Genomic DNA, 72,089 nt, shown 5'->3' on the forward strand with positions numbered 1-72,089 from the left:
AAATATTATGATGAAAAACAAGTTGGCATCTCAAGGATGTTGTTAGCCGTTGAACATAAATTATATTCAATGTAAATTCAGGTATGTACAAGACATTATGTAGAGTTATGTTCTTTGACAAAGTCACGGTTCAAGCATACATGGCAGTAATAGTGTGATTATTGGGTAACTTAACTCTCACATGTTTTATTTTGTAAAAGCTTATAAAGAAAGAATTGGAGCATGACACATGATCTGTGGCTCCTGTATCAAGAATTCAGTTACTTATACCTTCCTTACCTGAGTTTTTGCTTATTTTTGGACATTCTCCTATGGTGTTGTTAATCACTTTCTCTTTATTCTTGGAACTTTGAATCATATCCACAAGTTGTTGCAGTTGTTTTGTTCCTAAGCCTTTGATAATCTGTTCATTAAGAGCTTCTTCATGGGTAGATTTCCCTTTTTCAGCTTCATTTTCTTCATCCTTCTCAAAAGCATTTGCAACACTTCTTTGTTTTATCCGGGGAGGAAAGCCATGTTTTGAGTAACACTCATCTGCTGTGTTGTTCATCTTATTGCAGAAAGAACATTGCTTTCCATAGTTTTTCCCTCTTCCTCTTCCATAGTTGCGCCACCTATGATTACCATTGTTGGTTTTGTTGTTTGTTCTTTGTTGATTAGCGCTATTAATCAAGACCTTCGTGTTTATTCCCATGCTCTCATTCAAATGTCTTTCTTGTTGTAGAACTAAAGAGAAGACACGATTAATATGTAGTAAAGGTTCCGTAAGCAAGATTTGCGTTTTAACAGTGTTGTATGTTTCTCCCAATCTTTGCAAGAAGCACATCACCCGATCATAATCCTTGTAATTTGCTATAGTTTACATCATCCCTCAACCACACTTCGTCTTACTTACACAGGCTGGAAAAAGGCATAAAGAGTCCAACTGCTCCCACAGAGTTTTGGAATCAATGTAATAGTCTATGATACTCCTTTCACCTTGCTTGATGGAGTTAATCTCTTGTAAGAGATCCGAAACACGAAAGTGATTACTTTTTGCAAATCTTTCTCTAAGATCTTCCCACAGTTCTTTTGCACTATCAATATACATAGTGCTTTGAGCTATCTGCGCTGTAAGACTTCGCGTGATCCACGAGATCATCATAACGTTGCACCTCTCCCACGCTTCGTATTGACTGTCACTATGTGAAGGTTCTGGTATCTCCCCATTGACAAATTTGAACTTGTTCTTTGAAAGAAGGGCACACTTCATTGATCTACTCCAAGAATGGTAATTGGATCCATCAAGATGCAACGTGACTAGAACCATCGCTGAACTTTCTCCTGGATGAAGGTAGTATGCATTGCTTGGATTTTGTTGATCATTCTTGGAGGAACATTTTTGTGTCGCAGCCATGAGGAAGAAGAAACCAAGAAAACGAGGAAAGGTTTGAAGGAGGGGAAAGAAAAACAAGAGGCAGCGGAGCAGAGCGGGTTATACCCGCTCTGATACCATCTTGAGGTTCTGCATCTTTCTTAATAAAAGGGGCAAGATGAAAACAAGGAAGAAGCGGTGCACAAAAAACAATCAGAATTAGAAGAGTGAAAAAGTGGAATTATTATTTCACTTCTACTGTATTTGCAGATGCCACTGTTTTATATTACAAAAAGGGAAAGAAACTCTAATGGGCTTTTGGTAAACAAAAGCGAACAAGGCCCAAACTAAAAAAAACAAAAGGGCAAAAACACTAAATTTTTTATTTATATTTTTGTTTATTTTAATATTTAGCATAATTTATTACCATCAAATGTCATTAAAAAAAATTATTTTTATGGGGGTTGTATTTGACGCTTTCGGCGGTTTTAACCCCTATTAAGTGTATTATCCGTGGTTTGTTTTTCTCCTGGAAGATCTATCTAATTGATTACCACCGATTTCTATGAATTCCTGAAAAATAATCACTTTCCGATGGTTTTGAAACCCCCATTATTTCCGGCGATTTTGAACCTTCGTTATTCCCAACGATTTGAAAACTCCTGTTATTTTCGACAGTTTGAAAATCCCCATTATTTTTGGCAGTTTGAAAACTCCGTTATTCCCAACAATTTTATAAACCCCCATTATTTTCCGACAATTTTTAAACCCCATTGCTTTCAGCAATTTCTAAATTTCTTTTAATAGTTTCATTTGTTATTTTTTTTATAATTTCATTTGTTATTTTTTTTAATTGGTTGTATTTTTTATTTACATAAGTACTTACTTCTAGTCATCTTGTTAATTTTATTTGTAATTTGTAATAATATTTAATATCCCCTGTTATTTAATTTATCAATTGACAATTGATTTAATAATATAATACACATATTTTTTTATCAATATATATATATATATATATATATATATTAAGTAGAGTATTTAATTCATATAAAAAAAATCTTTATTAAATTACTAAATTACTGTATAATTTATAAAATTTGTAAATGAGTATTGAATTGTCTTACTTCTCTATCCACCCATGACATTTTAGCAAGAAAAGATAATATAGAATTGTTCTTCTGTCAACGGTATCACCACTTTTATCATACAAACTTGGATGAAAAATAACATAAGGAAACATTTATGGGAAATATAACAAAGAGTAAGCAGATTCCAGAATACTCTTAAATTTATTATTATCCATAATTGAAAGTAAAACACAGGGGAAATGTGGAAGGTCTATGAATGAAAAATGACTATAAAATTCTAAAGCAGTGAACAATCACATTCGAAAAAAATTCAAAATAGTAATTCTCTTTGCCATCATAATTAATATATAAGTATTTAGACAAACTTCTCATAAGTACTTCTAAGAAAAAGAAATAAGAAAAAAATTAAAATAAATTATCCATAAGTTAAAATTAATTTATATATAAAATACTTTATAGAAAACATTTCTTATAATTTATTTGATACATTTTTTTAACTTATGTGTAATTTTATTTTAATTAATATAAAAAATATTTATTTTTCCTAAAAATACTTATAATGAAATTTGTTTAAATATATCCTTATTAATATTGTAACTTTAGATATAGAGGAGTTCAAAACAATTGATTCATGTACTTTTGAAGAACATGATTCACTAACATTCTGTAAACGCCTTCTGTTGGATCATAATTGTTCCCAAAACACATATTCTATAGTCTTATAACAAGTAGCATCCAAAGGATTGGATAACACTGCAACCCCTAGTTTCTCTCTGTGCCACAGCAACCTCGGTCCATAACTTTAAAGTCTGCAATTCAACAACTCAAAACTTTAGATTTTTCTTTTCTTTTCAAAAATCATTACAAAAAACACATGTTGTTAGATATTTAACAAATTGATAGAAGCACATTAAAAATTATGAAAGATGTGAATTCTCATGAAAGAATGTGTTCCTGCTAGGGAAGATGAACCTAGAGAACTATTGAAGACTTCATCTTCCTCCTTCCTTCATGCAGGTTGCTAAGGTTTCACTGTGATCCTTATGGTCTTCACGCTACTCCTTCGACTCTCGGTCTCGGATGAATGCCAAATGGGGGAGATACATGCAGAAGACACTCCGACGCTCAAGTCAGTAAAGAGGGTATTCGACACTCGGGTGTGTACATTGATAATGACGTACTTTTCTTCTTGGAATGTGTGTTATTTATATTATTTTAATGGACTTACCTTATTGGGCCCGATTAGTGGAATTGATCACACTTATTGTAGGGATATCGTATGCGGAAGCGTGATAATTTCAACCAAAGATTATGAGAAATTAAAGTAACAAAGTAAAGTGAGAATGATACCATAAATTTTTAGGTGGAAAACCCCTTTAAATAGAGGTAAAAAAACCACCGGCGAGAGAGCCAAAACTTCCACTATAATGGTACTGGGAGTACAATGAATTCCTCTAAGACTAATAAATAAATAGCCCTAAAACAAATCCTCTCTATATGGGTTAAATACTTACACCCAAGAACAGAAATAGAGAGTATATGAAAAGAGAGAGGAAATAAGTGTGTTGCTTGTTTGTTGTGTGTTACATTGCTTGAAGGAAGCCACTATATATAGTGGTTCTAGGAGACAACAATAATAAATACAATTAATGGTAATTAACCTCCCTTTGATGACAATTGATTGTGACAATTAATCTCTCATTGATTGCAATTGATTGTGCCAAGTAACCTCCCAATTATGACAAGAAAACGGAAAGGTGAGTCATAAACCCACAAATCTCCACCTTGACTTGCCTTTGACTGGAACACTCTCTCGCCATGAAGCCTTGATTAAGTATGGATAATACCAGCTAAGTTCAGGCAATGATCAAACTTAGCCGATGGAAGTGGCTTGGTCAACATGTCTGCAGGATTTTCGGTCGTACGAATTTTTTCAACAATTATATTTCCTGTATCAATAATGTCTCGGATAAAATGGTGTTTAATTTCAATGTGCTTGGTCCTTGAGTGATACTTATTGTTCCTGGTTAAGTGAACAACACTCTGACTATCACAAAATATAACAAGAACATCTTGTTGAAGACCAAGTTCACTTACCAAGCCTCGAAGCCATATAGCCTCTTTCATACCTTTTGTAGCAGCAATATATTCTGCTTCAGTGGTGGACAAAACCGCAATGGCTTGAACTGAAGAATACCAGCTGATAGCAGACCCACATAGGGTAAAGATGTAAGCTGAAAGTAACCTTCTCCGATCTAAATCACCATCATAGTCAGCATCAACATAGCCAACTGCTCCTCCGGGATCGGCTCTATGTTGATCAAATACCAAACCAAGATCTGGAGAACCTTTCAGATAACGAAGTATCCGTTTAACGGCTTCCCAGTGTGCGTTGCCTGGATTATGCATGAACCTGCTAACAATGCTAACAACATAAGCTAAATCAGGTCTAGTACATACCATAGCACACATGAGACTTCCAATTGCATTTGAATACGGGACATGTGACATGCGCCTTTTGTCCTCGTCTGATTTTGGACACTGATCTGATGACAACTTGAAGTGGGCAGCAATTGGAGTATTAACAGCTTTGCAATCTTGCATTCCAAATTTGTCAAGCATCTTAAGAACATACTTCTTTTGTGATAGAAAAAGTTTTCCAACTTGATGATCTCTGTTGATCTCCATTCCCAAAATTTTCTTGGCAGGACCTAAGTCCTTCATATCAAATTCACTGCTAAGCTGGGCCTTTAACTTGTTAACTAAAGATTTATCTCTTGCGGCAATCAACATGTCATCAACATATAACAACAAGTATATAAATGACCCATCAGATGTCTTTTGAAAATAAACACAATTATCATAGCTACTTCTGGAGTATCCATGTCCAACCATGAAAGAATCAAACCTCTTATACCATTGTCTTGGTGATTGCTTCAAGCCGTAGAGAGATTTCTTCAAACGACATACATGGTCTTCCTTTCCAGGAACAACAAACCCCTCAGGCTGCTGGATGTAAATCTCTTCCTCAAGATTACCATGAAGAAAAGCAGTTTTCACATCTAACTGTTCCAGCTCTAAATCATACAAGGCAACTAAAGCAAGTAATATACATATTGAAGTATGACGAACAACAGGAGACAATACTTCATTAAAGTCAATACCTTTCTCTTGATGAAAACCTATTACAACAAATCTTGCTTTATTCCTTGTACTCTCAACACCAGGGATCCCTTCTTTTCTCTTAAAGATCCACTTGCAACTAATGTCTCGTTTTCCTTCTGGTAACTTCATCAATTCCCATGTTTCATTTTTTAGAAGACTTTCAACTTCTTCTTGCATAGCAGCAATCCACTTTGTTGAGTCATCACTAGAGATAGCTTCAGAGGAATTCTTGGGTTCACCTTCTTCACCCATCTCTTGTGCAATAGTTAAAGCATAAGCAATGTTGGCAGATTCTGCAATTAATTTTTGAGTTGGTTTTCTCGGTCTCTGTTGTGGAAGTTCTTGAGCCATAGACCACGGTTGTGGTAACCCTCGTCGTTTAGGTGGACATTGCTCATGTGGACTCAAATGTTCATTTGTACCATCAATAACAGTGACTTGATCATCTTGAGTACTGGAGGAATTGGGAACATTTTCCTCATGAGCGGGTGTTTTAATCTCAAACTCCACCTTCTCTCGAGCATCTTCCTGGTCACCTGTATCAATTGAGGAAATGACAGTATCTTTTACAGAAGAGAGCATAGCATTTTCATTAAAGGTCACATTCCGACTGTGAATTATTTTGTGAGATTCTGGGTCATACAAACGATAGCCTTTAACCCCTGGCCATAACCCAAGAAAATGCACTTCTTAGCACGAGGTTCTAATTTCCCCTCGTTTACATGAGAATAAGCATGACAACCAAATATTTTAAGATTAGAATAATCAACAGGGTTACCTGACCAAACTTCTTCTGGAATGTTGCAATCAATTGATCTGTTAGGAGAGCGGTTTATCAGATAACATGCCGTTGAAGCCGCTTCAGCCCAAAAAGATTTGCTCAAACCAGAATGGGAGAACATGCAATGAACTCTCTCCAGGATAGTTCTATTCATTCTTTCTGCAACCCCGTTCTGTTGTGGAGTACTTGGGATGGTGAAGTGTCTGGAAATGCCTTCCTTCTTGCAGAAATCATTGAATTCATTCAAACAGAACTCAAGGCCATTGTCTGTCCTTAGCCTCTTTATCTTCTTGCCAGTTTGATTCTCAATCAATAATTTCCACTCTTTAAAAGTGGAAAATGCTTCATTCTTATGTTTGAGAAAATACACCCACAGTTTTCATGAGAAATCATCAATAATTGTCATCATATAACGAGATTTACCTCTGGAGGGAACTTTTGACGGACCCCAAAGATCCGAATGAATATAATCCAAAGTACCTTTGGTTCTGTGTATGGCTTTAGAAAAACTAACCTTTTTCTGCTTACCAAAAATGCAATGTTCACAGAAATCAACCTTTCCAGTACAGTGGTTACCAAGGTGACCCTTCTTCTTGAGGATTAGAATTCCCTTCTCACTCATGTGGCCTAATCTCATATGCCACAACTTGGTGTTATATTTGTTGGGTGAGGCAACAGCTGCAGAACCTGTAACTGTTGAACCCTGCAGCACATACAAACTATCACATTGAATTGCCTTTAGTAACACAAGAGCTCCTTTAGACACTTTTAAAACTCCACCTTCAGCTGAGTATCTACACCCATGAGATTCAAGGGTGCCTAAGGAAATGAGATTCCGTTTCAACTCAGGGACATATCTGACACCTGTTAAAGTTCTAACAATTCCATCACGTGTCTTGATTTTGATTGTTCCTTCACCAACAACTTTGCATTGAGCATCGTTTCCCATCAAAACAAGACCATTATAAACTGGTTCATATGTGGTAAACCAATCTCTATTGTAAGACATGTGAAAAGTACAACCAGAATCAAGAATCCATTCATTTTTAGACCTTTGTTCAGTGTTGGAAGTTACAAAACAATCCCCAACAGATTCAGTTTCAACAATACTAGCTTCGGCAAATTTTTTTGGTTGTTTACCATTTCCTTTATCTTCTCTATCTTGCTTATTTTTCAATTTATAACATTCAGATATCTCGTGTCCCTTTTTCTTGCAATAACGACAATATTTGGAGTTCTTGCCTCTAGATTTTGACCTAGATTTATGTTTACTGTTCCTACCTTTCTCTTGGTTTCTCCCTCTAACTACCAATCCTTCACCAAAACTTTCAGAATGAATTTGACTATCAAATTTTTCTTTGGCTAGTAAATTAGTCTTGACATCATCAAAGCTTAAGGTAAGATAATTACCGTATAACATAATTTCTTTGAATTGTCGATGCGAGGGTGGTAGAGAAACAATAAGTAGAACGACTTTATCCTCATCATCAATTTTAGCCTCCAAATTTTCCAAATCAATTATGATGGAATTAAATTCATCAAGGTGAGATTGGATGGGAGTACCTTCGGACATTCGGAGTGTAAAGAGTCGCTCCTTTAACCGGAGTTTGTTTGCAAGACTTTTGGTCATGTATAGAGACTCCAATTTACTCCATATGCCTGCTGTACTTTTCTCATTGATGACCTCACGCAACACCTCATGGGACAAGCATAACTGGATTGCAGACAATGCCTTTTCATTCATCTCATCCCATTGCTCCTCCGTCATAGTGGTTGGTCTCATCATTTTACCAGTCAAAAGTTTCTTTAAACCATTCTGGGTGAGAACAGCTAGCATCTGGACTCGCCAGATAGCAAAGCTGATTTTACCATCAAATTTCTCAATATCCAATTTTGACATTATTGAGCAATAGATTCTGGTTGAATTATCGAAAAGCTCTGATGCCAATGTGTAGGGATATCGTATGCGGAAGCGTGATAATTTCAACCAAAGATTATGAGAAATTAAAGTAACAAAGTAAAGTGAGAATGATACCAGAAATTTTTAGGTGGAAAACCCCTTTAAATAGAGGTAAAAAACCACCGGCGAGAGAGCCAAAACTTCCACTATAATGGTACTGGGAGTACAATGAATTCCTCTCAGACTAATAGATAAATAGCCCTAAAACAAATCCTCTCTATATGGGTTAAACACTTACACCCAAGAACAGAAATAGAGAGTATATGAAAAGAGAGAGGAAGCAAGTGTGTTGCTTGTTTGTTGTGTGTTACATTGCTTGAAGGAAGCCACTATATATAGTGGTTCTAGGAGACAACAATAATAAATACAATTAATGGTAATTAACCTCCCTTTGATGACAATTGATTGTGGCAATTAACCTCTCATTGATTGCAATTGATTGTGGCAATTAACCTCCCATTGATTGCAATTGATTGTGCCAAGTAACCTCCCAATTATGACAAGAAAACGGAAAGGTGAGTCATAAACCTACACTTATGGTTGCATTACCTAATTCATAATGGTAGTTTAGCTTCAGTGATCTTGGTTTGAGCGTTAATGGTTAAGTGTGTCGGTCGGTCAGGCCGTCCGTGGAAGGTCTCGATCATCTGTGTCAGAGAGACCGAGTCTCGATCAACTCGGTCTCGTCCCATACTAGTACAGAATGAATGAAACTAAGTTTACTTGGGGATTACCATAATTTTGAATGATATCAAGTAGAGGGTTGTAAACATCAATGTAAACAATCCTGCTTTTGGAGGAGTTGTGAAGGGAACCAAGTTCCTTTGAGAGCTTGGAATTGAACAACATGGCTGATTATACTTTTCTGAGCACCCTTTTACCAATCATCTAGCCAGAGAGTTCTCTGTGATGGCACATCCAATAGGTGGTGCACTCAACACTCCAATTCTACGGGCTCCGAGATTATACAATTCCTTATCAATAAAAAAACTCATGATGAATAAGGCATAGTTGACTTCACGTGCACCAAAGAAGATTGTATTGTATATTAGAATGATTATGACTTATATTTGATCCTTCTTTTATCTTCCATTCTTTGCATTACTATGGTCCTATAAGGCATGTTGTTGGTATCTTCTTAAGGTAGACCTCACTATATCACTTCTTTTATTTATATAGTTATCTTCACAACTATTGAAAACTAACTACTTTGATTATCTTTCCACTCTTTTAATTCATTCAAAATTATACAAGAAATTTCAAGGATAAATGAAAATGAAGTGAGACAGAGTTTTTTTTCATAAACAACAAGTCTAAAAGAATTCAGAATCATTGAGTGAAGTGTGGGTATGGAACAAACAAGTCATTGTAATCTGCAACATTTATTGTATTATTAGTTACTAGGCTTTCCATCATAACAAAATGTTAAAAGAAAAATAAAAAATGAAGAGGACTAAAAGGTTGAATCAATCATATGACACGTCTACATAGACAAAACATAGCGAGTTAAAAACGATGTCACCACTCTAATATTTGGAATTCCCTTTCATTAATACACACAACATGTTTGGAAATCCATTGAGAATGACAAAATTACATTTAGAATGTGGATATTTTAATATTGCGTGGGTTTCTTTTACAATTACAATAAGAAAGCCTATGTGTAGCATAAGTTTCTTTTACTGTTTGTTTATACGAATGGAAAGCATGCACATCAAACAAGAAAAGAAAAACTAAACAGCATCAGCGAAAGGCACCAAAAAAAGATAAGCAAGAGACGAACCGAAAAGATTCGAGGCACCAAATCCACAAAATGCATTGTAGTTCTTGGAACAAAAACACATTGCAATTTTGGAATGAAAATGCTTAAGAAAAATTTGTTTAAAAAAAAAAAAACACACTGAGAATTAGTCACAAAAGTTATTTAGGATGTGAGAAATGGGGAAAGTAAAAATCAATTTTAAAAAATCATAGAAAAAAATGAAAATGAATACTAAATACAACACAAATAGCTCAAAGAATATAGGTTGAGATATGAAATCAAAAGAGTGGGTAAACATACTGATATTGTAATATTTCATGGATTTAAATTCATAGCAACTCTAAGCATTACTATATGCAACATCATGTGAACACTATACTATTTTTTAACACAAATTTATTCTAGTTTGAAATTTTATAGAATTTGGTGAATTTATTTCTTATTGAATTGACTTAACAACAACTTTATCTTTAACTTTTTAATACTTTTGACCAATTTTACCCTTAAAAGATTATTTCATTTTACTCTACTTTTAAGTAACATGTGAACCTTACATTTTTTTCCTTTGGTAACTAACCCACTAATAACTGGTGTAATATTTTGATATACTTGTATTTTTTTACCCGTAATTTGCAATTTTATAACGATTTTTTATCTCCAAATATTTTTTTTTTACTCTTTTAACGAATTTTATGACACATTATTGTATAAATAATATATATGAAAACTTGATCCCTAACTAAGTTTATTTAATAATTTTATGCTTCATAATCTTTAGATTATATTGCCGTTTTGATAGGAAGAAGAAGAGTAGGAAGAGAAAGAAGAAGTAGTTTGACTTATATGTTTTTTTTTTTTAATTTAGTCTTTTTACATTCTAAAAAATTTATAGTTTTAATTTTATAATTTTTCTTAATCCAATTAAATTGTACACTTAAGATATTATTAAAAATATCATATGTTCTGATGCATCCATATTTCCACGTCGCTTAGTAGTTCAATTTCAATATAACTTATTATCTAATACTAAAGATATTTTTTAAGAAAAAATTTCAAAATTCAAAACAAATATTACCTATTTAACTAATAAAATATAGTTGAAAAGATGTTTCAAATTTGAATATATTTAAAGTTAAAATATCATAAAAATATTTATTTAATAAAATATAGATATAATTATCTGGGTTCATATGTTCATAATTGTGACACATAATTTAATAGAAAGAACTAAACTACATAATTTTAAATAACTGGACACTAAATTGAATACAATTATAAAATATTGGAAAAAAAAAGATAATTATGAGTAAAAATAAAAAAAAACATATGTATATATATATATTAAAAATTAGACCAAAACTACGAAATTTGTAAAATATAGAGAAGATAAAAATCATTAAAAAATAAAATATTTAAAGAAACCAAAATTGGAATTTATAAAGTAAGAAATAGTTTTTTCACTTTAGTATAAAAAGTATAAGCCTCTTCATTTGAAACAACGAACCGCACAATAACTGGAACGAAACAGATGAACAATGAAACTATGTGCGCAGGGAAGAAGAGTAAGGTACAGTTCTGTTGCATTTCCCACGAATTCTTTCGAATTGCGTACGAAAACCCTAACAAAATCGCAGTGATTCACGCTACCGGCGGGGCGCACCTTTGCCGGGAGTTTCGCCGCGAAAATGCTACCACCATTGACTTCAACGGCGACATCGCCACCCTCTTAGAGAAGCGCGTCGAGTCCATATCTCCGCCATTCTACCCTGGGGACCGGTGCTTCACTTACTCTCACGTCTTGAACGCGGTTCGTTCCCTCAGCTCACGCCTCTGCTCTATCCTGCTTGGTGGGGATGACCCACACTTGATCACTGCACAATGTCCAGGTTAGTTATTCACTCAACGATGGAACGTTTTGTAGGTTAGATTGTTAGCTAGGGTGTATAAATTTTTGAATGAACACTTATAAAGAGAAAAACGATGAAATGAGTTAAAATTAGTCTGTGTAAGTTTTTTTGGTGAAGTTCGCTCATATTAGCTTATCATAAGCTAATTTGAGTTTCTGGAAAAAGGTTATTTCATTTTTCTTCTTCTAGAGTTGTTTATAGAGGAATTTATTCGAGTATAGTGTTTCACTTAAATGCATTGTGTTAGTTAGTTCACACCACAACATTCAAAGTGTTGTCTACTTTTCTTTAGTGGGTTCAGTGAGTTAAGGGAGAAGGGTGATTAAAAACCGCCCTTGGCAACAAATACCTAACACCTAATCAACGTGAGACTTTTGGTAGGGATGCAATGCAACCGTTAGATAGGTAGTCAGTCAGTTAGTTTTCAGGTGTAAACTACTTGCTTGTTAATGACAACATTGAGTGAAATTGTCATGTGAGTTTTTCATGTGATGTTTGATCCATCAGTTTGGGGAAGCTATTTTTATGGTGTGTTTGGTTGGACGAAATTGGAGGGAAAGTGAGAGAGTAGGTTATTTTTCATTTTAAAATTGCGAAAATTATGAAAATGTTTATAAAAGTGAACAAGGCACCAACATTATGTTGCTTGGAGAACTGGACTTGAATTTCTTAATCAAGGTATAGTGTTTTAGTTTTATAAATGGAAAAATGTGGTTGGAAGAGAAAACTCTGCTTAAGGTGGCCAATCAGGTCTCGTAATAAAAATTATTTATCGGAAAAATCAGTGATATTTCTCACCTATTACATGGTAACAAAAAAAAAGTGAATAAGACATGAATGGATGGATGGTTAGTCCATGTTAAGAAAATGTGATTCCACTTTCTCAAATATCCACGTTTAAAAGTTTTTACATATGCCTGAAAAACCGTTATTCTACTGTTTATGGTTAATCTTTTGTGTTTGAATGCGGAAAAGTTTGTGCTTACATCCTGTATTCTGCTGCAGGTAGCAATGGTGTCATCCATGAAGAGGGAACTGTACAGAAACCCGAGTCCTTGGAAACTGTCATGCCTAGTGAAGAGGCGATGGCTGAATCAAGTGAAGAGTATAGGCCAAAGATAGTGGGGATTTATATGTCTCCTTCTGTTGAATATATTGTAGCTGTTCTTTCGGTTATGAGGTGTGGAGTAGCCTTCCTGCCTCTGGACCCGTTTTGGCCAAATGAAAGGATATTGCTTGTTACCTCTTCTTCGAATGTTGACCTCATTATAGGATCCCAATCTTCTTTTGGTAAAAGAAAGTTGGACAAGCTTGACGAATCACATTGGCTGGTAAAGTCAAGTAGTTGTCCTGTTTTGAATTACTCCATCGACCAAAAACTACAAGTTTGTAGTGGTCCAACAGATTTAGCATGGCCGTGTGCCAATGAAAAACAAAGATCATTCTGCTATGTGATGTACACATCTGGATCAACTGGAAAGCCTAAAGGAGTGTGTGGCACTGAACAAGGTAACTTATTGTAGTGATTTGTTGTAGTAGTTATTGCTTATAAAAGCAATATTTATTTACTATAATGTTCATTACATCGTATCCTTGTTACATGACAAGAACCATGTAATATTATTTGTTAACATCTTCTGATTCTGTTCCAAGTTTCTTTAATTTTATGGTTGTTGACTCTTAACATAATATATTATTGTTGAAGATATCATATCAACTAGAGATATGACTAAATTATAGTATATAAGTTGGTTTAAAATTCACCTTACAAACCTGTTTTGTATTATAGTTAGACTTAAGGTCTACTTTGTAAGATAATTAATATCTGAATCTATCTTAATAATCTTTCTTAGGCATATTGTATCACTCTCTATCCAACCGCTATTCGACCACCTACAAATATCAACTCTTGGCAAGAGGGGTGTTAGAGATCCTTTATTGATTGAGATATGACCAAATTAGGTAGTACAAATCTCACCCTACAAGCTAATTTTGCAAGGTTGAGTTAGACTTATATAAGAATTATGATTCCTATTTATTTTGACATCCTTATTGGATGATAGGAATTATATAATTGTGTGTCGTAAATTTGTTCAATACTTATAGTTGTACCATTTTGAATTAAACATCTTGTTTAGACGTATTCTCTTATTTAAAGATCCATTTAGTTTCATGCTAGGTAGCCCAATACCCAACCATTAGACCTGTCAAATGAGTCAGCATGAGGGTGACTTTTAAAAATTGTACTAGGCCGGATCGTTTCCTAAACGGGTTGCATTTGGTTGACCCAGTATGACCATGTGTCAATCCAATGGACCATTTTGGCCCGCTTTAAAAAATAAAAAAAAATCAAATAAAGTATGTATTTTTGAAATTGAAGTCATATTAATAAAATTAATTTTATTTTATATGTACATAAATATAAATTATAATACGCATACGTGTTCTAAAAAAATAATATTACTTTTAAGTTTAAAAAAATATAATTAGTATTTTATAAAACAAGTCAACCCATAAGTCTATGAGTGGCCCGATCAAGCCCATTTAGGCCAAGGACTAAATAGGTCTGACCACAAATGGCCTGGTTCTATTTAGGCCACAATTTTGTTGCTTGTATGACCCATTTTGTGGGTATTTTTTGGACTGACCCATTGGGTTAAGCCTATTTTGAAACTTTACCTACCATATACGACTATTGTGGGGTTTTGTAGGGAATCAAATGCAATGCCTATAGTTGAAAGAAATAGATAAAATATATTGCTGAGATTATTTACAAATATGATTACCGTCTCAATTTATAGACGGTTTACAACCTAATTTAGGAAAAAAATAATAGGTAATGAAAGCAAGAAAAAATGGGTGATTAAAGCTATACAAATCAAATCAAATCACTAACAAATCTGTCCTAATAAATAGAGAATGAAATCTGCACTTAATTACAAAATAATTCTCCTGATTATGCAACACTCCCCCTCAAGTTGGTGAATGTATATCTATCATTCCCAACTTGCAAGTAAGATCTTTAAATTGTTTTGTGAAGTCCCTTAGTAAACATATCTGTCAATTGGAGTCTTGAAGGGATCTACTCGGTGGCTATAAGACCATTATCTAGCTTCTCCTTAATGAAATGTCGGTCTATCTCTACGTGCTTTGTTCGGTCATGTTGAACTAGATTATGTGCAATACTGATGGCGGACTTATTGTCACACACCAAACCCATAGGTGCTTCATAATTTATTTTGAGATCATCGAGGATGATCTTCATCCATAATAGTTCACAAACACCTTGAGCCATGACTCTAAATTGTGTTTCTGCACTTGATTTTGCAACTACATTTTGTTTCTTGGTCCTCCATGTCACCAGATTTCCACCCAGGAACATGCAATAGCCTGTGGTGGATCTCCTATCAACAATTGATCCGGCATAGTTAGCATCAGTAAATATTTTCATGGATAAGTTTTTGCCTTTTTTGAATAGCAATCCATTCCTTGGAGAGGGTTTTAAGTATTGAATAATTCTATTTACTGCTTGCAAGTGTCTTTCTCTTGGATCATGCATGAATTGGCTAACCACACTAACTGCATAAGCTATGTTTGGCCTAGTGTGTGATAGATAAATGAGTTTTCCCACAAATCTTTGATATTGTGTCTTCTCCACCTTTGGATTTTCCTCATCATTCCCAATCTTATGATTTTGCTCTATTAGCACTTCAGTGGTCTTGCAACCCAACTTGCCAGTCTCTTTGAGGAGATCAAGGATGTATTTTCTTTGAGAAATAAAGATGTCTTGTCTTGAGTAAGCAACCTCTATCCCAAGGAAGTACTTAAGCTTCCCAAGATCCTTCATCTCAAATTGAGCAGCCAGTCTCTCCTTCAAAGTTTGTTTTTCAATCTCATCATCACCTGTAATAATCATATCATCTACATAGACCAAAAGTAGAGTGAGTTTACCATTATGAGAATGTTTTATAAACAGAGTATGGTCACCTTGGCTTTGTGGGTACCCCAAATATACCATAGCTTCCAAACCAAGCACAAGGTGATTGTTTAAGACCATATAGGGCCTTCTTAAGTCTGCACACCTTATTCCCTTCATTAACAACACCATAACCAGGTGGAATCTCCTTGTACACTTCTTCCTCCAAGCTTCCACGCAAGAAGACATTTTTAACATCAAACTGATGCATCGTCCAACTAAAGTGGGCTGCCAGGGAGATAATAATCCTGACTGTATTCATTTTTGCCACTCAAACAAAAGTCTCCTCATAATCGTTACCATAGGTTTGAGTATACCCTTTTGCAACCAACCTTGCTTTATACTGATCCAATGTGTCATCAGACTTATACTTAACTGTCCATCTACAACCCACTGCTTACTTATCTTTTGGTATCTCTACAATCTCCCAAGTCTTGTTCCTTTCTAATGCACTCATTTGTTCATTCATGGCTCAAATCCAGTTGTCATCTTTTAAGGCTTCCTGTACTGATGTAGGGATTCTAATAGAATCAATAGCTGAAAGAAAACTCCGGTGCTGCATATAAAGTTTTTCTGTAGACACAAATTGGGATATAGGATATTTGACACAAGATCTTTTTTCTTTTCTCAAGGCAATTAGTAAATCATTTAGGTTAGGTTCAAAAGCAGTGTTTAAGGTGTCCTCAAGAGTCTCACAGGTATGAGTTCTTACCACCGGTTCGGACAATTGAAGTTGTTGTTCGACCAGGACGAGTTCTTGTTGCCTTTGCTGATATTGTTTTCCAAAATATTTGTCCTTATTATTCTTCTTTGGTAATGATTTTGGTGCTGGGTCTTTGTCATCCTCTCTAACAATGAAATCCTGCAACAAAGGAAAAGGTGGCAACTCAAGATTCTTCGCTTCTTGAATACTCTCCCCCTGAAGCTGAAAACTAGGAAAGAAAGACTCTGTTTCATGAAAGGTGACATCCTTGGAAACATAGACTTTACGAATTTGAGGGTGATAACATTTGTGCCCCTTTTTTTTGGGGCATAACCGATAAAGACACATTTGATGGCGCGGGGATCTAATTACCCTGATAATGACTATGAACATGGACAAAAGCAGGACAACCAAAGACACGATTCTGAAGACTAGTCAACATGGGAATAGAAGGATAGAATGTGGTCATAAGATGAATAGGAGTAACACCCTCTAAAACTCGAGAGAGTAATCTATTAATCAAATAAGTGACAGTCAGGACTGCTTTCCTTAGTAATATCTAGGAATAGACGTTTGGAAAAGTAAAACTCTAGTAACCTCAAGGAGATGACGATTTTGACTTTTAGCAACCCCATTTTGTTGAGGAGTGTCCACACAAGTTAATTCATGAACAACTCCATTTTTATGAAGGAACTTGGAAAAGTTTTGGTTCACATATTCTCTTCCATAATCAGAACGCAATCTCTTAATTGGACTTTCAAATTGTGTTTGAATTATTATGCAAAACTTTACATACAGGTAAAAAACTTTAGACTTATCTTTCATGAGGAATATCCAGGTAACCCGAGTACAATCATCAATAAATGAAACTGTCAAACAATTTTGCACCCGAGATATTAGGAATAGGTGAAGGTCCCCATACATCTGAATGAATAAGATCAAAAGGTTTAGAACTTTTATTACCATTTGGAAGAAAATTTGTCCGATGGTGTTTAGCAAACTGACAAACATCACAATGAAAAGACTCAAGAAACACTTTTGTAAATAAAACAGGAAATAAGGACTTTAGGTACTAAATGGAGGATGACCAAGACGTCTGTGTTGAAGCCACATCTGAGAGGATGATCAAGATTCACGGCCTTGCTGAAGATTAGAAGTGTGTGCCTGTAGTCTAGAACACTTTTTATTTTCTTCATGCTGTAAATAATATAACCTGCCCTGCTCTTTAGCAATTCCAATAGTCTTCCCCGTGGCAAGATCCTGAAAAACACAACCACTACACAATTTAAATCTTGGGTAACCTTTTGAATAGACAAGATGTTATTGGATAGTTTAGGAACATGAAACACATTTTTTAAAGGAAAAGAAGGTTGAAGGTGAATGTTACCACGACCAGTAACGGGGGTATTCATTAGCAACAATAATATATTGGTTACCATATAAAGCAGTGTAGGATGAAAAATAAGAGGAATGAGGTGTCATATGATCAGTAGCACTAGAGTCTATAATCCACAAATATTTTCAGTACTAGAAGCATTAAAGGATAAGAAACTAGAACTCTTAGCACTCATAGTTAAGGAACAATAGCTAGATGTCTTACTAAGGGAGTCCATGAGAGCTCAAAACCAACTAAGCTTTGCAGATTGGTAAAATTTGGTCCTGTTCACAAAAAAAGTTCACCGGAATTTTTCGACGGTGGTCGACGGTGGTGGTTGGCGGCGGTCAATGGCGGGTGCAGTAACGGTCAATGGTGCAAGGTGGTGGTCAATGGAGAAAAGAGAAGGAAAATAAAGTTGCAGCAATGAAGGCTTCTAAGAAAAATAATTGCTGCAATGAAGGCTGCTAAGAAAAATAATTGCTGCAATGAAAGCTGCCCAGAAAAATAATTGCAGCAATGAAGGTTGCCCAGAAAAATAATTGCTGCAATGAAGGCTGCTAAAAAAAAAGATTGCAGAAGAGTCTCCCAGATCAGGAGCTCTGATACCAAGTTGAAAGAAATAGATAAAATATATTTTTGAGATCATTTACAAATATCATTACAGTCTCAATTTATAGACGGTTTACAACCTAATTAAGGAAAGAAATAATAGGTAATGAAAACAAGAATTAATGGGTGATTAAAGCTGTACAAATCAAGTCAAATCACCAATAAATTTGTTCTAATAAATAGAGAATTAAATATGCACTTAATTACAGAATAATTCTTCTAATTATGCAACACCTATATTGCAGGTCAGACTTCCTCCACAAACAATAAAAAAGACGCGATAATTCTCTGGTAGTATTTCATATGTAAGGCTCTCAACAAAAGGACATGTCTCAACAAAAAAAAAAAACAAATCTGTGAGAGATCCTAACAACCTGAGAAAATATTACTCTACCCTTAGCCCTAATTGGGATTCTCAACCTTTACTTCATTTTGCCTTTAACTGTGCAATCATAGTCATCAAAAGATTTAGTCTTGGTGCTATGTCGTTTGGGCTTGCGCCTCGCTATTGGGCTGCTCATTTGTGCTTTCTTTATGATCATAATCTTCTACTACCTCCTCTTGGGCCATGTCATCCCTTTCCTCTTCAACAAATACCTTGTCCTCAAGGTGTAGTGTTGGATAGTCATTAAGTAATGTATCAAGGTTCTCCCAAGTGACATCTTCGGGGTACAAACCTTGCCACTGAACTACTGCCTCTGCTGTATCAGAATCTGTAGAAGTTTGCAAATCAAGCACTACAAGGGATTGCAACTTAGGTTGCTTATTGAAAGTTGTCGGTGGCAGTTCCAATTTAGGTGTCTCATTTTGATTATGGAATGGTTTTAGCTTTGAAACATGAAAAACTAGATGTATTTGAGCTCCTGGAGGTAATTTTAATTCAAAGGCCACTTCCCCCATCTATTTGATAATGCGAAGATACCAATTTGAGAAAAATACAAAAGAATAGAGAATGAATTTCTCTCTATTGGGATCTCATATTTATAATCACTTTGAAGATATCAAATATAATGTATTAAGAAGTGGGTTTTAAGTCTAACTCAATTTTATAAAATCGACTTATAAGGTGTGTGGGATCTCCAACACACCTTCTCACGCTGAGGCTGTCAACTTGTGGGTGAGATTATATTTATTGGTGGTCTGATATCGGTCCGATAGTGGGTGGCCTGATAAGCCCAACAAACTTTTGGTAGGATAGACTATAAATGACTTTGATACCATATTAGAAAGTGGACTTTAAGCCTAACTCAATCTTATAAAACCGGCTTATAAGGTAAAGTTTGCATTCACTTATATACTATGAAATGTCCTTCTCTCTAGTCGATGTGGGATCTCCAACACTCCCCTCATGCCGAGGCCCTCCAACTCGTGCATGAGACTATATTCAGGCAATATTTTTATATTATGTACATTATATATATATATATTGTAATTGTAGTATATTACAATTTGTTTTACTTTTGCATTCTTGCCAGGTCTTTCTAATCGCTTTTCATGGATGCAAGGAATGTATCCACTGAATGGACATGAACTGTTGTTGTTTAAGACATCCGTTAGCTTCATTGATCACTTGCAAGAATTTCTCAGTTCAATTTTGACTGCTTGTGTGTTAGTTATTCCTCCCTTCAACGAGCTAAAAGAAAATTTGTATTCTATAATAGATTTCCTGCAGGTATGGTAGTTCTTATGTGCTTTTCTGATTTATGTATTGCCAATATAATCCAACAATATTACAAATTTATTGTTTAAATATCACAGGTTCGGAAAGCATTCTGTATTCTATTTGTTTCTATCACAGTATCAGTTGGTACTTAGTAATAGAATATATTTCTTTCAATTTCTTACTTTGCCTGTTATATTAAATGCTTCTGTAGGCATATTTTGTTAATAGGCTCACAACTGTTCCATCACTAATGAAGACTATTCTTCCTGGATTGAAAACCAATGCTAACATGCGGGTTGAAAATTCCCTGAAATTGCTTGTGCTTAGCGGTGAAACTTTTCCTTTGACCTTGTGGGAGATGCTTTCAACTCTATTACCGAAGACATCAGTCTTGAATTTATATGGAAGCACTGAGGTTAGAGCAGAATGTTATCTTTGTACAGTGTAATCTGTTTCAACAGTGTTCATAATTTAAATTTGCTGTCTGGTTCCTGTTATGACATTCTTTCCCCCACAATTTAATACAGCATTGTTTTGTTTGATGCATCAAGGTAATTTCAAATTTTTCTTGGCTGCTGTCTTGTTTTAGGGTTGTTTTGTTACTGCTATTCAATGCTTATCTAGTCATGCATGTTGGATATTATAGACTAAGGTAATTAACTAGAAAGGAGTTGCCATGGTGCTTGTCATATTACACTTTTCTAGTGTTTTGTATAATTATCATTGGCTAATGCGTTTATGTTTCTTTTCCATTTTTTTAACTAAGGTCTCCGGTGACTGTACATATTTTGATTGCAAGAGAATGCCATTTATTTTTAAGGAAGAAAGGCTAACCAGTGTTCCAATAGGTTTACCCATTCCTAACTGTGATGTGATTCTTCTTAGTGAAAATGGTGCATCAAACGAGGGAGAGCTATACGTTGGTGGTCCTTGCATCTTTAGGGGTTACTACAACGAATCTAAGGAAATGTCTGATGCATTTGCAAAGTTGCTTCCACGTTATAGCTGTGATGATTTTGTCAATGGTTGCCATGATAAATTATACTTTAGAACAGGTGATTTAGTCAAACAGTTACCTAGTGGTGACTTGGTATTTTTGGGAAGAAAAGATCGCATTATAAAAATCAATGGACAGCGTATTGCCCTAGAAGAGGTTGAAGATTTGTTAAGGGCGCATCCACATATAAATGATGCTGCTGTAGTTTGTCGAAATAATAAAGCAGAACTTGTGTTTCTTGAAGCCTTTATCATACTGAAGAAAAAAGAAAGCTTGGGTGAATCATTAATACCGGCAATCAGAAATTGGATGATTAACAAACTTCCTTCTGTTGTACTTCCCAACCATTTCTTCTTTATAGAATCATTCCCCGTGTCTCCTAGTGGTAAGGTTAATTATGAATTGTTGGTTGGCTCAACATTATTGACAAAGAATGTCAAGGATAAACTTGGTAACATCGATTGCAGCAATCTTTTGCAACTTATAAAAAAGGTATGGTTTCATTATTTTATAATGACATTATTATTTGTCTCAACAGAAATCACAATTTCTTCATGGACCATGTTGTACTGAACTATATTGTAAATTCAATAGTCGTAGTTGGTCTTGAACCATGGTGTAAGCTGTAAAGTATTTGACATTTACACTGTTTTCATTGATTTATGAAGGAATATTTTATAAGTCAGCTTGTTCAGTTTTTTTCATGCATGTTCATTTTGTTAAATACACATCTATGATTGGTCTCAAATATTAAGGTAGAATAGAATGATTTTATTGGTAGAGTACATCAGATATATACATATAAGATTGGAAAACTAATTTAGGAAATATAATAACAACACTTAATATAATCAGATCCCTATGATTCAGGGATGTAATTAGATCCTTATGATTCAGGGATATTCTCGTTATACACTTTAATTATAATCTGCTAAATATGGAATAATAAAATATGATAGCTGACAATTGCTTATTTCCTTTAGGCTTGCTTGTTTGGAGAATTCTTCACCCCTTTTCTCTCTAATAAAATTTCCTGAGAAAATTGCCTTTTCATTTCTTTTCATTTTGTGATCTATATGATGATGGCAAATGATGAATGAGTTTATGAACCTCTAACATACATGAAAATTCTTGACCCCTAAACTGTTTATGCAATAAATTTGAGTCCACTAAAGTCATGTTTCCTTCTGGAAATTCAGTCAATTATTATTGCTCAATATAAGTGTTTTCTTAAGATTAAGGATTCTAATTTGGTAATTGCTTTAACAGGCATTTCATGATGCTTTAATGATTGAAAAGGTTTGTGATGATGATGATTTCTTTACGATGGGTGGTAACTCTCTTTCTGCTGCACATGTTGCTTACAATTTGGGGATTGACTTGAGATTTCTCTACTACTATCCAAGTGCTCTTAAGCTTTGTAGGGCTCTTCTCCAGAAAAAAGGATCATGCTCTTTGCATGACAGTCTGGATAGTTGTTTGCAAATAAACACAGACAGACAAGATAACCATATTTCTAATAATTGTACTGAAAATTATAGTCCTCTTGAGTCAAGGATGACTTCCAAAGATAATGATGACAGTTCTTCTCTTTCTAAACGTTTAAAGAGGGGTTCAACAGATGTTACATCATGGGGTGATGAATCATTCCCATGGTATTCCCCACTATTATCATTCTCATTTAACCGATGCAACAAGGTGTTGCATAAAGGGAAGCAGGAAGTAGTTGATATGCACCAAAAAACTTGGTCAGCAGACATTCCAAGAGGCAACAGAGGTCACATGAAAGACTTTTGGAAAGTTTACATGGATTCTTGTGTTGATGCTTCACCAATGCTTGTATTTAAAGGCACAAACGTTTATTTGTTCGTTGGATCTCACTCTCATAAATTTCTCTGCATAAATGCTCGAAGGTAATTCTGTTGCTTCATGTTTCTCTTATTATTGAACTAAAATTGATCAAAGTTTTGTATTTGTTTTTTCATTTTATAGTCTAATCTCCAGGTTCTAATGAAAGTTTGCATACCAGCAATAACTCATTTTTTCATCTAATATTTTGACAAATTTTGCAATTGGCATCATGATAATTTCTTATACACTCAACTCAAATACTTTTTGTATATTGACGAATGATGTGGACCTGATTGGATTTGAGGTTATTGTGGGCTAGGAAACAATTGTTGAAAGATTTGAGGCAATTATTATTAGGAGGGTATGTGATAAATAGTAATTTATTCTGTATCAGAAATGTTGTATTAATTCTGTTTTAGAATCTTCATGAAGGTAGCTATTCACTGAAATAACTAATGACAGTTATGCATTAGGATTATGTCTCAAAGTAGGGTAGGTGGTTAGGCAAGGCAAGTATATTTTTTTTTTATGTTTGTTGACTAAGAACACTCTTTTTAGGAGACTTTTGTTTGGGACAGCAAGTGTATAGCTGACTTTGTGTGATATTTATTCAGTGTTATATTTTATTCGTTTATCGATTGGGGTTGTATCAGGTCACAAATAAAACAAATACAATATTGATGATATATATAGCTTTTGTTTCCAACATATCCTAGAACATTAGAAAATTTGACTACTACTCTCTAAGATTTAATTTGCACAATTTGGCAGTGTTAATTGGAAAGAGTACAGGAAATACCAGCACCTCTATACTATAGTGTGTCGCCATGTTTGGCATGTTTCAAATACAATACTGGTTGGACAAGCCTTTGATACATGTCCGATTCTCCTCAACCGTGCCATAATTAAAAATAATTTTTTCAGCTTAGACACATCTTGGGCACCCCTTTGACATAACTTGAACACAAGAGAGTGAATTGACACTTATACTTGGCTAAGCACTTTATGTGCACTTCTATCATAATCATATAGAAATAAGAAGAAATTAAATGAAAAAAAATTATATTACGAACTTTGTGAGGCTCACAACTTTTTTTGTGTGATGTTTGTTTTCATATGAATTAATTGGTTATTGTAACTATTAAGAGATATGTTTCTTAAAATTTTATTGTGAAGGTCATTATTATAGAAACCTATTGAACTTTGCAAATTTGTTTTTATAGTAAGTTATATAAATGTTAATTATCATATGAAATTTTTGTCATGTTAATTATATATTAGAGATCCCACATCGACTAGTGATTAAGGTAGTTAGAATCACATTCCGAAGAGTAAGACTGTACTCATCTAGAGTTTCCTCCTCCCTCTCCAATCTTGGGTTGCCTCAAGGTAGCGATGTTGGTGAGTGGTGTTGAATCGCTGTTATAGATTGCAACTAGGGTGGGAGTATCAATTCTTGTGACTGTGAGAGCAGCTGTCCTCAAGGCCTCAATGTTCTTCACAATGGCACTTCTAGCAGCATTTCTTGGTTGTGACCTTGGGGCAACACCTCTTGCGGCCTTGCGACGGTGTTTATTGCTTGTGGTCTCATAGTGCTCTTCGTGATGTATCTCGCAGAAGCTCTCTCGGTGCATCTCTAGCAGCGCACCTTGTGGCACACTTCATGACCTCTCGTGTGGCGTCTCAGGGGCACCTACCTTTGTTTCTAGATTATTCGTTTGGGTTGGGTTGCATAAACCTAATTTTATAACCCAAAACTTCAAGTCTAATTTTTTTCCTTCAAATCCCAGCTACTTAATTGACTCCCATGGACATCTTGTAATTAACCCACACAACCCATTGCCTATTGTCTAAAACCACACTAGTTCTTGAATTATCCATACATTTTAGATTATCATGTTCTTCAATTGCTGTAACGCCGATTTTCTCGGTAGTATATAGGTAGAGGGTTAACAATGTAAATGCCTTCAGGTATAGATGTGGCATGGCATCCACTATTGATCTTCTTTTCTAGCTCTACTGAAGCTTGTACCTAATCAATGTTTTAGTGGTTCTGTCCAGTGGGAGATCAAACTAGAAGGGCGCATTGAATGCACAGCAGCAATTGTTTCTGATTTTTCCCAGGTTTATACTCCTTTGTTATTAATATTAAGTTACTTTAGTTATAAGATTCTATCCATCTGTTCTAACATGTGACATTCTCTAGGTTGTTGTTGGATGTTACATGGGAAAAATATATTTTCTTGATTTTTTGTATGGACACATCTGTTGGATTTTCCAAACTTCTGGTGAGGTATCGTGTTCTAATTCTCAATCTGTCTTTTATTGTTTGTGGTTTATGGTGTCTTCTTTCTTTCATGAAAGCTCTTTTTCTTTTTAATCACAATAGGAGAGGTTACTGTGTTAAGGAGGCTTCAGTGTTAGAAACATCTAACACCTCAAGCATTAGTGTCTGTGTTTCATTGGTTGTTTAGCTTTAGTAAAGTCATTTATACCACTCACCTAACAGCGTAAGCATTACTAAAGCCTCCTTGTGATCACATTTTTTATAAATAAAACTGAATTTCTCAACATGGTAAAAATAGGTCATCAATTTCCATGTCTCCATAGGGATCTTGTGAGAAGGGGTGTCCTAGAGATAGAGATACAAGCCATTTATGTAAAATGCTAGTTTGTTTATCATGATGATGACAACAACAATAATAATAAAGATTTTGTTTAGCATTGTATGAAGTGCTAAATTTTGGGTATCCAGTTAAAATCTTTCACTTTGATCAGGAAAAGTCTTGAGTGAAATAACCAGATAATATTTGATTCTTCAAAATTTTCATTCTGGAAGTATTTGTGTGGAAAAAATCTGACTCTGCATTTCTTCATTTCTTTAGATAAGTTGGTGCATTATATTGTTAGTGAGCAGAATATTAACTCATTGTGTTCATGGATTCATATGGATGTTCTGCTCGTGTCTGTTTCAAGGGAGTTCTATTTCTGATATGCAGAGACACAACAGCATTGTGGCATTCTTTATTTTATGAATTTCTTTTTATTTTGGACGATGTGATGTGCTATCTGACTTCATTGTTCAGACGAGGAATAAGTCTATTGTTATTCCTTAATTGTTATTTGATTTTATAGTCCCCTTCCTCCCTCTTTTCTCTCTTTTTTTGTGGTCAGTCTCTAATTATGTTTTTGAACTCTTGAAGGTAAAATCACAGCCGGTTGTAGACAAATGCAGACAATTGATCTGGTATTTTGTTTTCGTTTTTGCTTCTCTTTATATACTAGTATTATACATACTCTTTAGTGTGCATCCAAGTATTTAAGAGTTTGTGTTCTGTTGATAAGATTAGGAATAGAGACAACATTTAGAGGACAGTTCAATGATTAAAAAGGTAATATGCAGAAAATAAGAAGCTGAAAATGAAAATACTGTTAGAAGTTGCCTTAATTGCTGTCACCCCAAGCCGGCCATCGTGGTCTTTTTGAGGGTTGCCTTAATTGCAACTTCAGAGTGGTGGTTTAGTCCCTCATTGACTAATGATATAGCTGACATAGAATGTATAAATGAGGTGCAAGTTTTACTTTACAAGTCAGTTTGGTAAGAATAAATTAGACCCAATTCCAAATTCTAAGAAAAACAAATGAAAGAGACAAAAAAATTCTTGTCCCTGGACAACAGCCACTCACAAGTCATAGCTACCCAAATAATTGATTGCCTACTGTTAGGAACCAAGAATTATAAAGGGAAGAAAATAAAGGTTTTTATCAAATAGAATGAAAAGAACAAGAAATAGGAGAGCACCCTCTCCTTCAAGGGCTTCCCCTTCACAAAGAGCTAAAGCTCAATCTACAAAAAATTACACAGCCCTTCCCCCTCTCCTTTCTTATTTATATCTAACTAGCACCTCAAGTAACTAACTCATGACTATTCTAGTTCTAACTAATTCCTCTTCTTTGTGCCTCTTAGCAATACACTCCTCCAAAAAACAACCTTGTCCTCAAGGTTGGAGCAGTGGAACCTTGATCCCATGGCTCATCTTCATCACCATGATCTTTATCTACCCTTCCTGAAAGTATTGTGATACTGTCTATCATAGGAAGGGAACCCATTGGCTACTGCAAGCAAATTCAGGTCTGGAGGCTCAGGTGGTGGTGGGGATGAGAGAAGTTTTTTTTATAAAAGATTCTGAACCTAATAAGTTGAAATTCCAAAATTCTGATATCATTGATGTTCTAGCCACCTTTATTACTAAATCTAGACCCAACAATGATTTCTTATACATATTATGTAAATTTGAATTTGGGAAAAAATGATGCTTGGTTGCATCCACACCTTCAAATTTCTTACTGGTTAGCTCTATAATTGGGCTATCAAGAAAAAGATCATTACAACACAGTCTTCACTCTCTTTATTGATGCATCCCCTTCTTGGATCATCATTTTTGTTTCTCTTGCAAATCTCACTTCATTTTTGGTTTTTTCTTCGCTGCAGTGGGTGTGATTCTTCGTTGCTGAACCTTCTTCCACATCTTGGGCCTTCTTCCCTTCATCATTAACAAATTTCTCTCCTCCCTCCGATATCCTGTCACTCCTCTTGTTGTCCCACAACAATTCTTTAATTTCTTTCAAGTCCAGAAGGCTTTCCTTCAAGACCGTTATGTTCGCTTTCATTTCTACAATAACACTTCCTTGTTCGCTGATCCAGTTCTCCATAGTGCTCATCCTATGTTCCATACTTTCTCTCCAAAACCTTTTGAATTTGGCAGGTCAGACCAATTTTGTCAGGAACCAAGAATTATAAAGAGAAGAAAAGAAACGTTTTTATAGAATAGAATGAAAAGAACAAGAAATAGGAGATCACTCTCTCCTTCAAGGGCTTCCCCTTCACAAAGAGCTAAAGCTTAATCTACACAAATTTACACACTTCCCCTCCCCTCTTCTTCTTTCTTATTTATATCTAACTAGCACCTCAAGTCCTCGTCTCTGTGTATCCTAACACCTACCCTATCATTTTCCCTATCTTCTCTTATATACAACACAACTCAGTACTTCCCACAATTATTGCCATGTATGGAAGTTTGTTCTATAGTATACAATCACTCTTTAGTTAGAACCCTTGTAGGTGGGATGAATATGCAATATACTTCCAGTTGAAAGAAATAGATAGATTGTATTTCTGATATATCTATACAAATGTGATTACAATCTCAATTTATAGATTGTTTACAACCTAATTAAAGAAATAAATAATAGGTAATAAAAGCTATACAAATCAAATCAAATCACTAAAAGGTATCAAATCCGTCCTAATAAATAGAGAATGAAATATGCACTTAATTACGGAATAATTATCTCCTAATTATGCAACACTCCCCCTCAAGTTGGTGAATGTATATCTATCATTCCCAACTTGCAAGTAAGATCTTTGAACTGTTTTGTGGGAAGTCCCTTAGTAAACATATATGTCAATTGGAGTCTTGAAGGGATGTACTCGATGACTATAAGACCAATATCCAACTTCTCCTTAATGAAATGTCGGTCTATCTCTATGTTCTTTGTTCAGTCATGTTGAACTGGATTGTGTGCAATATTGATGGCGGACTTATTATCACACACCAAGCCCATAGGAGCTTCATATTTTATTTTGAGATCATCAAGTATGATCTTCATCCATAATAATTCACAAACCCCTTGAGCCATGACTCTAACTTTTGCTTCTGCACTTGATCTTGCAACTACATTTTGTTTCTTGCTCCTCCATGTCACCAGATCTCAACCCAGGAACATGCAATAGCTTGTGGTGGATCTCCTATCAACAATTGATCCTGCATAGTCAACATCAGTATATATTTTCATGGATAAGTTTTCCCTTTTTTGAATAGCAATCCTTTCTTTGGACGGGCTTTTAAATACTGAAATAATTGTATTTACTGCTTGCAAGTGTCTTTCTCTTGGATCATGCATCAATTGGCTAACCACACTAACTGCATAGCTATGTTTGGCCTAGTGTGTGATAGATAAATGAGTTTTCCCACAAGTCTTTGATATTGTGTCTTCTCCACCTTTGGATTTTCCTCATCATTCCCAATCGTATGATTTTGCTCTATTCTCACTTCAGTGGTCTTGCAACCCAACTTACCAGTCTTTTTGAGGGGACCAAGGATGTATTTTCTTTGAGAAATAAAGATGTCTTGTCTAGAGTAAGCAACCTCTATCCCAAGGAAGTTCTTCAGCTTCCCAAGATCCTTCATCTCAAATTGAGTAGACAGTCTCTCCTTCAAAGTTTGTTTTTAAATCTAATCATCCGCTGTAATAATCATATCATCTACGTAGACCAAAAGTAGAGTGAGTTTACCATTCTAAGAATGTTTTATAAACAGAGTATGGTCACCTTGGCTTTGTGGGTACCCCAAAGATACCATAGCTTGAGTAAACCTTCTAAACCAAGCATGAGGTCATTGTTTAAGACCATATAGTGTCTTTTTAAGTCTACACACCTTATTCCCTTCATTAATAGCACCATAACCAGGTGGAATCTCCTTGTATAATTCTTCCTCCAAGCTTCCATGCAAGAAGGCATTTTTAACATCAAACTAATGCATCACCCAACCAAAGTGTGCTACCAGGGAGAGAATAATCCTGACTGTATTCATTTTTGCCATTGGAGCAAAAGTCTCCTCATAATCGATCCCATAGGTTTGAGTATACCCTTTTGCAACCAACCTTGCTTTATGTTGATCCAGTGTGCCATCAGACTTATACTTAACTATGTATATCCATCTACAACCAACTGCCTTCTTATCTTTTGGTATCTCTACAATCTCCCAAGTCTCATTCCTTTCTAATGCGCTCATTTCTTCATTCATGGCTTGAATCTAGTTCTCATCTTTTAAGGTTTCTTGTACTGATGTAGGGATTATGATAGATCAATAGCTGAAAGAAAACTCTGGTGCTGCATAGAAAGTTTTTTTGTAGACACAAACTGGGATATAGGATATTTGGCATAAGATCTTATTTCTTTTCTCAAGGAAATAGGTAAATCATTTAGGTTAGGTTCAAAAGCAGTATTTAAGGTGTCTTCAAAAGTCTCACGAGTATGAGTTCTTACCTCCGATTCAGACAATTGAAGTTGTTCGACCAGGACGACTTCTTGTTGTTTTCGCTAATATATGATGTTGGTGCAGGGTCTTTGTCATCCTCCCTAAGAATGAAATCCTGCAACAAAGGAAAAGGTGACAACTCAAGAACCTCAGCTTCTTGAATACTCTCCCCCTTAAGCTGAAAACTAAGAAAGAAAGACTCTATTTCATGAAAGGTGACATCCTTGGAAACATAGACTTTATGACTTTGAGGGTGATAACATTTGTACCCTTTTTTGTTGGGGGCATAACCGATGAAGACACATTTTATGGCGTGAGGATCTAACTTACCCCAATAAGGACTATGAACATGGACAAAAGCAGGACAACCAAAGACATGATTCTGAAGACTAGTCAAAATGGGAATAGAAGGATTGAATGTGGTCATAAGCTGAATTGGAATAACACCTTCTAGAACTCGAGAAGGTAATCTATTAATCAAACAAGTAACAGTCAAGACTGCTTCCCCCAGTGAGATCTAGGAACAAATGTTTGGAAAAGTAAAGCTTCAGTAATCTCAAAGAGATGACGATTTTTCCTTTCAGCAACACCATTTTGTTGAGGAGTGTCCAAACAAGTTAATTCATGAACAACTCCATTTTCCTGAAGGAAATTGGAAAGTTTTTGGTTCACATATTCTCTTCCATTATCAGAACGCAATCTCTTAATTGGATTTTCAAATTGTGTTTGAACCATTCTGTAAAAGTTTACAAACAAGTGAAACACTTTAGAATTATATTTCATGAGGAATATCCAGGTAACCCAAGTACAATCATCAATAAATGAAACAAACCATTTTGCACCCGAGATAATAGGAATAAGTGAAGGTCCACATACATTTGAATGAATAAGATCAAAAGGTTTAGAACTTTTATTACCATTTGGAAGAAAATTTGTCCGATAGTGTTAAGGAAACTGACAAACATCACTATGAAAAGACTCAACATACGCTTTTGTAAATAAAACAGGAAATAAGGACTTTAGGGTACTAAATGGAGGATGACCAAGACGTCTGTGTTGAAGCCACATCTGAGAGGATGATCAAGATTCACGGCCTTGCTGAAGATTAGAAGTGTGTGCCTGTAGTCTAGAACACTTTTTATTTTCTTCATGCTGTAAATAATATAACCCGCCCTGCTCTTTAGCAATTCCAATAGTCTTCCCCGTGGCAAGATCCTAAAAAACACAATGGGAAGGTAAAAATATCACTGCACAATTTAAATCTTGGGTAACCTTTTGAATAGACAAGAGGTTATTGGATAGTTTGGGAACATGAAGCACATTTTTTAAAAGAAAGGAAGGTTGAAGGTGAATGTTACCATGACCAGTAACGGGGGTATTGGAACCATTGTAGTTAGTATCTTACGATTCACGATACGTATCGTATGAAACGATACGGTTTCACCCTCCCACGATACGAATCGTGTGAAGAATCTTTTTCGTCCCTGAATCTTAGTTGTATCATGTGATTCGCATAAAGAATCGCTGAATCCCGAAACGAAACGATTCCGTATTGTGTGAATCAGTGTGGATTTTAAAAAATGAGTAAATAAAAAAAGATAGACATAATTTGTTTAATAACATGTATGCACCATGGAGGTTGTTTTGGTGAAATTGTGTGGTATATATATATACATATATATAATTTATATAATTTATTGTATCTTGCATGTATACATATCTTATATATTTAAGTATATATTAAATTTTTTAATGTTTATGAATCTTACGATTCACTATACGAAACGATTTACGATTCATAATATCAGCTCTCCGATACACTACTTGTATCTCGATTCTACTACCATGATTGGAACCATTAGCAACAATAATATATTGGTTACTAGATAAAGCAGTGTAGGATGAAAAATAAGAAGAATGAGGTGTCATATAATTAGTAGCACCAAAGTCTATAATCCACATATATTTTTAGTACTAGAAGCATTAAAGGATAAGAAACTAGAACTCTTACCACTCATAGTTAAGAACAATAGCTAGATGTCTTACTAAGGGAGTCCATGAGAGCTCAAAACCAACTGAGCTTTGTAGATTGACAAAATTTGGTCATGTTCACAAAAAAAAAAGTTTGTCGGAAAAAATTTCCGGCGGTTGATGGCGGTTTCTGGCGGTCGGCAGCGGTCAATGACGGTAACAGTGTCGGTCAATGATGGTAGCAGTGACACTCAATGGTGCAAGGTGGTGGTCAATGGAGAAAACAGAAGGAATAAAAAAGTTGTTGCAATTAAGGCTGTCCAAAAAAATAATTGCAGCAATGAAGGCTGCTAAAAACAAAAAGATTGCAGAAGCAAAGTCTCCCAGATCAGGAGCTCTGATACCAAGTTGAAAGAAATAGATAGATTGTATTTCTGTGATTACAGTCTCAATTTATACACTGTTTACAATCTAATTAAGGAAAGAAATAATAGGTAATTAAAGCTATACAAATCAAATCAAATCACTAAAAGATATCAAATCTGTCCTAATAAATAGAGAATGAAATCTGCACTTAATTATGGAATAATTATCTCCTAATTATGCAACACTTCCTTTAGAGGACTGCTGGTTTATACAAATCAATCTTTGAAAATACTATTTTTGGAATTTGGGTAGTTGAGTAGAGGAATAGAAGAGACTAAATTCAGGAGATAGAGGTTTATATATATTTGTACTTCAATCTCTTTTCAGTTTTATATTATTGGAGATTCCACATCAGCTAGAATATGACCAAATTATAATATATATGTGGGCAAGCCAGTTATTTGAGGTTAAGTTAAGCTTAAAAGTCTATTTTCTAAAATGATATTAGAACCTATCCTACCTTAACGAGGTTTATTGGACCTATTGTGTCATCCACTAACGAGCTCACTATTGGACCACCCACAAATTTCTAGTGCCATGTTGGAGATGTCTAGTCATCGGGTGAGAGAGGGTATGTTGGAGATGTCCAGTCCTCGGACATGAGGGGGTGTGTTCGAGATTCCACATTGACTAGAGATACTAGATGACTTTTACTTATATATATTAAATCCTTTGTCTATTTTCATCACATCTGAGTTGTTTTTTCTAAGAATTTACAATCTACAAAATTCCATTCAAATGTCTTTTTTATTTTCAACTAAAATAATATACTTTGAAGATTAGCTGATGACCAACTTCTATTCCCATGGACAAAAGTTGACGCATCCTTTTGAACAATACAATTTGTCAAATCTGGAAAATCACAAGGGTGGAAGGATTCTCTACAAACATGAAAATTAAGAATTTTGATGTATGGTTTAAGATTTCATACAAGACTCTCAGTTGTTGAGTTTCCTGGCCGTGGGATAAATTTCCTGCCTAATGTGGTTCCCTTTGGTGCTTTACACATGGCTGTTTGAAAGAGTTTCCATTTCTGATTAGTAAACTGAATAGGATTTTCTGTGCTATTTTTTTTTCATGTTACTTGTTTTTGACTTTTCTATTATGGAAGAAATCATATATTGTCTCCTATAATATTTTTCTTCCCCCTTTAATAATTTTTTTCTGATAATATGATTCATAAGATTAGTAATTCACCTAATAAGTACATACTAACCATATATAACTCACCTAATAAACACTACACCACACAAAAATGTTAATTATTAGACTAGAAGCAAGGAACTTCTCCCTGCAGAGTTCATGTTCAAAGAATCTAATAGTGTGTCAGAAGCCCCTCATACATGTTAAAAAGGTATGTTACATGGTTTTCAGCATGGTTTAATGTTTATATAGGTGTGGCTCACATGATCATAACTTATATGCTCTTGACTACAAAAAACATTGCTGTGTGTACAAGCTACCATGTGGAGGCAGTATATATGGGTCACCTGCAATTGATGAGGTGAATTTTCCTTCTAAATGACATAATACATATTGTTTAATTAAATATTACTATTGGGTTCTTACTAATTTTTTGTGTAGGCTCGTGACTTGCTTTATGTGGCCTCTACTGGTGGTCGTATAACAGCTATATCAATATCGGTAGGATGAATCTATCAATTCACTAAATACATGTATACTTATTTCTTTAGCAGGGCTTCAATTCTGTATTTATATAGACTGCCTTGTTTCTAGATGTGCAAATTCCATCCTTAGGATTTAGTTTCTTATGGAAATATTTTGTAGAAATGGCCGCTTCTTCCCATTTAGATTCAAAGGTGTCCATTTGATGGTAACTCCATTGAGTATGATATTTTATGTTTATCTTGCAAACCGGCTATCGTTATATTTTTATAGAAGAATGAACCTAAATAAAAGGAACAGAGAAGAAGCAGAGTTTTATACTGCATGCCTCTGACAGGATGACTAAGGAGTTAAACAGTTACACTAATGTTTAACATTTGGAGTTATTATGAGTTAGGATTTGTTGCCTGCCTGCTTTTCACAACTTGAGCTATTTCATGCACTCGATTCATAAAAAATCTGCTATAAATAGGCACATGTTTGCTTTTACATAGTTATTTTTCATGAAACTGCTTTTCTACCGAAATCTCTGGTGATTGAATTGGCATGGATGAGAAAAAGGTGTAAAAAGTTAATGATTGAAGTTGCTTAGTTTTGACCCAAGAGATCAATCCTTAGTTTGAAGTTTGAACATTAGATGCATAAATCTGTTAATGTTGCTGAATAATGAAGTTGCCAACATGTTGAAGTCAGAACTATTGGCACAAGTCATACTTAAATAATCCTTTTCTGAATTCAGGCTTCTCCATTTACTATTTTGTGGCTAAATGAATTAGAAGTTCCCGTGTTTGGTTCTCTTGCAGTTGCCCACAATGGAACTGGTATGTATTGTTACTGCCTTTTGATTATGTGTTATACGCCCTTCTAATTATATATGTCCTGTATTTTTTTTCCTTATAACAGTATGTTTTTTTCCTGTTTCTTGTAGTAATATGTTGCTTGGTAGATGGTCATGTTCTAGCATTGAGTCCAAATGGATCCATTGTTTGGAAGGTATGAAGTATGGAACTCATTAGGGTTGCAATCCTTAACTATATCCCGGATGGAAGTAATTTTAACCTGATTTCTTACTGAATTTTGCTCAGAAAACAACTGATGGTCCAATATTTGCTGGGTCATGCATACCTTCTGTTCTTCCTAATGAGGTAGATCTATCTCTTCATGGATTTTACATAGTCATTTACTTAATTCTTTTTCCACTTGGCTTGTTACATCCTTTTGTCAAGATCAATAAAAGATTGTGAAAGTTTATGCTGGTTTCTGTTTAAAATACAGCATATTAATAACTAATGAGGAAATGTATTCACTCAGTTAGTTTGCCTGTAGTGCATCCAAGTAAAATATTTGTATCTTTAAGAAGTCTCCTCCATATTAGTATACAAGTATTAGAATTACAGGTGAAATATATTACTATCTCTCTAAATAACCAATGAAAGATTTATTTATATTAGTAATTGTTTTATTTATTCCACCTCAGGTGCTTGTATGCTCCAGAAGCGGAAGTGTATACTCATTCAAACTGGTGAGAACTGATAGATAACCTTGTTTCCCTTTTATTGCTTTTTGGAAGATTTTAATTTTTATTATATTAGATTCATGACCAGCTACTTTTTAACTTAGCAGTATTTATATTCCCTATCTGGGATCAAAGTTAATTTCTGAATCTGTGTATTAGTTTATTGGCTGATTGCTATTAGAATTTTTTTTCTCCCTCCCCTTTCTCTTTCTGGTAATACTCCAATTCATTCTGTGTAGGATTGATTTGTAGTGATTCAAAGAGAAAGTAAATGGAAAGAGAGGTGGTATGGTTTAGTGGAAAGATAGTGGATTTAAATAGAAAGTTTATTGGTATATGTGATTGATTTGATTGAAATAATGAAGGTTGGTAAGTTATTTTTAGTATAGTGTCAAAATTGTCCTTAGGTGTATTTTTTTAAAAATAAAAATATTTTTTGTTATAAAAAATTTGTTGAGAAAATGAAAATAATTTTTTTCTTAAAAATATTATTTATTAATTTCCAATAATCTTTATGAAAAATTAAAGAAAAATCCAATGAATAGAATTATTTTAAAAAATTAGTAGTTTACCAAACAAGTCCCACAAATCCACCACTTTCTCCTGCTCCCAGACTTCATTCTCTCTTTCAAAACTTTTCCTACCAATCATCTCAGATCACTAAACCAAGTACATACAATCCTCACAAATAATATCAAATTGATTGTTACAAATAGTAATCACTCCTACCAAACAAAGCATTAGTCTTACATATTAATATGCCTTGTGTTTTCTGTAAACGAGATGAGGTGAGGCAACAAAATAGCTTGAAATCTTGTACTGGTAACAACTGTTGTGCATTCTAGTCCCACCTCACAAAGTGTCGTAAGATGCCTTAAATCTGCCTGTTTAAAAAATACAATTTTCAGTGTGTATTGGACATACATCTATTCTATATGCCTACCTACCACTTTAAAGTAATATTCTAAACTCTGTAGAAGTTTTCTTGTTTAACACTTGAAATAAGATGAATTCCTTCTAGAAAAACAATATCAAATCATTGTCCCATGTAAGAATGTGTGTTATCATTGTGTTGGTCCAAGTTTCAGGGGCGCTAGGGTTCATTAAGCATATGGTTCTGGTTTAGATTCTAAGATTTATGCATTTGGTAAAAAATATTATTGGGAGGCTTCCTTTCAAGTCTGACCGTGTACTAAAGAAATTATTCTCACTTATTGTGTTAATGGGTATTCTGGGGTTAAATTATGTGCAGTGTTCAAAACGAATTGTTATTAATATTTGTTTTGTTCCATATGTTGGATCATCACCAGGAGGAGGGAGACCTACTATGGGAATACAATGTCGGAGATCCAATTACAGCATCTGCTTATGTTGACGAGCACTTACTGCTGGAGTCTGATGCTTCCAATTCCTCGGACAGGTTAACTTGTTTTCTTAGGATCTATTTTGATACATTTTTACGTAAGTACTTTTAGGAGAAGAAAATAAGAACAAATGAAGAATTTCATAAATTCAAATTAATTTCCGTGCGAGAAACTAACACAAAAACTTCTATAAATTAACTTGTGTTAATACGGAGAGAAACTTACATTATTTTTTCATTTCCTTTTTTCATCTAAAAGTTCTTACTAAAAAATATACCCGAACACACATCCTTAAACTAGACCATACCAGCTATCAACTCTAATCTTATATTTTACCACCATTTTCAGGTTAATTTGCATTTGTTCCAGTTCTGGAGGCATACACCTTCTTCGAGTGAACACAAGTCTCTCCAAAGATGTTTATCAACAAAGAAGCTATGTGCAAGAATTTGCAAGGCTAAACTTGGCAGGGGATATATTCTCTTCACCTTTAATGATTGGTGGTCTGATTTTTGTCGGTTGTCGGGATGACTACTTGCATTGTATTGCCCTTGAAATTCCAAAACAACATGAAACTTAATTTGTGTATTTTAAATTGTTGCACTCAATAGGTGGATTGATTATGTGTTTAAAGTCTGAAATCCATTCAAAAGATTACACTGCCCTCATAATAAAAATGAATGAATAAAAAAGTTATTGAAGGCTGATTATGTTGGTATTTTATTAAAGAATAAGTACTTATCTCATAATCAAATTTTCGAGCAAAATGTTGGAATATTGTTTACTCCACTTGGCAGTGGATCAAATTGTTGCTATTTTAATTTAGAAAAAAAGAGTAAAGATATTATAATGGAAAATAAAGGAATGATGATTTTTTTTAATTTGAGTAAAAATTATGAACCAATTTTAATTCAATTTTACAATAAATTTGACTGACATTTCAGTATTTTTAAAATATTTACCTTAATGTTTTTATCTATAACTGTAAATACTTAACTGCAATATAAAACTATTAAAATATTAGTGTATGAATTAATATTGAGTTTATAATTTGTATGAGGAAATTATATTATTATACTTTTTTAATGTATTTGTCTATTATATTTAAAAATTACATATAACATATATTCAAATTTTTATTTACAATGGTCTTTAAAATAACAACTTTATAAATACTAATGAAAACACACAGGATTGTAGTCTATGTCCTTGTTTTTTAAATATTTTTTAAAACTTATTATATTTTCTTTGTTATAAATGTGTATTATAAGTTTATAATAATTATAATTTTATAAATTAATATACAAGGTAAATGTATAAGTGTTATTGCAAATTTTAATATATATTTATATACACACATCTTTTAAAAAAAACATTAATTTATAATTTTATAATAATAAATTATTTTCAGATCAAACAAAAATTAATCTCAAATTTATTTGAGTTCATGTAATTTATAAGAATTAAAATTTTTGTTAATAAATTTATTTATTAAATTATAATAACAATTAATTAAATTCTATAATATTTTAATAGAAAATATAATTTATGTTTTAAGGAGTCTTATTAATTTTTTATAAAACAGATTATTTGTAATATTTTGAGTTTTAAAAAGTGATATAAAAAATAATATAATATATTTAAACACATTAATAATATTTATTTTATAATAAAAAATTAAATAAATAATAAGAATTAAATACTTTTTCTTTCACAAAGTTGATAAGTTGATTATTACCGTGATTATGATTTGATATATAACTACTATTTTTTTGGAATAAATTAATTTGTAAAGATATTCTTACATATATTCTGTAAAATTATATTTTAAATATTTTAAAACTTAATAATTTTCTTTTTGTTCTTCTTTTAAAAGTGACTTTTTAAAAAAAATCTTGTTCAAACTAAATTAAAATTAATATCCATTTAAGATGTAATAGGTTTCTTGATCAATGAATATATACTTATTTTATATACTTTACATCCTATAATTAAATATAACATTACTATTTAATAAATAAAAGATGTCTATATTCGTAAAAAAAATTAATTATTACATGACTTTTTAAGAAAAATATTTTGTAATCCACTTTCTTCTTCTTCTTGATAGTTTCGCCCGGGATCTATTTTTGAATACTGACAGCTCGCAAACACTAACAGGAAACAAGAAACGGACTGTTGTCGGCGTCAGTTGGTTGCTGAGGTTGTTCTGTTCTGTTGTCAGAGAAATCACCCTTCCTCCCTTTGGTTAGTTACACTTCTTCTTCCCTTTTATTTCACTTTCACTTTTTGTTGTATACCTTTTCTTCATTTTCCTTCACCCCATCATTGTTTTTCAACAAAAAATAGATCGCACATTTTGTGGGGTTTTCTGGGACTAGAAATAGTGGATTGTGCTTCTGCTGGAACAGGTTTTAGAATATGCTTGTTTAGTTTAGGATTCCGTTCGATACTAATTTTCCTCTCTCTTGTCCGAATTCATCCCAATTCACTGTTCAAATTAGGACTCCCTTTCTTTGTAAAAGTCGTCCTATTTTAATGTTTTGTGATTGTTAAAGCAGGAAATCTCTCTCTAGGGTTCTTGATTTGGGGGAAGGGGCCTAAGTAATTATGAATTTCTATGGCTGAATTCTGATGTGTTATTACGAGGTGGATACTGTACCCCTGTTATATATATATATATATATATATATATATATATATATATATATATATATATATATATATATATATATATATATATATATATATATATATATATATTGTAAACGTGATTATAGTTTAAAATAAGTTTAATTGGAATATTGGGACAAGGTTAAAGTTTTTTATATTTAATGATGATTGTAAAATTGGTGATTTTTATAATAATGGTTCAATTACATGTTTGGTTTCTATAATTATAAGATCTTTATTTTTTTAGTTACAATATAAAAAAAAAATCTTTTGTTTCGACACAATGTGGGGTGATCTCTATGTAGGCTGATTGACCTGGGGTTCTGATATAATGTATTTCTTTCCAACGGAAGCACCAAAGCAAAATAATCAAATTTCTTAGTAAGTTCAAATTAACCAAATACAACTCAGATTTTAGAGAAATTAAATTAAGAGCTTCTGGAAAAGTTGAAGAGCATAAATTAATTTTAGGTTATGAGAGAAACTTTAATTCATTTTACCTTTCTTTTCTTTTTATTATGTATTTATAGAAAAAAGTTATCATAAAGACTTTATCTTAATCAACATCACCGATTCCTACAAGAAGAATCGCATTCAGGTCTCTAACACCAAGAAGCCCATCTTCTTGTACGTTAATCTCGCCAAGAGATATATGAAACAGCATAACGAGGTCGAACTTTCAGCACTAGGAATGGGTATTGAAATCCCTATCGCCTTTTTTTTTCTTGTGTTTTGAGTTTTATTCGTTGAATTTCGCCGGTGTTGGTTCTATTGGTTACTTATTGATTAGCAATGTGGAATCAATCCTTTCTGTTCATTCAGGTTGCTAAATATAACTCTTTTTTCTGTTGGGATTTTTTTATAAACTAAAGAATGATTACATTTCTTAAGTCTAACATTCGGTGAACAGAGCATTACTCTTGGAAACAGACATAAATTGATTAGGTTTCATTGGCTACCCCTGCATGCCCTGAACTTTTGAATGCCTTCAGTCTTGGTCTTTGATTCAGGCCTTTCATATTTTCCTCTGAATTAAACTTTCTATACTGTGATGCTGGTGTTAAACTTTTTATATATGTACTCATGCTCAGTTTTAAAGCATCATATCACTGGCCTCCTATTCTCCGATTCCTCGTGAAATTCCAAATAAGCAGTAGGTAGGTTGCCTACGTTTGTTTGCTTTGCTGACCCCATGGTATCCTTGAACTAGGCCTAGGAGTAAGAACTGAAGTGTGTATAATCTTAACAGGACTATAGTATGTAGAGGTAGATTTAGATGTGTATGGCTGTGGTTAAGCTTAGCTTTAGATGCTAGCTGTGTATGGCTGTGGTTAGACTTTGCTTTAGAGGCATGTATATTTGAGTTTTATTTCAATAACTAAGGATTTTTTTCCTTTTGCATCAATGTGATTCAAATATTTAGTAACTATATACTGTCCTCTGAAGGGGTTTTAGTTTACCAATTTGAAGGTTTTTAATGAGTGAGCTGAAACTCCTGTTTGAATCATGGAAATTTAAGATCATTGTGGAAGGCTCTCGGTGATGGCCTGTTCAAAACCTGTAAAAGCTGAGGGAGAGACTATGGCTGTGGATGGTGCACCAAGAAAGCCCCGGATTCTACTTGCTGCTAGTGGGAGTGTTGCTGCTGTTAAATTTGCAAATCTTTGTCATTGTTTCTCTGAATGGGCAGATGTAAGAGCAGTTGCCACAAGTGCATCTTTGCATTTCATTGATAGAGCTTCAATGCCAAAGGATGTAACTTTATACACCGATGACAATGAATGGTCTAGTTGGATGAAACTTGGTGATAATGTGCTTCACATCGAGCTTCGCAAATGGGCTGATATCATGGTCATTGCTCCATTATCAGCAAACACCCTTGGCAAGGTAATTAAGGATGCATTTGGGTAAACAACTCAAGTGCTTATTGAATAAAAGCTTTGGTTGTTTCTATAATTGAAGAGAAAATATGATTACACTGTTCTCAGAGAAGTTATGACCTTATTTGACTTAAAAAGTTACTTTAAATAATTGCAATTTGAAGAGGTCACTCAAGTGGCACTTGAATCTTGAATGTGACAATCAGGTTGTTATTCATATTAGCTCAAATCCCGTCTTTCATGAAATAACCAAACATATTAAAATCGATTGTCATTTTATTTGAGAAAAGATTGTGTCTAGTGACATCAAGACTGAGTTTGTTAATTCCAATGATCAATTAATAGATATTTTTACTAAATCTTTATGAGATCCAAAATTTATTATATTTGTAACAAGCTTGGCACATACAATTTATATGCACCAGCTGGAGGGAAAATTTTAGATGTAACGAGCTCAGCCTATATGTTTTCTATGTTTCTTATCTATTAATTCATAACCCTACTTGTTTATTATACACAAGTGATTAATCCTATACCTCTTTTTACTTTATTATTACAAACTGTTTTCAAAAGCTACCCTGCATAGCTTATTAATATAAACTATTGCATTTTCTCTCCTAGACATTGGCACAAGTGCTTGTGTCAAAAGATAAAGCCTAAATAAGTTGTAAATAAGTTTATCTGAGCATATCTTAAATAGACAAATGGTAGTACTTTGTCTTTTCTACACGGTGACAACAAGTTAAAATTATAGCTTATATTTCTCCACATTAAATTAAAGAAACTGGCATGTCTGTGACATACCTATTCTTGTACAGTGCAGGCAAGTTCACTCAATGATATGTGTTCATATGCATATTTTGGTGTTCAGCATTTGTGTGGACATCTTATATAGGGTTTACATGAGTTTCTATTAAAGTAAGTTGAATATATGTTGTTGTAGATTGCTGGAGGGTTGTGTGACAATCTACTGACATGCATTGTGCGAGCCTGGGACTACAGCAAGCCGTTTTTTGTTGCACCAGCCATGAACACTCTTATGTGGAACAATCCTTTCACCGAGCGGCATCTCATCTCCATTGATGAGCTTGGCATTTCTCTCATCCCACCTGTTACAAAGAGGTTAGCTTGTGGGGATTATGGCAATGGTGCCATGGCTGAACCCTCTACCATTTACTCAACTGTAAGGCTCTTCTATGAGTCAAAGGCTCAGCAAGGTAATGGTGATATCTGACAATGTTGACAATTGGAAACAAGTAATCAATGGCGTCCTAGGACTTGTCTTGACCATTGTTTTATTGCATTTGTATTTCTTACATCTAGTCTGATCATAGGTGGTGTGTATTATTTGGGACAAAACTCAGAGGTTGATTTTTCGGTGCTTTCTAATGTTGTTCTCCAATTAGAAATAGAGTTTCATCTCAGGAATTTGGAAAGTAAAAAAGTTTGCATTAAGTAACAGCATAGCTTATTGAGATAAAAATCTAATTCTAATTAGAGAACAACACCACAAATGCACATGAAAAACTGTATCAAAGTTTTGTCCTATTTTTTTATTGCAGAGGGAATGTTCTGCAGATTCCTTTGTGTATCGACATTGATGCATGTACATCTCCTAAATCAGAGGACCATGACATGAACTTTTGTATGCAGAAAAAAATCATAACATTTTATGCAGATAATGTCCTTTTAATTACACATAATGTGAACCTTTTAATAACCAATGAGTTGGCATGAAATGTAACATCTATAAAAATCTCAGTGAATCCAGTCATCGGATGTTGATCCTCTGCAGTTGTTTTTAAACTGCAAGTTTATATTACAAAAAATAAAAATAAAAACTGTGGTATTAATAGAAAACATTGAGTCCATGCACCAGGTTCAATTTATATTTGGCCCTCTCAGTAATAGAGTAGCATAGCAGGAACAAAGCAGAGGAACCTGAGAAGTTATGGGATTCAAGCAAAGTGGTATTCAATAGCAATTATTGTGGCGATGTCGTAATATTTTATTGAATTCTCTGTAGTTGAAATTTAAAAAATGGGTAAAAATATTTACTCTTGGAACATCTTTGTTTGAGATTTTTTGGGTAAATTATTTGCAAAATGTTATCTTTGTTTTCATCTTTACTCCTTCACACACACTAGGTAAAATGATGACATGTCAAGGTGTGCAAGTTTATCAATTTTAATCAAACACAATATGCCACCAAATCTGGTACCTAGAGATGAGATTGAATCTGACCCTATTTTAAGGGGTTGTCAAATTTATTTTAAGTAAAACTATGGTTCAATTTTTTTAATAAAATATTATTGATGTAGTTAGTTATTACTTCAAAACAGTTAATACTATCTTAATTGCATGAATATTTTTTTTATAGAGTTGTAATGTTTTAACCTTGGTTCAGTTGTGATAAGGTTATACAACCCTTTTCAACGTCATGTTATAAAGTAATTGTATCTCTCGATTTTGAAAAAAAAAAACCTTTTAATTAAGATAAATTTCTACATCTGCTCTCAGGCAAATTCTTCCTACATCCCACACACTTTTAATTTCCAAAAATTCTTTCATTTCGAAAATAAAAATCCAGAATTGAAAAAAAAAATACATTATGAAAAAAGTATATCTGGAATAGATTATGGTATTTTGGAAATAAAAATCCAAAATAGAATTTAAAAATAAAAAATCTCATTAAAAAAATAATTCTGGAATGAAATTAAAAATACGTTCAAAAAAAATCTAAAAACATATTCTGGGAAAGAGATCCAAAATGTATTTATATTTGTACATCCCTTTTATTTAAAAATATTTTTGTCATTTTAATTTGAAAACAGATTCAAATTTGATAGGTGAAGGCAGTAATTGTCTGGCTTTTATTAAAAAAATTAAAACCGAAAATGAATTTTGTATATATATTATCATTCACACCTAATGTCTGTCACACAATCACCGTTCATTTTCAATGACAAGAATTTTTATCATAAAAAAGCTAGAGAAAATTGTGCATCTACTATGTAATTTGTTAAAAGTTTTTATATTTTTGTCAAATAATAAATTATCATATGTTTATATGATAATTTTAAAATCGTAACTATGTAATGATTTATGATTTATTGATTATAACAATGTTAGCGAACCAGGTGGTATAATGGGATTCAAGTATAAATTTCACATTTACCGATCCTTCTCCTTTTTTTGTTAGACATTCTTTCTCCTCTCAACTTCCTCTTTTTCTAAGATATTGATCGAGCCATTTTGTACATCGCAAGCTTGTGACACATAACTTGTCGATCAGTGTCAGAAATATCGATTTTTGTTTATGTGAACATATGAAATTTGAAGCTTCAACTAGCTCTAGAATGGAGGTTGAATTGAGTCTAAACTCAATTTGTAGAGTATAAAAAATTAAAACTAGTGTCTAAGCGAAAGATATATAAAGAGACAAAAGTTATACTGGTTCACTCAACAACAAGGACTATGTCCAATCCCCTTGAGCAACCCACTTAAGACCCTTTTACTAAGTATTTTTCACATTTTCAGATACACAAGTATTTTTCACCTATTTCACGTCACCCATTACTCTTACACCTCTGCAAATCACCAAGTATTTTCTACCTCTCTAGGTACATCAAGTATTCTCTACTTCTCTAGGCAATCAATCATAATCTCCCCCTAAGATCAAGACCTCTTGACAATAAGAAAACTTCTCTACTAAGAGAATAATGAAATCTCCAAGGGTATACTAAGAGAACAATGAAGAATTTACAATGGTTTAGCTCACAACCCAATCTCACAATTTTGATATTCTAAGCAAATGTAAATTATATAACACGAATCTAATCACACAAATATAAATTTCATTTTTGTACTCATTGAAAGCTTGCATGTCATTATGTACATTTATCTATAGTGTTCTTCATTTTCAAGGTCTTGATATAGTCTTCAGAAATGTGATTGTTGAGACTAGAGTTCTTCATTCTTCCATATAGGCGTTAGACATTCAATATAGAAACATTTGTTCCTGATTAATCTTTCCATGTCTTGAACGTGTAAGAAATTTCAAATACTTTTTTTTTTATATTCTTCAAATATGAACGTTGAGGCTTTAATATAGTCTACCACGTTATTCTTCTTTCTTGAATGCGGTAGATGCTTAAGATAGAAACTTCTGCTCTGATGCAATATGTGCATTATTGAGTCATTATAAACATTTCAAAATGTTTCTTTAACTTAATTAAATTTGAACGTTAAAGTTTTAATCAATTTTGCACTTGAATATTCTAATTCCAATTTTGTTCATCATCTTCCACGTGTTAGATGCTCAATATAAAAATATTGGCTTTTATGAAATATGAGCATCTTTAACATGCATTTGGTCTTCAAATACTTTCTTCATATATATGAACTTTGTTTGTTGAGGTTTGAAAATATTTGGACTTGGATTTTCTATTTTTGTAGTGTTCATCTTCTTTTTCGCATTAGACACTCATACAGGAATGTTCATATATGTGTCTTAAATGTGTTTTATCACTTGTTTGCGCTTCAAAACATATTTCTCTCTAAATATCTTCATTCGTATATCCTTGACCTTACTTCACACTTAATCTTGCAAATCTCTCTTGTCAACTTCATTTCTTTTCTATCATACGCTGAAAATGGAAACTTAGGCTCTCAACTTTGTTCACGTCTTTATGTTAATTTGTAATATTTAGGAACAATATCAATATCAGTAAAAAATTTAATTTATGGGTATTACTGGAACAATATCTTTATAATATCTTCAAATTATCGAAATTTTCTTTTCTCAGATATTTCACCTTGAATATGGATTCAAATTCTTTCCAAGTTAATATAAAATCAGAACATTGTAGTATAGTTATATTTAACCTAAATATTATTTCACTAAACATATTTAAATAAACTCTTCGATATAGAAAATTTTCATGCTCTATTTTTTAAAGACTTTACAGTGAAATAATGTTCACTCAAAAACTTTCCAGTACAATTTTAAATTTTATTCTAATTGCCCAGTAAATATTTAAAACCAATATGGAAAACATAAGAGCAGTGTCACAAAACATTCTATGAATATAAAAATTTAATATGAACACTACCTCAATGCAGTGGTTTATCTTGTTGAAGATGGATGTGACTCCTTCAAGTCAATGTGTTTGATGTAGCAAAGTGTGTGTTTTGTTTTGAAGTTTGTATTTGTACTTGGGTAGTCTTGTATATAGGTTAGAGTGTTTAAAGTGAGCTTTTTGCATCGTGACCCACCTCTAAACCCTTATCAAGGTGATAAGATCAAGCACAACGTTTTCTAAATGTTTTTCTCATATTTTTTCAAAAATATGTTTTACTGCATAGAAAATGAATCTGTTGTTTCTCAAATGAATAAATTCTTTTTTAACTGGTGCCTTGTTTTTTAAAGTTTTTTTATAACTTTGTTTTTTGTACCAAGTAACTTAGCTCAGCCTTTTCATGCTATCAAAACAACTGAGTTGCAACATTTTAAAATCTATCTTTGTCTTTTTTAAAATAAATCTATATAATTTCAATGTTCTTTTTATAACAGCTTTTTAAACTGTTTTTTAAAAATCTGTTATAAATAATTTCCTATATAAAGAGAGTCATATCTCTCTAAAAAGAGTGTTGAGAAAACGAGTTTGAAACAAAGATTAAGAGTTTTCAAAGAATTCAAAAAGAATTTGCACGTGTTCTTGGAAGAGTTTTTCAAAAGAATAATGTGGGCTTGTTCTTGAGAGACTTAAGTTTGGTAGGAGGTGTTGTCACTGTTTTTGCAACTTGTTCTACATATCTTTTCTGTATTCTGCATTCTCCTTCCAGGTATATTCAATTTCATCTTTCTATTCTTTGTAATTGTGGTTGTAAGACTCTTCTTGATAGGGTTTCTTGAAGAGTTGGGTGAGCTGAAATAAGGTTTTTTCAGCTAGGTGTGCCTTGTTCTTGTTGGGTTCAAGAACATTAGGTTGTGTAATTGTTTTGTATTGTTTTTTAGTGGATTTCACCTTGGGAAAGGTGAGACTGGATGTAGCTCATTTGAGTGAACCAATATAATCTTGTGGTGTTCAATCTTCCTTAATCTTTGCACTCATTTACTGTTTCATGTGTTAATCTGACAGAAAATAAACCTGTTCAATTAAAATTGAATCTATTCTTTCTAGGTCTGTTCATACTGTTCTTGATTACTGGAAAATCAATCTGAATATCTTTTTGAAATTTGTGTGTCTAATTTGGTGATAATTGAAGTATATTGGTCTGTGAAAATCAAGTACATCAATTGGCACTGTTCATTCAAGTGTGAAGTTTAATATTCAAAGATTGTATCTTGTTTCAACTCTTTGTTCTTTGTCTGTGCATATTAATGTGATACGTTGAGTGCTGATCAATTCTCTCAATATCTGGAAATCATATAATTGAAATAATGTTATGTTAAAGTAAGCAGAAAAATAAATTTGTTCTTTCCAATATAAATTGATTCTTTTACTCTGTTTTGATAAAAGACTTAATCTGTTTGAAAATTTTAAGAGCTCAATTCACCTCCCCCCCCTTTTGAAACATATCTAACGAGTAGAAGATACTTGTATCGTCTAATATGTTCAATATTCGGTGTTCATCTAACGAATTGTAAGTGAGTGCTTTGATATCGTCTGCCTTATTATATCTAAAGGGATCGTCTAACGAGATCTTCTAATGAATCCATGAGCTCTTAGATCATCTGTTAAGTTCTTCTTAACGAGTTCGTCTGATGTAGTTCCTCAATATCATCTAACGCGCTTTTTGATATCGTTTGATATGTTCCTGTGGGATCGTCTTACAGATATTTTTTTCTTTGAAACACTCGTTTGGATAGTCTATCATGTTTTGATATTATCTTAATAATCTTAGAATTTTGTCCAACATTGAGACCAAAATGGATCTGATGGTCTTCTTTCGTGAGTGTGTGCTATTGATTCATCTAATAGTCTTTTATTGTTATATCGTTTGCTCGTTAAAGGCAATGGGTCTTGCTCATCTTCTCTGATGTTCTTGTCTAATCTTAGATTGCATATGAGTGAGCATTGTTATATTATAACACATCTTATAGTGTTTGTTATCATCAAAACATATAGACGTTTATATCATGATATCGTCTTATAGGTATTAGATTGTCTAGTGGTTACTAGATTGTCTAGCGTCTTAACAAATTTTTTCCAAGAGGGTGACAATAAGGATTTTCGTGTTCTCATGTGGAAATGATATTTATAACTTGGTGTTTGCTTGGTTCCCCAATCTAGAGAAAAGTTGTCTCCTCTCTCAACTTTACACTTTTATTGTCATTGATGTGAGGATCTAAGTCTGTCGTGACAACCATCTTGTCCTTCTTGACCTATTGTGGATCTTGTGGGTTGGGCAAATATGTAATAGTCAAATTATCAACATAACACTCTCTAATCTCTAGTCCACGTGCAATGTTATTATGTCCCTTGTTGTTAAAGGGACTTCATAGTAAGGTAAGAGGTGGAAACAACACATCAAAGGCATTTAGGAAAGGTTTGTCGATTAGGATATTATTGTAAGTATTAGCATTGATGATGATATACTGCACTTTGATGGTGCAATAGTTTGTATTCCCTTCCCTAAACTTCGTATATAAGTTGATGTAGCCACGTGTATCAACTATTTCCCTAGAAATATCTTCATATGGTTCTATTGCACTTTTTGAGAACTTCAAGTGCTTTAAGGATTTTCAATATAGGATGCTGACAAACTCAATTGGTTGACCAATGTCTTCATTACAACAAAATTTTCTACTAAGTCAATGAAGGTAATGAAAGGCATCTTCCTCTTTAGAGCCCATACTACTTACAAATGTTTTCTCTAAGATGAGATGAATATTTCTTCTCTTGTAAAGCTTTATGCAATTGTGTTGATGACTTTTTGAAGGGATTGATATTGGTTTTGAGTTCCTTTCTTTAAGAGGGGGGATGTTTTCAATGCTTCTCTCGATGATGATTTTCTTCCCTTCACTTTGGTTTGATCTTGCCTTTTAAAGTGAGACATTATTTTTTCGCAAGTTCATAATTGTGATGGCATCAATAATGTCGAGTAGGATTTTGTGTTAGGTGATGTTGGAACCTTCCTTGATGTAGAGATTAGTTTGGTGTTAAGAGTTTCTTTCACGATTCATGCTCTATTAGCAATTAGGGTGTAGTGCATAAATTATAGACTGTAAGGCTCATGGATCCAATGTACAAGTTGCAATTGATGATTGAGATATTTTTTGCAAGCTTTTTTCTTGCTAAAGCTATTTCCCACTTAGACTTTGTTAAGGAAGTCTTTAAGTTCCTCTAGTTGCATGAACTTGATAACTTTATGTCTTAGCTCATTTAGGTTAGATGTTGGTTTCTTACATAAACTATTTGTGAAGGGTTCAAGTTTAAAAGTCGTGACCATGTCGTAATAGCACCTTCAGGTTTAGGTTCCTTATGTTTAAATCCACTTTGTCAAACCATTCCATGAGCACTTGCAAAAAATCTCTCTTTTCCTGTTAAATGTTCACCAGTACAATGAAAATTAGGTGTCATGGAAAATTGTGTGTCAAACTTTATTACCATTGTGTCAAAACAATCTATGAAGCAAGTGAGTAGTTGTATGAACTAACTCTACACTACCCTTTGAGACACTGTGTTAAATAGTCTTAGAAGATGACATTATTCATGTTGTAGAAACCAATATGGGTTATGTACATATCCACGTGTTCATTAGGATGGTGGTTTCTGTTGAACCAAGTGGTGTTCAAGCTTTGAAGAATCCAAATCCTTTGAAGGATGTTGAAGCCTCTGCTGTGCTTGGTGTTGCTGTGCTGGTTTAGCTTAGTTCTGGGGTAGTTTGGATGTTGTAATCCACCCTTTGATTAAATCTAAAGCATAAACATCTCAATCTTTGTGAAAGTAAAATGTTTTTAAAATAAGTTAAAACAACCGATTGTTTTGTCGAAACAACCGATTGTTTGTACTTAGGTATTCTGAGAAAAAGATTGAAAACTGTTTTTAAAATGGTTGAACTGTTAAGTACCAAAACAACCGATTGATTCGAGGAAACAACCGATTGTTTGTTTTGGGACCATAACAGAAAAACTGTTTTCTGTTTGACTGAGCTTTAAATGATTTAACTGCTTACGCTCCAGTCATTAAATGCTTTGACCAATCTTTAAATGCAATTTAAGAGTTTGTTAAGATTTGATAACAAACTACATCTTTGAATATATTCAGAAAAACAGATTTGAGAATTAATCTTTGACAAGTTTTTGATAAGAGTTTTTGAGTTTTTAAAGAGCTGAGATTGCTAAGAGTTTGTGATTGATCAAAGTGTATGGAATAGGATTCTGCTTGTATTGATTTCAGATTATCTTCTGTAACAAGTGTAATCCTTGTACTCTGTTAAAACAAGTTTCGTTTCTGTGTTTGCTGAGATTGGCTGTGTGTTCTTGAGGGGATCAAAATCAGCAATCTTAGTGTTGGTGTGTTGGCCAAGAAGAGTGTGTGTCTTGAGGTGTTCAAGGTCATTCTCTTGGTTGTTGTGTAAGTGATCAAGGTGTGATTGTTTAGTGGATTTCCTCAAGGTTTCTGAGAAGACTGGATGTAGCTCTGGGTTTGGAGTGAACCAGTATAAACAACTGTGTACAATCTCACTATCCCTATCTCTTTAAATTCAGTTTTGTTATTTGATAATTGGTATAAACAACCGATTGTTTCGTTAAAACAACCGATTGTTTTTCCAGTATTGTGCTTTTGCTTTATGTTTTGGAAAATTTGATTTCTTAATCAAGGTTTTCTTGAAGTATTTTCAGTCTAAGCTTAAAAGTTTCTAAAAATATTTCTTAAACAATTCACCCCCCTCTCGTTTAAGGCCATATATTCTAACAATTGATATCAGAGCTTGGTTCTTGAAAGTTATTCAAGTTGATCAAAAAATCTTTTTTCTATGGCTGGAAAACTATCTTTTGAGGAGGGTGCTTCAATCTACAAACTACCTTTATTCTGTGGATTGAATTACAAGTTTTGGGAAGCAAGAATGAAAATCTTTATTGAATCTATTGATCAAAGAATTTGGGATTCAATTGAGAATGGTCCTTACATTCCAAAGTTCAAAAAGGATAATTCTTTTATTGTAAAACCTTTGTCTAAATGGACAAATGATGAATGTAAGATGGCTCAGCTTGATCGGTCTGCTCAAAACATTATAGCTTCTGCACTAGATACTAATGAATTTTTCAGGATATCAAAGTGCAAAACTGCTAAGGATATGTGGGATACACTCAAGGTTGTTCATGAACCAAAGGAAGCAATGACAAAGAGTCAAGAATGAAGGAAAAGAAGGCAAAATAAGAAAAGCCTCAATCTTTGCTTCATGGCCAGAAGGGAGGATGACTCAAGTAGTGTAAGTTCATCAAACTCTTCAAACTCTGAAAATTATGGTCAATTGCTTTAAGCCTTTCAAGAAACGCATGCAGAAGCCAACCGATTGGCTCTCTTGAACAATCGGTTAAAAGAAAAGAACAGCTGGCTTGAAAACAGAGTAAAGGCACTGGAAGAGGATTTAGAAAATTCAAAAACAGATTTTGAAAATCTGGAAATCATTTACAAAAACTCCTCTTGCAAGTGTGATACTCTAGTTTGTGAAAATTGCGAAAATCTTGAAAAGAAGGTTCACTATCTTGTTAAAACAGTGGCTAAGCTTTCTAAAGGCCAATCCAACTTTGAGAGTGTTCTAGCATCTCAAAACTGTGTTTTTGGAAAAGCTGGATTGGGTTTTAATCCACCACAAAACAAACAAGATAGATTTTCAAAATCATTTTCGAAAATGCCAGAAAAACAATCGATTGGACCATCGAAACAACCGATTGTTACATGCTTCTATTGCATGAAAAGAGGTCATTCTGTGAGGTTCTGTAAAATAAAAAAACATGTTGTTCCTAAAGGTCTTATGAAGTGGATTCCTAAGGGAAATAAAGCTTTAATTGATGAGTATAAACCAGATGGACCCACATTCATAAGGGGACCAAATCTTTGTACGTGAAAATCTATTTTGTAGGAAATATTGGAGGAGAGCAAGCAACTATGGTACTTGGATAGTGGATGCTCCAAGCATATGACTGGGGACAAATCAAAGTTCCTGAGTATCTCCTTCAAGCAAGAGGGACATGTCACCTATGGAGACAACAACAAAGGAAGAATTCTCGGGAGAGGATCCATAGGAGATGAGAACATCTTGGTAATCCATGATGTACTTTTTGTTGAAGGCCTAAAGCATAATCTGCTGAGCTTTAGCCAACTATGTGACAAGGGGTATCAAGTGATGTTCAAGACAAACACATGTGAACTCTGTCTACCTAACACCAAAGAGGTAATGTTGGTAGGTAAGAGAGTTAATAATGTGTATCTTCTAGATATCTCTTCACCATATTCAATTGGATGTCTTCTATCCAAGCAAGATTAATCTTGGCTTTGGCATAGAAGAATTGCTCATATTCACATGAATCATTTGAACAAGCTTATTTCAAAAGATCTTGTGATTGGGTTGCCAAAACTCAAGTTTGAGAGGGATCACATTTGTGAAGCATGCCAAAAAGGGAAACAAGTGAAAAGTTCTTTCGAAATTAAAAACGTTGTTTCATCTTTGAGACCTCTTGAACTTCTTCACATGGATCTCTTTGGACCCTCAAGAACTATGAGTCTTGGTGGAAATTATTATGCTCTTGTTATTGTTGATGACTTTTCTAGGTACACTTGGACTATTTTCTTGGAATCAAAGAGTGATGCCTTTGCTGCATTCAAAAAGCTAGCAAGAAGACTACAAAACATAAAGAACAGCAACATAGGTTCTATAAGGAGTGATCATGAGGAGAATTTCAGAATGAGAAATTTAGCAAATTCTGTGAGAAGTTGGGAATTCTGCACAATTTCTCTGCTCCAAGAACACCACAGCAAAATGGAGTGGTAGAAAGGAAGAACAGGTCTCTTGAAGAGCTTGCAAGGACAATGCTTAGTGAATCATCACTTCCTAAGTATTTTTGGGCAGATGCAGTGAGCACCTCTTGTTATGTGATGAATAGGGTGCTTATAAGGCCCATTTTGAAGAAAACTCCATATGAACTTTTCAATGGAAGGAAGCCCAACATCAGTCACCTCAAAGTCTTTGGCTGCAGCTGTTTCGTTCTCAACAATGCAAAAGAAAACTTGGGAAAGTTTGATGAGAAAGCGGACCTTGGTATCTTCATTGGTTATTCACTCACAAGTCATGCATATAAAGTATACAACAAGAGGTTGATGACTGTAGAAGAATCAGTTCACGTTTTCTTTGATGAGGTAGATCACAGAATCAATCAAATCCCAAAGACCAGTGCGGAAGAAGATGAACAGAGCATCAATTTGGAGAAGCTGGAAATCTGTGCAGAAAAACAACCGGTTGATTCGCAGAAACAACCGATTGAAATTCTGCAACAGAGTGAGCTGCCCAAGGAGTGGAGGATTCCTAGAGATCTGTCAGTGGATAACATCATAGGGCAGATAAAGGAAGGTGTCTCCACACGTAGCTCCATCTCAAACTTCTGGAGGCACACAACTTTTGTCTCTCAAATTGAACCAAAGTCAATTGAGGAAGCTCTCAAGGATGAGAAGTGGGTTGAAGCTATGCATGAAGAGTTGAATCAGTTTGCAAGAAATGAGGTATGGTTTCTTGTCCCTAAAACTAATAAAATGAATATTATTGGTTCGGAATGGGTTTTCAGGAACAAGCTAGATGAGGATGGTGTGATCACAAGAAACAAAGCAAGGCTAGTTGCCAAGGGCTACAATCAAGAGGAGGGCATAGATTATGGTGAGACCTTTGCTCCTGTTGCTAGATTGGAGGTTGTGAGACTGCTGCTGGCCTTTGCATGTATGAGTGGTTTTAAACTCTTCTAAATGGATGTCAAGAGTGCCTTCTTGAATGGCTACATCAATGAGGAAGTCTATGTAGATCAACCACCGGGCTTTGAAGATCATAAGTATCCCAACCATGTCTTCAAGTTGAAGAAAGCTTTGTATGGACTGAAACAAGCTCCAAGGCAGTGGTATGAGAGGCTTAGCAACTTTCTGCTATCTCATGGATATGAAAGAGGAATGGTAGACAAGACTCTCTTCATCAAGAAGTTAAATGCATAAATAATTCTTGTGCAAATCTATGTTGATGATATCATCTTTGGTGTTACACAAGATAGATTGTGTGAAGAATTTGTGGCTGCAATAAAAGCTAGTAGGTCGGACATCATGTTTGCGGTGTGTCTATGTGCAAGATATCAAGCAAATCCTAAAGAGTCACACTTCAAAGCTGCAAAAAGAATTCTGAAATATCTCAAAGGAACATCATCTGTAGGATTATGGTATCATTCTCACTCCCCAATTCATTTAATTGGTTATTCAGATTCTGACTTTGCAGGTTGCAAGCTAGATAGAAAGAGCACAAGTGGCACTTGTCACCTTCTTGGCTCAAGCCTAATCTCATGGCATAGCAAGAAGCAAGCATGTGTTGCTCTCTCTACTACTGAGGCTGAATATATAGCTGGTGGTAGCTGCTGTGCACAGATTTTGTGGCTCAAGCAACAACTTGCAGATTTTGGATTACAAATCAACAAGGTTCCTTTGATGTGTGATAACACAAGTGCCATCAATCTTACCAAAAATCAGATTTAGCACTCAAGGACCAAACATATTGAGATAAGGCATCATTTCATCAGAGATCATGTACAAAATGGGAATTGTGAAGTGAAGTTTGTGGAGACCAAACTGCAGTTAGCTGACATCTTCTACCAAAAGAGAGGTTTTTCTTCTTAAGAAATGAGTTAAGTATCCTTGATCTTAATAATCTCTCCTAAATCTGTTTTTAATACATGCTAAAATCTATTTGTGAAGACAAATAAGGGGAGAATTAATTGGTTCTTATATATCTTTATCTGATATCGTATAAATTGTTAAAAATCTCTGATATGAAAGTGTTTTCTGCTGCTGCTGATAGAAACAACCGATTGTTTATCATGTTTTATGCTTTGAATGAGTAATAATCTAACTTGCTGCTGTAAGAAGCATTGGACAATATAAATGCTATTTCTGCAGGAACTACTTTAGATTCAATCAGTTACACCACAAGCACTAGGGATTTGTTTTCATCAAATAGGGGGAGATTGTTGAACCAAGTGGTGTTCAAGCTTTGAAGAATCCAAATCCTTTGAAGGATGTTGAAGCCTCTGCTGTGCTTGGTGTTGCTGTGCTGGTTTAGCTTAGTTCTGGGGTAGTTTGGATGTTTTAATCCACCCTTTGATTAAATCTAAAGCATAAGCATCTCAATCTTTGTGAAAGTAAAGGGTTTTCAAACTAAGTTAAAACAACCGATTGTTTTGTCGAAACAACCGATTGTTTGTACTTAGGTGTTTTGAGAAAAAGATTGAAAACTGTTTTTAAAATGGTTGAACTGTTAAGTACCAAAACAACCGATTGATTCGAGGAAACAACTGATTGTTTGTTTTGGGACCATAACAGAAAAACTATTTTCTGTTTGACTGAGCTTTAAATGATTTAACTGCTTACGCTCTAGTCATTAAATGCTTTGACCAATCTTTAAATGCAATTTAAGAGTTTGTTAAGATTTGATAACAAACTACATCTTTGAATATATTCAGAAAAACAGATTTGAGAATTAATCTTTGACAAGTTTTTTATAAGAGTTTTTGAGTTTTTCAAAGAGCTGAGATTGCTAAGAGTTTGTGATTGATCAAAGTGTATGGAATAGGATTCTGCTTGTATTGATTTCAGATTATCTTCTGTAACAAGTGTAATCCTTGTACTCTGTTAACACAAGTTTCGTTTCTGTGTTTGCTGAGATTGGCTGTGTGTTCTTGAGGGGATCAAAATCAGCAATCTTAGTGTTGGTGTGTTGGCCAAGAAGAGTGTGTGTCTTGAGGTATTCAAGGTCATTCTCTTGGTTGTTGTGTAAGTGATCAAGGTGTGATTGTTTAGTGGATTTCCTCAAGGTTTCTGAGAAGACTGGATGTAGCTCTGGGTTTGGAGTGAACCAGCATAAACAACTGTGTACAATCTCACTATCCCTATCTCTTTAAATTCAGTTTTGTTATTTGATAACTGGTATAAACAACTGATTGTTTCGGTAAAACAACTGATTGTTTTTCCAGTATTGTGCTTTTGCTTTATGTTTTGGAAAAACTGATTTCTTAATCAAGGTTTTCTTGAAGTATTTTCATTCTAAGCTTAAAAGTTTCTAAAAATCTTTCTTAAACAATTCACCCCCCTCTCGTTTAAGGCCATATATTCTAACAGTTTTATCATAACGGTCAATGGTGAGGCTCTTTTAGCTTGGTGGGAGGTCAGTCAACATGATCCCATCCAAAAATGGGTGTCAATGAGACCCTCCTATGGTTAGTGAAGTGTGAGTAAAAATGTGATATTGCGATCCAATCTTCTAACTATTATGGCTTTCACTCTTGGTACATACGAGGGTGGAATTTGTCACAAACAACTTAAAGCTTTTGTTCTCCCTCATGTTGCTCCGTGGTAGGCTCGGGTGAGGTGTTTTCCAACCTTATTGCATCCGTCTTGATGATTCTCTCTTTAACTTAAACAACTATTTCCTGAATTTAACTAGCATGTTTGTTTTGTTTTTTTTTTTTTTTATAAAATTTTTTATGTTAGGCATTACTATGCAACTTGAGATAACTAGCATGTTTGTTTCACTTAAATGATTCTTTTGTATTTTAGGAGACCATTGTCGCTTGTTGTTTACCATGTTACTTGTTAGTATAGTATGACATAGAATAGTTCAGCTTAGTCCCACGCTGGATGCCAAATATTTTTATAAGACAAAAATTCTTCATAAAACCGATGTCTTGCTTCTTACTTCAAACTTTTTCTATATTATCTCATAATTCTCCTTATTTTCTTTTTAATTTGACAGACAAGTGTGTCCGTCAAAAAATACTTTAAAACTCAAATTAATTGAAATCATAAATATATAATAATGAAAAGTATATATCTTAAAATCTTCATTTGTTTATAATTTTAATATATTTGTATACCAATAAATCTAAGTTGTGTGTCAAAGTCATTACACTATACTTAATTAGCATTTAATCATTAATTACTTGCATAACATATATTATTTTATGATAAACCATAAACAATACAAATTGAAATTACCTAGCTTTTTAAAACTGTACAAGATCTAAATGAAAAAAAGAAACCTTTAGCTTATAATAAAAAAAGTAACAAAAACTTATAGAGTATAAGTACTTGAAGATGAAGCAATTGGTTTTCAAACTTGAGAAAATGCAGTTCCCTAAATATAAGGGACTATGCCTCCCTCTCTTAAGTACACATTGATGGAAGTAGGACCCAAAATGTCTTAAAGGAATATCATATTCTCATTGTCATCCTCCAGCTAACCCTAAGCTGGATATTTTTGTTAAGTCATCCCAACCTAACAAATGCCAACATGCTTTTTCACTGCCAAACCCCAATTCAAATAAATAAATTAATAAGACAAAGAAAATCCATATCAACTTTTACAATAATAAAATATCATTATAAACTATTTTAAAATGCATAGCCTTTTTCCAAGGAAAAAAAAACATCTCACCTTAACAGTGAAGCAAGTGGGGGCATGACATGATATTGTGCTTATCTTAGCCAAAGATGAATTGAAAGTACATAAACCTTGTTTAATTGGGTTTCATTTACAAATATTAAGGATAATTCATAAATATATTTTTTAATTAATTGAAACAGTTTTTAAGAGAAAATATTATTGGAACTTTTTAACACTAAAATCGTAGTAAATAGTATTTTTGAATATGATAATCCTAACAATATCAAGATTAGAACATTAATATTAAAGAGAAGAATCTAGGCCACTTTAATTCTTCTTTATACATCTAAACATTTCATACCCCTTTTCAACTAAAACTCTGATGAACTTTAAAATAAATGATATACTTCGAATGTGAAACCTTTAATTCAACAGATTTAAAGTTAAAACAAACAAAAACATTTTTAAAGAATTTTTATTTGTATTTTCTTAAAAGAACTGTTATCATTTTATTTAAAAAACATGTTTAAAAATTACAATGATTACATAATATTTTTGAATAAGGTAAAAATTAAAATGATTTAATACTTTTTGAACTCAAAAGGAACTACTTCTAATTTGGAGTTAAAAAAATGGATTGTGAGTTTACGAGGTATAATAAAACCAGAAAAAAGGTGCATTTAAAAGTGTTGTAGAAAATGAAAATAAGTGGTTCCACAGACAAAGGATATTGAATGGTAAAGGCAAATTTAGGTCCCCAAAACCCTACTCACAAAACAACTTGGTCTGAAAAGTGAAGGTAACACATGATTTTCCCCAAAAAATTGGTTTGGCTCGTGGATATGATAAGACAAGGACATTGTGGGAGTAGCAAGAAAGAGACAAATTCCAAGTGTCATCAAAGCACTGGCAATAACACCTTCCATTTTTCACTTTGGTTAGATTTTTCTTTCCATAACCAAATGGTCCAAATGGTCAACACCCCAAACATCTATTTTTCTCAATTACCTTATATCACAATAAATTTTATTATAATTATCTATAAAAAGTTAAAATTTATTGAAAATTATAAATGGGAAAATAACTTTTGCACTCTCACATGGTCACAAATCATTATATAAGTAAATGTGTTGACTTAATAAGAAAAAAAATACTAGTATCTTATAAATTAAAATTTATTAGTTTCCTAAATCAAAGGGGTGATTCACCAAAATTTGTAATTTTTAGTAAATATAATAAAAAAAAGTGTTGGTAGCATTTTTATTATAATTATACATACATGTGGTTGATAGTGTGAAACAATTTTAGCATCAAACTTGTAATAAATCTGTGTCATTTAACTTTTTATTTAGTAAACCTTACTCTTAAATTTTTTAAAAACTTTAATGAATGAAAATAATTTTAGAAGAGGTATGTGAAAAAAGGTGTTGAATAAAATTACAGAAAGGGAAGGGAAACTATAAATAAATAAATTTAGAAATGTCAACAATGTTGAAGATGTGAAGACCCTACAAGTTAGCTACTGTGCTTTTAATGCTTTTTTATAATCTTGTGGAGGGAGAGAAGATGAACCCACAGCACTGAAAGTAACGTTAGAAACGAGAAGGTTTGCATTATTCACAGCTTTGAAAGCTCACTCACACGACACTGGAAGGAATCCCTGTCCACACCTCCTACCGTTACCACAAAAATCAACACTTTGGGGTTTTCTTTTGCTTCCAACTTTTGGTCTCTCTGCAGAATCTTATTCCAATTGGCGTTCATCCTCTAGAGTGAGACCCTTTGGGCTGTTTTACTCGAATTTCATTGAAAGTTTTGTTTTTGGCTTGACTTGGATTTTGTTTTGCGGTTTCGAGGGTTGGGTTTGTGCCTTTTTCTCATGTGGGTGTCTCTGGTTTGACTTTTGGGTTTATGTTTTTGTGTTGGAAGGGGAAAGGTGGTGTTTGGCATCTGGGAAAATGGGTTTGTTTTCTGGGATTTTCATGGGGGTGGTGTTCGGCATCGCATTGATGGCTGGATGGGCGCGCATGATGAGGTACCGAAGCGCCAAAAGAGTTGCAAAGGTATGTGCGATGATGGTTTTTGTTTTCAGTTCATTCATGCTTTGACTTTTGCTTTCTTGATTCATGTTTGAGAGATGGTGAGGATTTTATGAACTAGGCAGTGTTGGGAAAAAATGTTGATGAATAGAGAACATCACGGTGGGGGAATTTTTCAATTTTGTAATTAATAGGGAAAAATGTTGATGAATAGAGAATAAAATTTGGGTGAACATTATTGGGTTCATGGGAGTATCCATAATCACTGGTAGGTTTTAATCAAGATTATCATATGGGAGTGGTGTAAGTAATCAATGTGAACATGGATCATAGGGAAACGATACTGAGTTTGATTGATGAATAGTAAACTTTAGAAGATGAAAGATTATTTCTCAAAAGAAGTTTGCAATTGGTTTGGTCAAAGAACCTTAACGAGATGCTTCAACAATTTACTGAAATTTCTGTTCAGTAAAAAGCAGAAGCAAAAACCTTATGAGTAATAATACTACTGGTTTTTCTTTTGGGTAGTTAAATAAATCTTCCACTGACTTCCACAACTGATGTGGAAATTAAGACGTCAAAATAATAACCTGTGTTTTACACTAATTATGTTAATAACCGTTAGAGACAATAATTAAGATTTTACACTATCATTAGCTTTATGGGTTGTGATTAAAATACTCAAATGTCCCTTTATATTGAAAATGTTACAATAAAGCTCTATTGCAACATTAGAGCAAACAAACGAGATTTGTGGATTTTAAACTTGTGAATTCTATTTTTTTTTTCTACCTCCTGCATGAAGTAGAGTTTTACTGTCCTCTGAATTTTAGGTTGCATGTCCTACCTGTAATGCACGTCATCATTATGACCCTCCACATTTGACAAACTCTCATTTTTCTGTTCTCTGATTTGATTTTTCATACGGACTTGAGAAGTGAACAAGTCAAGATGATGTAACACTTACTGAATAGACCTTACATTAGTTAGAGCCTCCTTTAGCTACTGTCTCATCTTAGTTTTATTTTCTGTACCCTGTTTGGACTTTTATAATAGAGAAGTCAGTGAAGTACAGCCTCTTATTCCTTCTCAACTCAAATCTATTTTTTGCTTATTCATAAGATAAGACAGTTTGGACTTTGCATTGTTCAGGCAGATTTTCTTCTAGATCCTATTTTCTATTTCCTAACTCCATGCCTAGGAATCAATGTTCCCAATTTTGGCAAGTCCATTTGAAGTCCAAATCTCCCTCAAAATAGGTTAGGTCTTTTGCCAGATAATATTACTTAACAAGATTAATACTAACAACATGTTCCATATTCAGAGGCCTCATGTGGCCCTTTCTCCTGATATTTGTACTTGTGCAGAAACAGTTTAGAAACCGTATCAATCTTTCCTTGAGTTGTAAATTAGCCATGTTCCATTGAAACAAACAATCTTTCTTTCTAGATAAGCATTATGTGAATCTGTTTTACAACTTTGGTTTGGAGCATTTTTTGGTGGTTCAGAATAAAGGTTACGGTGAAAATGAAGGAAGCTAAAAACACTAATGCTGTTTATACAACGTACAGCAGTGTGCTGTTTATCTATAGCCACTTTCCTTTGAAACAATCTTTATGGATTTTGCAACCGTGTGCTGTTTATTGCAACATTCTTAAACTTTTACGGGTGTTTCTTTGCCCTTGAACTTGCTATGATGAGATAGGATTATGTTGTGGCCTCCTTTTGGTGTTTCTCATGGTTGTTTCTAGTGATAGCTTGCATTGAAATGTATGAACTGCACCTTTGCTGCATTCCTGAATCTTCAGATATGTTGTTTGCAGTATTTCGCTCTCCCTAGTTGTATTCTTCTATGCTTTCTAATAAAGTAATTTTTTTCTATTAAAAAGTTGTGGAAATTTAACACGATGGTGAGATCTCATGAATGTGATTGCTCAAAATTTAAGGGTGATTGCTTGAAAATTCTGTCACATAAGATTGATTAAAAATTACAATGATAAAAATGACAAATGATATAGTTGGGAAGGGATACAGATTTCAATGTGTTAACATTTTTGTGAGTAAATGGAATGAGATAGTGGAAAGAAATGAGATGAGGGGAAATAGTGTTCCCCTTTTTGGATATTTATAAAGGAGTTGAATTAGGATGCATGAACAGTGTAAGTCATCTGATCTGATGACAAATTGCCATGTGTAGTTCTGATTCTAAATCTCAGCCTTAAATTTTTTTAACTAAATTTCAACAGAAAATTTATCAATCAATAAATTAAATCAAAGAACCAAAATGACTTGAAATGTTCTGGTCTGAATAGATCCCATAAGTTTTGAAACGTATGTAGGAATGAGAAATAAATAGAAAGGAGAGAATTGAAATTGTGTTCTAAGCTGTTCACATTTTCTGTTTAAACAAATATCCTGTTTTAACATTTATTTTTCTAGTCTTACCTTGCATTTGGATAGAGAATTTTAAAATATCTAAGACATTCAAATACATTAAATTTGAATTTTTCTCATTTCACATTGTACAATTTTTCAACTATTTTGTTAGGATATGTCAATTCAAATTTTTGTCGTTTAGATTAAATATTTCAATTACTACTAAATGCAAAAAATTATTTAAATACCAAAAAATTGTTAATAATTCAAAAATATTAATATTGATAATATCTTTTAGTTGATATTGGTTAATATTATTTTTTTTGTCAAAATTTGTTCAACTGATACTAACGGAGCTCTTTCTTGGTTAAAGTTAGTCAAGAGTGTTTTCAGTTATCGTTGACCACAATTATTTAGGTTGACAACGATTGGAATTACTTTTACAACGTAGTTGGTTAGAGGTTCTTTTGTCCACTTTTCGATCAGTGTTAGGCTAAAAGATTTCCTCAATTGACATTGGCAAAAATAATCCTAGTTAATGTTGGCCGAAACTTTTCCCAGTTGATAAACTATTGACAAAGACTAATATTGGTGTCAATGAGAAAAAAAATTATTGCAGACATCAATTAAAAAATAATAACCACGACAGATGTCAGTATAAAAAATTTAGTTCACAGATGCCAAAAAGTAGCCTCCTTGACATTTGCCGAGAAAACCTTAGCAACGACATCAATCCCAACAATTGAGATAAAAACAAAAACTCATATTAGCATCAATAGAAAAATTCTAGTCAATGTTAACCGAAAAGAAGTTATCCCGATAATGTCTTGTTTTTAGTCAAGTCGATGATGCTCTAAACAAAATTGGGTGGAGGAGAAAATACAAAGAGGAGACACATGAATTTGAAAATATGAAGAATTTCAAATTTTTACTTTTTAGGTGAAATTTGAAATTCTTTAATTTTGAGTAATCTAATTATGCTCATAAAATTCTAGAATTTCAATTTCTTTTAAAATTTCTTACCCTAGCAACATATAAAGCATTTCGAATTATCTATAAAATTGAATTACCCTCTTAAAATTCCATATCCAAGCACACTATTAATGTTCATTATTTATTTGCTTTGCAGGCAGCTGACGTTAAACTCCTTGCATCCCTTAACAGAGATGATTTAAAGAAAATTTGTGGTGACAATTTGCCTGAGTGGATATCATTTCCTGTATATGAACAGGTGGATTTGAAATAATTTTATATAGTGCACTTATTATTCTAATATATTTGTGTAGGGTGTATGACCTTTCCTTGCATGGGCTTTTGCAGGTGAAATGGCTAAACAAGAAACTGAATAAACTTTGGCCATTTGTGGCAGAAGTGAGTATGCTTGCACACTCTGATGTATTTGTATAATGATTTGCAACGATTTGAGCAGTGTCATTCATTGACTTTTTACAAGATTTGTTTTATATGTTTGAACTTAAAAGCTCCCAAAATTTCTAGTTGGGATTGTTATTTTGTAGAATACATTTTATTTATACTTTGTTTGAAATCAAAATTAGATTTTTTATTGTTCTGAAGTCATCTTAATTGTGGTTACTCGTGGCCCACCTTAGTAACTGTCTCTTTGGTACTGTTTTATTTGCAGTCTCTAGGGTGATGTTTAGTCTCACATTTAAAGCCTATCAAGTCTGGGCTGTCCTTACTTTATAAGGGTTGAGTTAGATATTAAATCTAAATTCTGTAATGTTATTAGAGTTTATCCTAGATCTCCATTGTTGAACCACTCACATTGCTTCATACTTCAAGTCAGTAATCCAGGGTGTGAAGGGAGTGTTGGAAAATATCTGTAATTGTGATCCCATTTGGGACTGCTTTGATTATAGGCTCAAGAGTGGTGTTTAATTTCATGATACTAGAGTTATGGTTTAAATAGAGCTTATCAAGTTTGGTCAATCATTACCTTACAAATTGACTTGGTGATGTTAAGCTTAAATTCTTTCTAAATTCTGGTATTGAACTATATTGTTTTTAATACTCCAGTTTGAAAGAAATTTTTTCCTTAAGTAATCATCACGCGTTTATGACTCTCTTATTAGCAATAGCAATGCAAGAAAAATTGTGTTCCAATGATAAGTTCAATCATTGAATCATTTGATATTATCTTTCTAATTATGTATACTGTATTAATTTTCACATAAATTGGACAATTGTTAATTTGTTATCTGGCAATAACATTTATTTATACTTTTAATAGCATATTATATGTCAAAATAAATTAGTGTGATGAAGTAGTAGTTATGTTTATCTACTTTGTAAGAACTTTCAACTTAGTGGTTGGATTGGTTTATTTCATATTTTATTGGAAGTTATTAAGTGGTATAAATAATCAAGTATGAAATGTAGTGTGTTTGTTATATTTTGTTTTAGTAAATATTATTTTAAACATAATGTTTAATGAAGTATTAGGGTTTAATGTTATTTTATTGTTTTATACTTATTCAAGTCATAATGATTGACAATTTACTAGGTTAACATTCTGGTGACTTTGGCATTACATCTTTTGTTTATTTTATTATTTGGTATGCCAACTTATGAATCATTCGTTTTTTATAACATTTTTTTGGTTTCAAATTTTGGTGGGTCAATCCTATCCAATGTAGAACCCACTAGATAGGTTGAAATAAGATCCAATGTCTTATATATATAGTTCTAATGTCTTATTGGAGATACCATATCAAGTATAATATATAAGCAGGGTAACTATCTTTGAGCAAACTCTTAGGATTGAAGAAATTTAAGATGATATTATAGTTTATCTTAGCAATTGTTGTTAAGTCTATTGAGTCACTCAGTATTTGACCATCCAAAGATGTTTGGTCTCACCAACTTTACACTTGAGATATTCAATCCTCAACACGAGGAAGGGTGTGTTGGAATGAGTATGACTCATTTTGACCCATTAACCCAGCCCAACCCAAGGTTGATTTGGACGGGTTCAGGTTATGCTTTTGAAAAGTAAATTTGTTTAAAACAATTACGTATTAATAATAAACTTGTTATTTAATAGATAATATTTTGTTAAACATGATGTTATATTTAAAAAGATATTATTTATTTTATAATATATTATAAATATACCTTAATTTAAGATTGTTCTTCTTTTGTACTATTTCACTATACGTGATATTAAGATTAATATATTATGTTAAATTAACTAGAAGAGATTTGTGTCAGATAAGGACAAAGACAAACTTCTCTCAACCCACTCCTTGCAACTCCTTTGGAGATATTACATTGACTAGATATATGATCAAAATAGAATATATAAGTGAAGTTATCTGCTATTGACTTAATCTTTAGGGTTGATGTAGGTACAAATCCAAATATTAAGATTTCCAACAAATATTCTCATTTTATGTAATCTATTCCTCTTTTTTTTTAATAGTTCTATGAAAAGTTGTATGTAGTTGTGTGCTGTTCAATATGCACCATGCTATGCTTAGGCACAACCCCTTCTCTTTCTTTTGCTTTAAATTTCCTTGCAAGTATCTGGAGGTGTATTCCTTCTTTGCTTGAATACATGATTTGCTATTGATGGGTTTTGTTTGCCTATAGGCCGCAACTTTGGTGATCAAAGAATCTGTCGAACCACTGCTAGAAGAGTACAGACCTACTGGAATTTCTTCATTGAAGTTCAGCAAACTCTCACTTGGAAATGTGGCCCCAAAAATTGAAGGTAGCAACCAATAGTAATTCCTCGGCACATTCTTTCTCTAGTAAATTTACTAATTACTATTGGCTGCACTTAACTGCTTCAGCTTTTGGAACTTTTGCTTCATGACAATTTGGTTAGAAGATTATAGCTATATTTCATAGGTTCTCGTTTTCCTTTGGGTTTAGGATTTATATTTTTGTGGGATTGGGTTCTGTCCACTGATTAGTATATTCTCCTATCAAAATATAATAATTATAGGGAAAAGAATATCTTGTTTGAATTCTTTTGATTCTATAAGATAAAAGAAAAATGCTCTCATATATTTAAATCCATAATTTGAAAGCAAAAATCTTGTTAGATCAGTCCACGTCCAAAACTTTTGGAGCTAGTGAATTTTTTTTATGAAAACTGACTTTTTTCAACTTGTAAATAGTTATACTGACACTCTGCATCTGGTTTCTTGCTTCCTACTGGGGGATTGATGGATGAGAAGTCAGGATGATGGAAGCCAATTTGCAAGCTATTTAGAGGGAGGAAACCAGGGTGTTTTTAACTAGTTAAATATTATCTATAACATATACTGCTCCAATTTATCATTCTAAATTCGGGGAAACAAGTAATTTATTCAATTACCAGTTGGATCAATAATTTATGTGTGTTTTGGGTGAGCATTGACAAAATTGTTTTTGAATGAAATTGATTTTAAGTGATATAATCTATGTTTGGATGTTTTTTATTCTAGAAGTTACTAGCAAAAATTGTAGACTTTTTTATCCAACACAAAAAGGCTACTGTTTAAGAAAAAAGACACTTTGACCATGAAGATATATACCAATGCAGACTATGCAGGTTCATTTGCTAATAGAAAATCTACCTTTGAGTACTTTATGTTTCTAGGAGACTGTTTGGTAACCTAGAGAAGCATAAAACAGGATAGGGTATATCATTCAAGTGCAAAAGCTGAATTTTGCTCAAGGTGTTTGTGAAGGACTCTCGATAAAGATCATACCTTAAAATAAATGCAATTGCTTATAATCCAGTAACATGATAGAGTCAAATATATTGAAATATGCTGATGTGAGATGTATTAGGAGATGTGATGAGAGAGATAAATAGAAAGAAAAAGAAAATGGAAGAGTTTTAGGAAATAAAGTTGTCTAAAATCTTTATTCATATATTATATATACATATCTTGTGGGTGTTGCTTTCTTTTAGGGGCTGGCCATATATATAAATGTGTGCGTGTAATTTTTTCGGAGCATAAATTGAATGATAAACAATAATATTAGTAAAATTGAATGAACAATGTGATACATCTTATTGAGATTTGTTAGACTTATGTTATTGTCTTAATGTAATAAACCTTATCTTTTTTACTTATTTATTTTTTCATGCAACATTTTCAAATACTTATATAGTTATATATTAGGGGCTTTATCTATTATTCCTCTATGGACTTATAAGGTGGAACCAAACATATGAACATCTATTTAAAATCATGTTAGCTCAACTAGAGAATCCAACATGAAATTAAATGTGCACTAAATTGATCATGAAATCCTAGATAATCTGAGTTGAATCAGTGGTCTTTATCTTATGTTTTTTTTTTCTAAAGAATTATTTTTCATAGTTTAGAATGTATTTGTTACCCTTAGAAAATGGCTTAGGCATAACTCAACTTCACAAAATCGATTTGTATGGTAAAGTTTACATCAATTTTTATACTACAATTTAACCATATCTTTAGTTGATTACAAATCTTTAACACACCTCATCTTGTCATGGATTGAACATCTTGAATGTGGGACTAGAAATTTATGGATGATCTGATAGTGACCTAATAGTGAGTGACACGATAGGCCTAATGAACCTTGCTATGATTGACTCTAATACCATCTTAGAAAGTGATTAAGGCCTAAGTCAACCTCACAAAATGAGTTTGTAAAGTGAGGTTTACATCCATACCATCTTAGAAAGTAATTAAGGCCTAATTCAACCTCACAAAATGAGTTTGTAAGGTAAGGTTTCTATGCACTTACATACCATAATTTGGCTATATCTTTAATCGACAGGGGATTTCGAAGAGTTTCATATTTTCAAAATAATTAGCAAAGGTGAAAAGAATCTAAAATTTTGTTAAAATCTGAAACTATGATTAAAATCTTATTTGAATCAGCTGTTGTAAAAAAAATTATTATATGATTTGAAATCAACATAAATTAGTTTTTGTAATTTGAAAAAATATTAAGACTATTTTATCTCAGAATTACCTCTTTTTTATCTTTAACAAATTGACTCTCGGTAAACTATATGAAATGGATAATAAAAGAAATCAGTTTAATGTGGTTCAAGGATAAATGAAATCCTTTTTCTCATACTCAACATAAGCCTTGGACAGTAATGTCTAAATACAGTATTTGAAAATGTTGCATTGATGAAAATGTTATTCTACTGTTGACATAGGTGCATAGCATTCAATAAAACCGATTAAAATTATGTGTTTCTTTCCCTTTATCAAATTTTCCTCTCATTTAATATGTTAAGAATCTGTATATGCATAATTCTTCATCCATGCAGGTATTCGTGTTCAGAGCCTTACCAAAGGTCAAATCATAATGGATATTGATTTCCGTTGGGGTGGTGATCCTAGTATTATTTTGGCTGTTGAGGCTGCACTTGTTTCAATCCCTATTCAGGTAAGACTTAGGTTGGCAGTGTATTTTTTCTTGAATTTCATCACATTCCATGTACAATTTGTCAACATTAGACTTTTATTGCCTTTGGTTTCAGTTGAAGGATCTACAGGTTTTCACCATTATCCGTGTTATATTCCAACTTGCTGAAGAGATCCCTTGCATTTCTGCTGGTGTTGTAGCTCTACTTGCTGAGGTAATCTTTACAACGAGGAGGGAGAGGAAAAGGAAAAAATGATGGTAGACAAAGTGTCCCTTCATATCAAACGTGTTAAATGTATTTAAATATCAATTTAAGTGAATTGCCAGAGTGATAACAATATTAGGATGATACACTTCTCAAAGATTGTGAATGGGGTGACCTAGTGTTAATAACCAAAAACTGTTTTATTTTTGGCCTAAATGTGTATTTTAATTGATTCTTGAAAACTCTTCTCAGCCTTGCCACATGATCCCCCCGAAACTTTTTTTCTCAGTCTCTGAATTCTGACTTTTTCATTAAAATACAATCAGCCACAGCCAAGGATTGATTATACCCTGAAAGCTGTTGGTGGAAGTTTAACAGCTATTCCTGGAATCTCAGATATGATTGATGTGAGTAATCTATTTAATCTACTGCATCTTTCCCTTGGGGCTCTTTGAAGTAGCATTTATAACTCAATTTATCCACCATTTTATAGGATACTGTGAAATCAATTGTTACTGATATGCTCCAATGGCCTCATAGGATTGTGTTTCAAGTTGGTGGTATTCCTGTTGATATCAGGTAAATGTGAATCGTCAAGAAGTTTTAGCTTTTAGATTTATTCTTTCTGATTGCAGATTAAAAAATGACTAGGTATGTTGCTATATCCTTTTAACAAAATTTTACATTTTATTTTGAAATTTGTGTGAGGAACAAAACAACAATATAGCCTTAAGGAAATAAATCTGCGGTTATGAGATTCTTTCTTGTGAGTAAGCAGGTGTTTCTCGTGCTTCTTTCAAGCAAATAACCCTCTTCTAAACCCCACCTTTGAAGAAAATAAACTGGGAATGTCAATTTCAATGCTAGTGCTCAAATATGTTCACAGTCACACTACATAAACAGCACCTTTTTTTCTTGCAGTGATCTGGAGCTTAAACCCCAGGGAAAACTTTCAGTGACTGTAGTGAAAGCCACTGCTTTGAAGAATATGGAAATGATTGGAAAGTCAGATCCTTATGTAGTCGTGTATATTCGACCATTGTTCAAGTATAAAACCAAAGTTGTTGATAACAACTTGAATCCTACTTGGAATGAGAGATTTGAGTTGATTGCAGAAGACAAGGAGACCCAATCACTCATTCTTGAGGTTTACCATACCAGTACTTTATCTCCTTTTTATGCTGCAGTATATGCCTCCTTTCTTAGGGATATGCTGTGACATTTTTGTTTTCTTAAATATATGCCCTTAAATTATGCTAGTTACTTACTGAAGAATTGGAAACAATTATTTTCATATATGCTCAATATGTATGAAGATGAAAATCTGGTTAATTACCTGCTCGTATTTCTGATATTAACAGAGGTTGTGTATCTTTGTTTAACCTGGTTGAAACCTAAGGATTTTATCCATCTTTACAGAGTTGTAGCGGTTATTTGATTTGAAATCTAATGTTTTTCTCCCTATAACTTAACATAAACTGTTTCTATGACTCGATTTGTTTAAGAAAATTAACACAAATGATGTCCATGACTCCTCAAACAGGTTCTTGATAAAGATATTGGTCAAGATAAGCGATTGGGAATAGTACAGGTACCCCTTAATGATCTAGAAATACAAACTGAAAAGGAGATCGAGTTGAGGCTGCTACCATCACTTGATAGATTGAAGGTGAAAGATAAGAAGGATCGAGGAACCTTGACAGTAAAGGTACTTGTAATATTCTATTGTACTTGGCAGTGACAATATTATGGAGCTTTGCGGGGGGGTATACATAGATGTAGATGAAAACTAAGAAAAAGAACATCTAAATTTTTTTTCTCTTCCCTTCAGATGTTCAGATCTTACAACCATTTGGTCACTTGTAGCTATCTTAGTTGATTGAAAATCATAATCATGTTTCAATTTCAGGTTTTATACTATCAGTTTAACAAGGAAGAACAATTGGCTGCACTAGAAGCAGAGAAAAAGATACTAGAAGAAAGGAAGAAACTGAAAGAAGCAGGAGTGATAGGAAGCACAATGGATGCACTAGACGGAGCAGTATCAGTGGTAGGATCTGGTGTTGGACTGGTTGGTACTGGTGTTGGATTGGTTGGTACTGGTGTTGTCAGTGGCATTGGTGCTGGAGCAGGGCTAGTTGGCAGTGGTTTTGGAGCAGTTACCAGTGGATTGAGCAAGGCAGGGAAGTTCATGGGAAGGACAATCACAGGGCATAGTGGCTCCAGAAAGAGTGGCTCTTCAACTCCAGTCAATAATGCACAGGAGAATGGTGGTGGTGCAAAGCCTCTTTGATTCTTTCCTTTTTATTGTAAGACTAATGAATGAACCCTTGCAGCTTCAAGCTTTGATGATAATAGATAGATTACCTGTGTATTTGTTGCTTTCTTTTCTTACCATAATGTTTTCTCCATGGCTGTTATAAAGCTTTCTCCATGGTTCTGTCATTTACCTGAATTTGTATTTAAACTTTGTAAACATTTCTTATTTAGTTCAGTCACGTTATGCAACAAATTGTTTGACATGGACTTGTTATGAAACTTTAAAATGCAAAAGAAGGCCTATTTATTGGTAATATGCTTATAAAAACTCACTAGATTAGACTTCATGTGATTTTAAATATGAACTATGACCTACTTCATGAACAAAATAATGACCATATTCAGGTCATAATGTGACACATCAACCAACAA

General features: G+C 33.4%; 3 protein-coding genes across 13 annotated transcripts; all 3 read left to right on the forward strand.

Annotated features, from left to right (window-relative positions):
• The first annotated feature begins 11,600 nt into the window (after window positions 1-11,600).
• On the forward strand, window positions 11,601-37,907 carry LOC137818580 (AMP-dependent synthetase and ligase family protein). 7 transcript variants are annotated; one of them, XM_068622092.2, is made up of 18 exons: window positions 11,611-11,680; window positions 11,748-11,999; window positions 13,026-13,529; window positions 20,162-20,358; window positions 20,561-20,764; window positions 21,116-21,838; window positions 22,616-23,259; window positions 25,246-25,321; window positions 25,404-25,490; window positions 26,401-26,444; window positions 34,090-34,198; window positions 34,279-34,338; window positions 35,060-35,141; window positions 35,249-35,313; window positions 35,406-35,465; window positions 35,798-35,842; window positions 37,147-37,256; window positions 37,549-37,907. In XM_068622092.2, the coding sequence occupies exons 3-18, from the start codon at window positions 13,088-13,090 to the stop codon at window positions 37,778-37,780; spliced, it is 3,180 nt and encodes a 1,059-aa protein (XP_068478193.1). In that variant the 5' UTR covers window positions 11,611-11,680; window positions 11,748-11,999; window positions 13,026-13,087; the 3' UTR covers window positions 37,781-37,907. The 7 variants fall into 7 exon arrangements, 4 of the variants coding, with proteins under 4 accessions (XP_068478192.1, XP_068478193.1, XP_090152616.1 ...); XM_090296490.1 differs by having other exon boundaries at window positions 21,235-21,838; XM_068622091.2 differs by having other exon boundaries at window positions 11,601-11,999.
• Window positions 37,908-39,259: 1,352 nt separating this feature from the next.
• Window positions 39,260-43,451, forward strand: LOC137819002 (phosphopantothenoylcysteine decarboxylase HAL3a). Of its 5 annotated transcripts, none has more exons than XM_068622693.1 (3): window positions 39,260-39,447; window positions 41,344-41,760; window positions 42,697-43,451. In XM_068622693.1, exons 2-3 carry the CDS (start codon window positions 41,416-41,418, stop codon window positions 42,985-42,987), a joined length of 636 nt encoding a protein of 211 aa, XP_068478794.1. In that variant the 5' UTR covers window positions 39,260-39,447; window positions 41,344-41,415; the 3' UTR covers window positions 42,988-43,451. The 5 variants fall into 5 exon arrangements, with proteins under 5 accessions (XP_068478794.1, XP_068478798.1, XP_068478796.1 ...); XM_068622697.1 differs by having other exon boundaries at window positions 41,393-41,760; XM_068622695.1 differs by having other exon boundaries at window positions 39,309-39,447; window positions 41,329-41,760.
• A 16,366-nt stretch (window positions 43,452-59,817) lies between these two features.
• LOC137812618 (calcium-dependent lipid-binding protein) lies at window positions 59,818-71,918 on the forward strand. The gene is made up of 12 exons (XM_068614740.2): window positions 59,818-60,163; window positions 60,321-60,454; window positions 63,936-64,037; window positions 64,127-64,177; window positions 66,419-66,539; window positions 69,096-69,214; window positions 69,309-69,407; window positions 69,725-69,805; window positions 69,892-69,977; window positions 70,320-70,545; window positions 70,942-71,106; window positions 71,308-71,918. The coding sequence occupies exons 2-12, from the start codon at window positions 60,350-60,352 to the stop codon at window positions 71,689-71,691; spliced, it is 1,539 nt and encodes a 512-aa protein (XP_068470841.1). The 5' UTR covers window positions 59,818-60,163; window positions 60,321-60,349; the 3' UTR covers window positions 71,692-71,918.
• The last annotated feature ends 171 nt before the right edge of the window (window positions 71,919-72,089 follow it).

This window comes from Phaseolus vulgaris, chromosome 10, assembly GCF_051622355.1.
Source record: "Phaseolus vulgaris cultivar YP4 chromosome 10, ASM5162235v1, whole genome shotgun sequence".
Lineage (NCBI taxonomy): Eukaryota > Viridiplantae > Streptophyta > Magnoliopsida > Fabales > Fabaceae > Phaseolus > Phaseolus vulgaris.

What these genes read in the sequence shown, in the direction of transcription:
- LOC137818580 (XM_068622091.2), top strand. Translation starts at nt 11,642, where the DNA reads ATGAACAATGAAACTATGTGCGCAGGGAAGAAGAGTAAGGTACAGTTC. An exon ending in TTTTCCAAACTTCTGGTGAG is followed by an intron (nt 25,491 to 26,400) that starts GTATCGTGTTCT and finishes GAACTCTTGAAG; the next exon opens with GTAAAATCACAGCCGGTTGT. An exon ending in TAACAGCTATATCAATATCG is followed by an intron (nt 34,339 to 35,059) that starts GTAGGATGAATC and finishes TTCTGAATTCAG; the next exon opens with GCTTCTCCATTTACTATTTT.
- LOC137812618 (XM_068614740.2), top strand. Translation starts at nt 60,350, where the DNA reads ATGGGTTTGTTTTCTGGGATTTTCATGGGGGTGGTGTTCGGCATCGCA. An exon ending in TTTGGCCATTTGTGGCAGAA is followed by an intron (nt 64,178 to 66,418) that starts GTGAGTATGCTT and finishes GTTTGCCTATAG; the next exon opens with GCCGCAACTTTGGTGATCAA. An exon ending in TTGTTTCAATCCCTATTCAG is followed by an intron (nt 69,215 to 69,308) that starts GTAAGACTTAGG and finishes CTTTGGTTTCAG; the next exon opens with TTGAAGGATCTACAGGTTTT.
- LOC137819002 (XM_068622693.1), top strand. Translation starts at nt 41,416, where the DNA reads ATGGCCTGTTCAAAACCTGTAAAAGCTGAGGGAGAGACTATGGCTGTG. An exon ending in CAGCAAACACCCTTGGCAAG is followed by an intron (nt 41,761 to 42,696) that starts GTAATTAAGGAT and finishes ATGTTGTTGTAG; the next exon opens with ATTGCTGGAGGGTTGTGTGA.